Raw genomic sequence first — 72,089 nt, forward strand, 5'->3', positions numbered from 1 at the left:
ATTGTAGAAGGCTACGCTTTAATTTTTGAAATAAATACATAATTTTTTGTGATAATTTTTTTTTAAAACTGCAATTATTTTTATTTTATTCCTAACTTTTTTAATTTTTATGCTAATGACTTACAATCAAGTTTATTTTTAAAGTTTTTGATAGTACATACTTGAAAAAATGTGCTAGATATTTGTCTAAAAAACGTTTTTTTTTAATTATTTCACGTTATTATTTTACGTCATTATATTTTGTTATCTAAAAAAAGGGGTTGTGTTCACACAGTTGTATCTTAGCGTCTATAGCACCTAGATAAATCAAACAAAAGCCAATCTTTTGTTTTTAAACCAACTTTTGTTTATTAGATTTTTTTGTAGTATCTCAATTTTCCGAGATATTTAAGAAATACTGAAGAAAAGCGTGTATTTTTTTCTGTAAACTAATCCATTTTTATTTTAAAAAAAATGTATATCCCCTTTTACTCCTGCAGCCATCTACGCAACATATCGCCGGCATTTTTAAAGTACAAAATTTCCGCACAACGCTATTATAGTTCTAATATTGAAGACGCCCCTGTAAAACGCAGTCGCCACCGGGCAGCAAAAAAGAGTAGCATCAGAAAGCGAGTGAGAAAGGCAACATTTTGGGCGGCGCTTAGAGTGATCCTTCTATTCTAGTTTATGTTCGGTGCTTGAATCTAGCCGCCGAGCAGAAATTTAGAAGAAAAAAGTTTTTTGGTTTAGTGGAAATTTATTGGCTACCGACAAAGGATTACTGACAGGTCGCCACGTTTTATATGCGAAATTTAAGGAATCCAGAGAACGAGAATATTAATAAAAAAAATGTGGCTAAATTTATTTTTAACGTATTTTGGTTTTTAGTTTTCCTCCCACCTCTAGGTGCTTCTATAATTATATGATCGTGCAAAATAATAAAAGCCATTTGATTTGTGTGATCGCACCCATCATATTATAATTGTATAATGGCAAACATGGACATATACAGAGAGAGACTGCAGAGTCCAAAGTTCAAGTGGCAACTCATCTAGAGGATATATTCATAGGAATCGTGGCAATACCTATGGGCCTAGCAACAGAGGTCACTCTCAGGGTGGTCAATTTCAAGGCAGGAGAAGTAACTTTCGAGGCAGAGGCAGGGGGCATGGAGGACATGCTCAACCAAACTCGAACAGCAACAGTAGTGTGTTTATGGTTAATGTAGGTCAAAATGTCAGTGAAACTGTAAGTAGTAAAATTTATGAAAATAATGAGGTTACTTGGGTGCTTGACAGTGGATGTACAGACCACATAATTAATAATGACAAATACTTTAGTACATTTTTACCTTTGAAAACACCAAATAATATCAAACTTGGAGATGGTCGAATACTACAAGCAACCAAGATAGGTACTGTTATATGCAATTTCTTTATTTGTAATAGGGTGTCAACTGTTACTATTAAAAATGTTTTCTTTGTAAAAGAAATGAATAATAACCTCTTAAGTTATAGTAAAATTACTAAAAATAATAAAATTATATCTGAAGCTGATGTGAGTAAAATTTATAACAAAAATAATGAGATAGTTGGAATTGCTAAGAAGTATAATAATTTATATTACATAAAATGCTTGTTGGTTAAAAACGAAATCAATGCCAATGTAATTACTTGTAAAATTGAACTTAAAAATGAAATGTCTCTTAAGGAAAAATGGCACAGAATATTAGGGCATATAAACTTTAATTCTTTAAGTAAGGTTTGTAAACATGATATGTTAGAGAATTTACCTGAAAATCTTTAACTTTATGAAATCTGCAATTTGTATTGAAAATAAGATGCATAACTTACCTTTTCAAAATAACAGAACTAAAGCCAATGATATTCTTGAAATAATTCATACTGATTTAAATGGACCTCATAGCACTGTTGGAAGTAATGGGGAGAAGTATTTTTTAAGCATCATTGATGATTATAGTAAATTGATTAAAGTTTTCTGTATTAAAAGTAAAGATCAAGTTTTTGAGTGTCTAGCTGAATATATTAATCAGGTTGAAAACATTTCTAATAAAAAGGTTAAAAGGATTAGGTGTGATAACGGAACAGAATATATAAATTCGAAAATTTGTACATTTGCTTGTGAAAAAGGTATTATTGTTGACCCGTGTCCACCTTATGTACATGAACTTAATGGTACCGCAGAGAGATTGAACAGAACTATTATGGACATAGCTAGATGTCTTATGGCTGAAGCTAAAATTAATCGATGCTATTGGCCTGAGGCTGTTAAAACAGCTGCTTTCTTAAAGAACAGAATTCTAGCAAACACCATAGAGAGATTGACTCCCTATGAAATCTTTTTTAGAAAGAAGCCTGATGCCAAATATTTAAGGATCTATGGAAGCAAAATATTTGTTAGAATTCCTGAAGTAAAAAGAACTTCCAAATGGGATAAAAAGGCTGAATGTGGTATAGTTGTTGGATATTCAGATGTGGGTTACCGAGTTCTAATAGGTAATAAGATTATTGTAGCGCGACATGTGGATATAGTAGAGGATGACACTGTTTGTATTGGTTTTGAAGAGCCCAACGAGATTATTGATCCCAAGGTAAAGGAAGAACTTAAGACAACCCAAGAATTTAATCTAGAGGAACAGGAAGATGAGAATAGTGACTCAGATTATAGTGATGTTCCGGATGATCTTAATCAAACTGTGCAAGAAGACAGGCAAGAAGTTGGTACATCTGAGGGTACACTATTAAGAAAATCAAAAAGAATCCCAAAACCAAACAAGAATGAAAACTATGTCTATCAAACAATTTGCGTAAATTATTGTAATGCAATGACTCCTTTAACTTTTGAAGAGACTCTATTGTCTTCTGAAGCGAAAAATTGAAAAGGAGCTATGGACTTAGAGCTGAAAATTTTGTCTAAAAAATAAAACATGGAAAATGATTGAGAGACCCAAAGACCAGCCAGTTATTGATGTTAAATGGGTGTATAAAAAGAAGCCAGATGGGATTTTTAAAGCACGTTTAGTGGCTAAAGGTTTTCAACAAAAAGATAACATAGATGACACTTATTCTCTCATCTTTAAAGGTCAAACCCTTAAAATCTTGTTATCCTTTTGTCTTCAAAATAATTTCTTTATAGAGCAGATGGATGTCGAGACAGCTTTTCTAAATGGAAAAATAACAAGTAATATTTATGTTGAACAACCTGAAGGTTATAATGATGGGTCCAATAAAGTTTTTAAATTGTATAAAGCTATGTATGGCTTAAAACAAAGTCCCCGTTTATGGTATGAATGCTTCCACCAGTACATGAGTGATCTCAATTTTTCTAGAAATAATTGTGATTATTGTTTATATTATAAAGATATTCAAAATGGCACCATTTACATATTACTTTTTGTGGATGATCTTCTCATTTGTAGTAATAATCAAACTTATATTTCTAATATAAAGCAAAAATTATCTCTACGCTTTAATATGAAAGATCTAGGTGAAATAAGCAATTATGTTGGTATTGAAATAAAATACAATGAAAAGTCGAATATGTTATTGAGTCAAAAAACTTATATCGAAACATTAGCGGAACGATATAATATTATCAGCTGTAATAAAAGTTTCTCTACACCAATGGAAGTCAATTTAAAATTATTAAAGATTGATAGTTTAAATGATAGTCTAAAATATAGGAGTATTATAGGTGCTCTTCTCTATGTTAGCATAGCTACCAGACCTGATATATCATTTAGCGTTAACTATTTAAGCAGATTTCAGAATTGCTATGAAGAAACTCATTTTAAATATGCTCTAAGAATACTTAAATACTTATATCAAACAAGAGACTTAAACTTAATTTATACGAAAAGAAATGAAAATTGTAAAGTTATTGACTGCTTTGTAGACGCAGACTGGGCAGGTGATTCAAATGATAGAAAATCTACCACCGGTTTTGTTATTAGATTTTATGAGAATGTTATTTACTGGAAATCTCGTAAACAGAATAGTGTAACTAAGTCATCTACTGCAGCTGAGTATGTTGCATTATCAGATGCGATTTCAGAAATTCTTGTTGTAAGAGAAATTTTAAAAACTTTTAAAGTTAACTTAAATAATCCAATCCAAGTTTATGATGCTAATTCTGGCGCTGTAGCAATATCTAAGTACGGTAATTATACTAAAAATGCTAAGCATATTGAAATTCAATATCATTTTGTGCATGAGAATTATTTAGCTAAGGTAATAGATATCATAAAAATTAAATCTGACGAGAATTTAGCTGATATTCTTACTGGCACTGGCAAAGGCACTGGGTAAAGAAAAGTTTATTTGCTTTAGAGGTTTATTAAACTTAAAGTAAGTTTGTTATTTGACTGTTTTTAATATTAGAATTACCTGTTATATTTTTGTAAGGAATAGGTAGAGAGCATAAAAGTAAGGAGGTGTGTTAAGTATCTAGAATATTATTATACTTTTATGATCTCTGTATTTGATTATTAAATATTCAAATTATGTGAATATATTAGGCTTTGAGCTACGCGTAACAGATGGCGCTAATAGTGTTATAATTTAATATTCGGGACTGCAAGTTTTCATGCTTTTACGCTTCTGTACTGTAGTAGCTCCCTTTTTTATTACTGGTATTTAGTTTAAGAAGAATACTTTTGTTATGTGATCATTTATTTATTTCTGTAATCACCATCAAACGTTCCTAATATACTTTAGTTTAATTGCTAACAAGGAGTTTCAATTAGTCTAATATTTTAACAAGATTATTCTTTGATTTTTTAAATTTTCTTGTATGCTAGTCAGTTAGCTATTTTAAATCAGAGTATTTTACAATAATGAAATAGGTAAGTGATGTGTCCCAATTCTAGTTTTTATATTGAATATTCGTGTAACTTGGATATGTATTACATTATCATAGTCTATTTGAAGGCCTTTACTGAAAGTATTCCCCTTAGTTTTAAATAAGGTCTTTTTAAGCACATCAATTTTAGTTTTGAGGGGAATGTTTTAAAATGTGTCATTGAAACACTTTCGTAATATTTAATCATATTTAAAAGATATTTATTATAAAATTAAAAGATGTATTATTTTTAATTAATATCGAAAATGTAGAAAGGATATAACAACATTGTCAGTTTTCTTTAAATATAAAATTTTATTTAAATATTTAATTTTCCAAGTCATAATCATAAATAGAAATAATGCATCGAAAACAAAAACAATAGGAGTACTTAATATGATATTGTTGATATTTTTTTATTAGTGTTTTTCATTTTAAATACATATTTTATTTACATATACCAAAATAAAAGAGCAATTTAAAAAATTAAGTTAGGAAAATTTCTTGAAGGTTATTTACGAAAGGATGACTGAAAATAATTTTAGACGAGTTTTGTCTACTTGTTTTGATTTTTTTATTTTCATCATGGCCAAGTTTTATGCTGTTAAAAGCATTTTGGGGTACTCTGTACGTCATTTTCTAGGGCAAGGCAATTATTATCCTCCTTTGAAAAAAATGATAAGTTTTAATTAGAAAAAACTTTATCATTTTTAATAATTGTATTCCTCCCTCTGAAATAGAAACCGTTAATAATTTATATTATTACCATGACCTTCTTTTTTTTCAGAATAGGATGCCGCGTCAAATAGAAATAGACATTAGAAGACTTATTAATGTTCTTAGGGAAATTAAACCGCATGAATCTTATGAATATTTTTTAACTTTGACTTTGAATGATCCTATTTTTGAACAGTGCTGTCAACTTCTATACGGGAAAAAAGCCAAAAATCAATATAATAAAAAACTTAAAATTTTTATGGCAATGAAAAGAAATAAAGAAATCAAAGCAAATCTAAATAAAAAGCGCTTGAGCTCGTCTTTTAATAATATTAATTTAATATTTCCAAATTTCTATAATAATCCAAGTGATGAAAATCTTAAAATTCCTGACTGTAAAAATAATGCACAAGAAGACATTTTAAACGCGGAGATTTATTTTCAAATATCACCCTTAAAATTAAATTCATATGATGAAATGAACCCAGCCCCTGGTATTGAATTAATAGAGGAAAATTTAAAAGAAAAAGATGTCACTTTGCTAGAATCTGACCAATATTCTGTTTCTTTTCCTTGTTTTTTCCTTTTATCAAAAAAGGCTTCTGATAATTTTGCCTCAAAAGATATAAGTTTAATAGAAAACGTGAAACCGTCGGTTCGAAAACTATATTTTGGAAATCCTTCAGCGATTAACAAAATTTTACCCCTAGGAGCTAGAAACGATTTAAATCTTATTCGTTCAAAAATACGTTTTGGTCGTTGCAACACTGGAAGGTGATTTTTTAATGTCCTTGGAGGAATTCCAGAGCATATATTCAGGAGGCTCTAAATTAAAAGATTATTACATTGTAATACGGCGTAAATTCGAGGAAGTAAATAATACCTGCGTAATTAATTTTAAGCACTGCAAAGGTAATGCGTCCAAAAATAAATTTTATATATATGCATATTGTTCCCACAGAAACTGTAAATGTTTTAAAATTTTATTAGTAAAAGTTAGAAATTCTTTTAAAAGTCAGATTTACAGTTCATCACTAGATTTTTGTCACGGAATAAAAGAAAAAAGAACATGTTACGTAAGGAAAACTGAGCGAAACATTGTAGGAGAATTATTAAAAACTACCCCCCTACATGTACCGAATTAAAGATGTGCTTTCGACACCGCAAACTCAAATTACTCACGGGAACTTGCGCAACATTAAATCGGCAGATGTGTATCGAAAAATAAAATCGGAAAACTCGGCGGCATTAGATAGGGACCCTGATGATATTTTAGATTTAATTTTAATCGCAAGGGAAAATTCGTACATATATGGTGTATTTGAGCCATTAACAGCTTATGTTTTTAGTAAAGAACAAATAGAAGTTGCAGCACTTCAAACAAAAATTAATAATGGCAATTTAGTTTTATATTTGAATGCCACGGGACAGTTAGTTAGGGAAAATAGACTGTCGTCAAAAAAAAGAATTTTGTATTATGCCGGCGTAATTCATTAAAAAAATAAAAATATTGTGTTTCCTGTCCTCGAACTTATTTCGGCCAACCATGATTCCTACTCTATTGGATCATGGCTTTATGCTTTTGAAAGTTTTTGTATTAAAGAAAAATTAAAATGGCCAACATTTAACGTAGTTGTTACGGATTTTAGTTTTGCATTAATTAATGCCATTAATTACACTTGGAACCATTTAGAAAATTTAAGCGTGTACCTAAATAATATATATAACTTAATTTTGAAATGTGATAGTAATAGTATTAGGCCTAAAGTTTTGATAAAAATCTGTGTGTGCCATTTCTTAAAAATTATTGTTAATGATATCAATTCTTCTTGTGGTGATAATAAGGAACTTACATTTTTTTATAAGTCTCTAATATCAGAAGTTTTTATACTTACAACAATATCATCTGTGGAAAATTGGTTTTTAACATTAATTGAAATATGTTCTTCGCCTTTAATTACCGAACATTTAGAAAAAAAAATTAAAAATTGGGGTAAAAAGAATATCTCTGTTTCTTGTATTGCGTAGCGAATGGATAACTCCAAATAACACTACAGTGAAGATTTTGAGTATTTCACATTTAATTGTAAAATCGTACAATTTTATTGTTATCGTATTAACAGCGAAAGAAAAAGAAAAAAAAGGAAAAATTTATGCCGCAATGACTGCTGGTGTTCGTTCTTCGTTTTCGTCTATCTGGCCGCTGGCCCCACCTCCATCGATCCGCTTCGGTCTCCCTCTCGAACGACCCGAATGACCATAAAAGGCAATGCGCGAAACGGCGTCCGCTGATTAGTCGCCCGTGACAAACCGGCGACGAGTTTGTTTTAATGGGGTGCACTTATTTTGCTCAAACGAGTTAGTGGAATAAGAACTAATATTAAAAAATGCACAAACATAAACGGCCTCCTTGAAACCATCCAGGGAAGGTTTCAACAAAGATAAAAAATAAAATGGTAAACTCTCAATACTAACGTTGAATCAACATTGACCTACTCAATTCAGCCAAATTTAAAAAGAAATGTTTATTTTAGTCTATCGGCAACACGCACAGTTTCACTACTGGTCTCTTAAGGACACCTGATGAAGTCTTGAACGTAACCGATCGGACAATACCATCGCTCCCAGGGTGAACTTCAATTATTCGTCCTAGCCTCCATTTAAGTGGTGGTAGACCATCTTCTTTGCAGATGACAAGTGCGCCAACCTTAATCATTTGCTGACAATTTTCCTTCCATTTTACACGTTCTTGAAGGGTGGAGACGTATTCCTTTGCCCATCTAGTCCAAAAGTGCTGTAGCATCCGCTGAAGCCTTTGATAACGTAAAAGTCTGTTTTCGTTACAATCAGAGAAGTCATGATCAGGTATTGCAGTAAGTGTGTCTCCGATTATAAAATGTGCGGGTGTAAGAGCTGTTGCATCGCAAGGATCTTGAGACAGGGAACATAGTGGCCTGGAGTTGAGGCATGCCTCAATTTGGCACAATACGGTATAAAAATCCTCAAAGTGAAGCATTTCCTATGACTCGTTTTAGATGTCTCTTAACAGACTTTACCCCAGCTTCCCACAGTCCGCCTTGATGTGGAGCTCGTGGAGTGATAAACCGCCATTGAATTCCGTCATTCAAAAGGCTGTCATGAATTCGAGTATTATTTTCGTCAAAAAATCGGTAAAGTTCATTTTTTGCACCAACATAAGTGCTGCCATTATCTGAATGAATTTCATAGGGTTTGCCGCGTCGCGAAGCAAAACGTCTTAGAGAAGCCAAAAAACATTCAGACGTGAGATCTGAAACAACTTCAAGATGGATTGCTTTCGTAGAAAAGCAGACAAACAATGAAATATAGGCTTTAATTTCGTTATATTTTCGTCCTCTTCTATCACGCAATAGAAAAGGACCTGCGTAATCGGCACCACATACGTAAAATGGACGAGTGGGAGTTATACGTTGCACAGGTAAATTTCCCATTTGATGCCTTTCCATTTTGGAATTAATAATAAAACATTTGAGACAGTCATGTATAACCCTTTTTACAAGCTTACGGCCATTTAAAGGCCAAAAACGCTCCCGTAAACAGGATAACAGTTGTTGCTGGCCACAATGAAGTAAACGTAGGTGTTCATGACGAGCAACAAGAATTGTAAAATGGTGATTTGATGGCAAAACTGCGGGGTGCTTTTTAACGAAATCGAAATTCGAGTTGTTTAAACGTCCGCCAACTCGAATAACTCGGGATTCTTTATCAAGAAATGGGTTTAAACTTAAAAGTTTAGATCGTTTTGAGACTTGCTTTGAGTCTGAGAGTCTAGAGTATTCATCAGGAAAGCTTTCGATTTGTATCATCATGATCAAAAAATTTAAAGATTCGTCGAGTTCCTTTTTAGTTAAACTATTATCAAGGACACGAGAATGTTTTAGTTTCCTGCAATTGTTTATAAATCTTAGGATATAAGCTGTGATGCGCTGGAGACGTGATAAATCAGAAAATGAAAGAATAAAATTTGAATAGTTTGTTGCGAATCCAATAAAACAATTAATTTTAGGTGTTTTTAATTCAGGTAAGGACATTTTCTTGATCTCAACTGGATATTCGGGCCATTGATCCTCGGGTAATATTAGCCAACTAGGACCATAAAACCATTTTTCTGATTTTAAAAAATCGTTAGGTTCCATACCTCTGGAAAGTAGGTCTGCGGGATTGTCGCATGTGTTGATATATCTCCAGTCGATCACGTTAGTAAGGCTTTGAATTTGTGACACTCTATTTGCCACGAACACTTTTAACTCATGGGGTGATGTGTTGATCCATGAAAGTGCAATGGTAGAATCACACCAACAGCAGGTATTAGTAAAATGAATATTTGCAAAATCCTTTACCTTGTTAATTAACTCTGCAAGTAAAAGACATCCAGAAAGTTCAAGTCGGGGTATAGACACAGTTTTTATTGGTGCGACTCGTGTTTTGGAACAAAATAGATTAGACACACAATTACCCAATAAATCAGTACATCGTATATAAACAGAAGCACCATAGGCTGACTCAGATGCGTCAGAAAACCCATGGATTTGAATTGATATGGAATTTGCTACTAGTACATGCCTTGGAATGTGTAAGTTGTTTAAAATTGGTAATTGCGACCTATATTTGGACCAAAGAGTGTGTAAATCAATAGGAATTGATTCATCCCAAGAAAGCTTCAATATCCAAAGCTTTTGTATAATAATCTTCGCAATGATTGTAATTGGAGACAATAGACCCAAAGGGTCGAAAATCTGCGAAATTGAACTTAAAATGTTTCTTTTATTAACATTTCTGAAATTTTCCAAGGGCTTTATAGTATATTCAAGCGTATCATCATTTGAATTCCAGACTAAACCCAATGTTTTTTGTTGTTCATCCGAACCTAGTTGAACAATATTAGATATATCATTATTGTTGTAAGTCAATTCCTTTATATTCGACTTCCATTTTCGGAGATAAAAACCATATTTTTGTAAAAGGTCTGAAAGTTCGTTTTTTATGGCAGCCACTTCTTCGATGGAATCCCCTCCACTCAGAAGATCATCCACATAGAAATCTTTCAAGATTATTGAAGAGGTTCTTGGATGAGCCTCCATATTTTGATAAGCCACTTCATGTAAAGCTCGTATGGCTAAAAATGAAGAAGAAACTAACCGATAAGTAACTGTGTTAAGTGTATAGGTTTGGATTTCATCGTTTGTATCAAAACGCCATAATATTTTTTGTAAACATCGCTGATTTTCTTGTAAATAAACGCAGCGATACATTTTAGCAATGTCTGCTCCTAAAACAACGTTGTATGTGCGAAAACGTAACAAGATATTAAATAAAGAATCTTGTATTGTGGGTCCAGGCAGCATCAAATCATTAACGAATAGGCCTGAAGAACTAAGGGCACTACCATTAAAAACAACCCTGAGTTTGGTAGTTGAGGAATTTTCCTTTAAAACACAGTGGTGAGGAAGGAAAAACCCGGAATTATCTCGTGAGTCGGTAAGAGACATATGATTTAAATCGATGTACTCTTGTATAAAGTCATTATATTGTGATTTTAAAGCAGGCGATTTTTGAAGTTTTCGCTCTAAAGATAAAAATTGTTGAGTGGCCTTATCTCTCGAGTTTCCTAGACAAGATATCGGTTTTTTAAGAGGCATAGAAACAGTAAAACTACCATCCAAGTTTCGAAAAGTGGTGTCTTTGAAATGCTGCTCACAATAAAATTCATCATCTGTGAGAAATTTTGTTTTAGGATATTCTTCAAGATCCCAAAATTTTGTTAACTGTTGGTCAATCTCATTAGTAGAAAGGAAACAATTTGTTGAATCTTGTTCACTCAAAGGGATAGTGTTTAGAAAAGATAGTTGTTTTTGAGGAATTTCTATAGGCCCTGAAATAATCCAGCCAAGTTTGGTCTTTTGAAGGATTGGTGCATGCCTGCCAAGTTTAATTTGGCCAATGCACAAAAGATCCCAGAACAGATCAGCTCCAATAAGTAAATCAATTGGGGTGGATAAGTAAAATTGTTTGTCAGAAATGTTAAGGTGAGCAGGAATATTAAGAAATGTTGGATCGAAAGTGGCAGATGGTAAATTTCCCGTTATTTCAGGGGCAACAAGACAAGTAAAATTACTGTCAAGGTCATTAAAAAGAGATTGTATTTTTACTGAAACACTGTGACTTATTTTGCAATTGGATTGCCCTATACCAAACACTGACATGTTTATTTTATTTGTTTTTAATTGTAAAATATTGCACAGTCTCTGGCTAATAAAATTGCTTTGACTCCCGTTGTCAAGCAGAACTCTACATTCGTGAAAATTATTAAGTTTATCAGCTATTTTGACTGTCGCAGTAGACAATAAAATTTGTTTTTTGTCATTAAAATTAACAACAAGGCTTGTGTGTGGTGTAGATGTTGCGTTGTGACTATTTACGTGTAAAACTTGACTTTCATTAGAGATGATGTCAACAGGTGCAACGTTAGCAGTAAGAATGTTTGTGTTGGAATTATTTGTGTTTAAATGTGGTTGTGTAGTATTTTGAAAATGTAAAAGGGTGTGATGTCGACCATTGCACTTCCGACATCCCGAGGATCTACAATCCTTTGTAATGTGGTTTAGACCTAAACAGTTTATGCACAAACGCATACGTTTGGCATTATTAAGTCGCTCATAGGCACTTAGTTTTAAAAAAGTTTCACAATTGTAAATTAGGTGGTTGTTTTGACACATAGGACATTTTTGGTTTTGTGAAAAATGAACTTTAGTGGAAATTTTATTTTTATTTGCAAAAATAGGTTTATTGCTTTGATTTTGGCTTAAAAAAAATTCTTTAGTGTTTGAAACTAGTGATTGTAAAATACGACACTTTTCTTTTAAAAATGTAGTCAAATCAAAAAGAGTGGGAATTTCGGTGGATGTGCTACGCGCCTCCCAGGCTCGCCTTGTGGAGTTGTCAAATTTATTAGTAACAAGATAAACTAAAAGATCATCCCAATGATCTGTAGGTCGAACGTTTGAAATGTTTTTCTCATGCACAATTGACGTGAATGTATCGCGAAAATAAAGCCATTGGTCTAAAGATCCATCGAATGTAGGAATGGTCAATGCCGGTAAATCATCATCCGAAGACTGCGCAATATTAAAATTTTGGCTAGGATTAAGCTGGTCACTATTGGGTAAAGGCGTTTTAGACTGTAAAAATGTTTCTACAGCCGATACAACTTTAAAATATTGTTTTTCAAACGCACTTCTTTCAGGCTCGTAAATTAATGGATAATTTGTATCCAAATCATCGTCTAAAAGTTCAATATTTTGTTGAATTTCATTGTATTGGTCCAGTGACTGCTCAACCCTAGCAAATCTCCTGCGCAAATCCTCTAAATTTAAATTAATGTTAGTTAAATCTAAAGAACTGAAATACGTTTCAAAACGCGTAAAAGTCTGTTTAAGGATTTTCCTTTTTTTCTTTTCTTCTTTAAGCATTGCTGTTTTAGCCTGTTCGTCCATTTTTATATTTAAGATAAACGTAAAATGGCTTTAAAACTAAATTTGATAAAAATCAAGTAAATCGCTAAACAACAAACTTAATTGTAGGTAACGCTTCAACAAGTGTCAAAATAAATCAATAAATTATAAAATGTTACAAAAAATATACCCAACTTTAGTCAAACACACGTAACTTACCAAAACACCAAACCACTAGTACCCAAGAAAAATTTTCAATTGTCAAAATAAATCTAACTTCAAAAATAAGTTGTAAAACTATTGTCAACTTTGAAAAATCCATCAATAGTACCAGTAAAATAGTGAAACCAACACAGTGTAATAAGAAATCAAATCGTTAATCCAAAGAAATTATAATACTCATCAGCAAAAAAAAAAATCGTAAAAAAAACTAGCGAATGCAAACAGCTGGAATTGTAAATGATAGTGTACATTTGAGTAGTAATCGTAAAATCAAAACACCAGTAATAAAATGTTGTAAATTGTCGTGACACAATAATAAAAAATAAATAAATGATGTTGTCTAAATTAGAATTATTAAAATCGTATAGTAAGTAAAATGTTTTACTGTAATGTAAAAATTGTAAAAATAATTCTAATAGAATTTGTAAAATGTCACTTGTAAATCAAATTTATTGTAAAGATTGTGTTTAAAAATGGAACGGACTAACCTTAATTATTGTTAAAATGTTTAGTCAAAAGTCACGTCCAACTTCTCCAGCAACAGCGGCAATAGCACAAGATTGTATCGGATTGTCAAATTCGTCTCAATAGCTCCAAAAACTCACTGGATTGTATTCGTATTCGGCTCGAAGGACCATGTTTCTTGTATTGCGTAGCGAATGGATAACTCCAAATAACACTACAGTGAAGATTTTGAGTATTTCACATTTAATTGTAAAATCGTACAATTTTATTGTTATCGTATTAACAGCGAAAGAAAAAGAAAAAAAAGGAAAAATTTATGCCGCAATGACTGCTGGTGTTCGTTCTTCGTTTTCGTCTGTCTGGCCGCTGGCCCCACCTCCATCGATCCGCTTCGGTCTCCCTCTCGAACGACCCGAATGACCATAAAAGGCAATGCGCGAAACGGCGTCCGCTGATTAGTCGCCCGTGACAAACCGGCGACGAGTTTGTTTTAATGGGGTGCACTTATTTTGCTCAAACGAGTTAGTGGAATAAGAACTAATATTAAAAAATGCATAAACAATCTCTGAATCTGAAAGTCTGAGTAAAAGTCTATCCACAGATGTTTTAAACGAAAATGATTATGTCTATAATAATACCTTATATGAAAAATCATTATTTTATCAACATTTCAAAAAAATGTTTATTCTTAATATGCCCAAAAATTTTAAAAATTTTAATAACAAATTTTTTCACCCAGAGATTGCTACACTTGTTTTAAAAAGATACTTACCCTACTTACCCGTGTGGTCCAATATTATCTCTGAAGACACAGATTTAAAGAAGTATAGCAATGCACCTGTCGAAGGACATTTCAAACAATTAAAGCATAATACATTGCCAGGAAAACGGCTAAAATGTAGTAGATTTTTACGTATTACAGGAGAAATGACCTTAGGTTTGCATAAAGAAATTATATTTGACATTGAAAAAGTTCGCTGTACTGGAAAATTTTTTAAAAATAAACAAGATCCAAATTTAGGCATGTTGCAGCAGGAAAAGTGTGGAAAAAAACAAAAATCAAGAGATCCAATTTATTTCGGACCAAATAATCATTTTCTCAAAGATATCACGTTAAGAAGTGGAACCTATCCTAATGGCTTAATTAAAGATATAAATTACTATAAAAAAAATTCAACACTAAAAAAATACGTGGTGGGATTCTATACGGGGGCGAAACCATTCGAATATTTAGAAAATACAGATTTTCAAACTTTAGATGATAGAAAATGGCTTTCAAATTTTTTGATTGAGATAGTTTTGTTTCTATATAGTAAAACGTCAATAGTAACTTATATTAGTTCTTTTGAAGGTTGCAGCTTATTTAATGAAAATTGCACACCGGATTTAAATTTATCTGCACCTAACTCATATTTATATGCATATTTGCAAAATAACTGCCATTGGTGTTTAGTTTTTATAAATTTTAAAAAACGGGAGTTTTCTTTTTTAAATCCTTTCGGTAGTTCAGCATCTGAAACAAATGATTATTTTTTAAAATTCTCTAAACAGTATTCTTTAAACAAATCCAAATGGAAGATAAAAGTTTACGAGCACCCGAAGCAAAGGGACAGTTTTAATTGTGGGGTATTTATTTTGCTTTGGGCTGAGAAATTATTTAAGGGGAAAGACGATAATTTATTTGTGTGTTCCGAGCCAGAGGATCAGCGCTATGCTTTGAAATCATTTTTGTTGGAAAATTCTGATGATATGTCTCAAAGATGTGTTATTTGCGGAGAGACTCAATTATTAATAACTGCTAATTGGATTGAATGTGATGTTTGTAAGCGATGGTACATGACTCAATGCCTCGGAGAGGAATACATCGAAAATGATTTCGAAGCTATAACTTACAATTGTCCTCTTTGTACCGAATTTATGAATATATAAATAATCATATACCTATGTTTGTTTCAAAAGTTTCAAATAAATAAGTTTTTTAAATTTATTTTTAGATTGTAAAATTATGTATAATCTTTGTCTCGCAAATTCTTTTATTATCCTTTTAAAATCTTTCTATTGTCATTAAATTCTACCTAAAAAATATATTATTTATCTTATCAAGTAACTGACCCACTTTTCTGCAGTCTTATTGTCTAGATAGTAAGAACCATCGATACATAAACTCTTAGGTTTTTACCGAATTCAATACAATATTCATACAGATATTTTTATTACGCTATATTACTCTTTTCTTGGCTTGGGATAGGCAAGGGTGAAGGGGAGGAAGGAGCCCTTTTGCGGTTTTTTAATCATAATAAAGTACAAAGGCTGCTCACGATCTTTAAGTTCTAAATTATACCTTTAAATTATTGAGTCTATCAATAATAAGCATCAACTTGTTAGGAAAACCTTTTATTTCTTGGATTGGGATTGGCAAGGGTGAAGGGGAGGAAGGAGCCCTTTTGCGTAGGGAAATCAGGGAGAAAAATATCATACCGGCACCTGTCAGATATTGTAGCGAGTATTCGGGCAGATGCGGTCGGGAAAGAACACGGAGGGGTTTAGTGGGTAGTGGCTTCACCGAGCCCCACACTGTCCTGGAGTGCCTTGTGCGTCCCAGTTCGTGCGTAAATGCATTCCCCGTCATGTAATAAAACAAAATAAAAAAAAAAAATTACACCAAAGTGCGCAAAGAATTTTATTGCTGGGCAGTTCAGTGGGTAAAAACTTAACTGCTTCTAACAACATATACAAATTCCTGGATGAATTTCCAAAAGGATCTTAACTGAGACCACACACTACTACAAACGGGGCCTATGTAAGTTTTCCTTAAATACAATTAATGAAACCTCCTCCGGTATACTTTCTAGGCATCTTGGTAACAATCCAGCCAGTGGTTTTAACGTAATTTTTGATTGGACCTTTATGGAGAATATTGACTGTTGTCTCCTGAAAGAGAGCGATTACCTAAAGGGAAGACCCGGACTCCTTTTGTAGCACCTGACTGTAGTATCGACGACTTAGAGCTACTAGCCCCGATGGTTTAATTCCATACTACTATTTGGCTGGACTTGGATCTTGTATTTCTACTCAGAAATCACTATCTTTGTATTTGTTATATAAAATAAACAATTGGAAAATTATTATGGTCTTTTGATTAGTTAAAATAACTCAATTTAATTAGTTTAAATAGAGAGTTTTGCAATATGTCTTAAATCTCATCACTTAAAATGTTTATTATTAATATTAAAAAAAGTTTTATTCAAATCCTGTGAGAGTTTTGGAAGTTATAGCCTTAAGTTTTTTTTAATACATCTAACAATTCAATAATTTTTTACCAAAAAACTTTCGTTTGTAGAGGTTTGCAACCATGTCAAATCGATTTAGATATTTATTATTAAATGTATAAAAAAGTTTCATTCGAATGCTTTGGGAGTTTTGGAAGTTATAGTCGTTTATATTTTTCTACATCTAACACTTCAATAATTTTTTACCAAAAAACTTTCGTTTGTAGAGGTTTGCAACCATGTAAAATCGATTTATATATTTATTACTAATTGCGTAAAAAAGTTTCATTCAAATCTTTTGGGAGTTTTGGGAGTTATAGCCGTTTATATTTTTCTACATCTAACACTTCAATAATTTTTTGCCAAAAAACTTTCGTTTGTAGAGATTTGCAACCATGTAAAATCGATTTAAATATTTATTACTAATTGCGTAAAAAAGTTTCATTTAAATCCTTTGGGAGTTTTGGAAGTTATAGCTTTTAAATTTTTTTTGTACATCTAAAAATTCAATAATTTTTTACCAAAAAACTTTCGTTTGTAGAGGTTTGCAACCATGTCAAAACGATTTAGATATTTATTATTAAATGTATAAAAAAAGTTTCATTCGAATGCTTTGGGAGTTTTGGAAGTTATAGTCGTTTATATTTTTCTACATCTAACACTTCAATAATTTTTTACCAAAAAACTTTCGTTTGTAGAGATTTGCAACCATGTAAAATCGATTTAGATATTTATTGCTAATTGCGTAAAAAAGTTTCATTCAAATCGTTTGGGAGTTTTGGGAGTTATAGCTGTTTATATTTTTCTACATCTAACATTTCACTAATTTTTTACCAAAAAACTTTCGTTTGTAGAGGTTTGCAACCATGTTAAATCAACTTAGATATTTATTATTAGTTGTATAAAAAAGTTTTATTCGAATCCTTTGGGAGTTTTGGAAGTTCTAGTCGTTTATATTTTTCTACATCTAACACTTCAATAATTTTTTGCCAAAAAACTTTCGTTTGTAGAGATTTGCAACCATGTAAAATCGATTTAAATATTTATTACTAATTGCGTAAAAAAGTTTCATTTAAATCCTTTGGGAGTTTTGGAAGTTATAGTCGTTTATATTTTTCTACATCTAACACTTCAATAATTTTTTACCAAAAAACTTTCGTTTGTAGAGATTTGCAACTATCCGAAATCGGTTTAGATATTTATTAGTAATTACATGAAAAAGTTTTATTCGAATCCTTTGGGAATTTTGGAAGTTATAGCTTTTAAATTTTTTTTGTACATCTAAAAATTCAATAATTTTTTACCAAAAAACTTTCGTTTGTAGAGGTTTGCGACCATCTAAAATCAATTTAGATATTTATTATCTTTTATAAAAAAAAGTTTTATCCAAATCCTTTGGGAATTTTGGGAGTTAGAGCCTTTTTCATTTTTTTACCATTTGACTTTTTAATTAATTTTCACAACAAAACCTTAGTTTGTAGAGGTTTGAGACCATCGTCAGTCGATTTAGGTATTCATTGTTAATATCTGGACAAAAAATTATTAAAATCCCTTGGGAATTTTTGGAGATACGGGCATTATATTGATTAAATAACAGGGAGCGCGGACTATAAATTGGTCGCTGGCAACCGGCATATGCTGCGTTCTTGATTTTGGTTGCTGGTTATTGATCGGACGCTAGCTTCACACACATCCTGTCTCCTGCTCTATGTAGTTGCACGATGATTCGATGTTGGCACGTTTGTAAAATAATGTATCAATCCAGAACTTAAAAAAACTACAAAAAGCTATAAAATTACTTAAAAACTTTAAATTGGAAGAAAATCATGAGGCTTGGCTTGTTTTCCACCCAAAGAAAACTTAAAAAAGACAATCGTCAAATACGACAGTTAAAATGTCACTATTGTCATATTTGATGTACGTCAAAAATTAGACAATCAATAAATCGGCCATCTTGGGTGGCAGACTATTCCGCCCAGGGTTGGGTAAGTAGCAAATTGTACATTTGCGACGGCATTTACGACTGTCGCAAATGTATATTACGACGCGTTCAAAAAATTTAATTTATTACCTACATTTGCGACAATATGTAACAAATTCAATGAAAGAAAACATTGAAACTATTGAAAGTGAAAATCTCAAGGATTTAAAATCAATAAAACACAGTTTTTTAAGAAAAAAAAATTGTTTAAATTCTGGACGGGATAGACAACTTATAATAATATAACTAAGACACGTTTATTATAATAATAATAAGGTATTAATATTAATATTGATCTGAAACATTGCTGTCCTTAAGCTTAAGGGAATAATAAACTGAAACCAACTTGCTTGATTTTTCTTTGGTCAATCTATTCTTCAAATCTGAGTGGACAAAAGACCAGTTAGAAAACAATCTCTCCAACTGAGCTGATGAAGCTGGAATACTTAGTAACTTTTGTGCCAAAGTTGAAAGAGCTTCATATTTTGTTTCTACTAAACCCCAAAATGTTGAAACAGAAATGTTTTGTGCCTTCTTTTTTAGGGTTTCAAAAATACCCTCATTTCTGATAAAAGCATTAAGACCGTCCAAGCTCTCTTCGGAGTCCAAACTATTAATAAGGAAATCCTGAACCATTTGTTTCTGTTCTTTGCTTAACAAATTTCCTCTATAATTGGGGTGTAAATAGTTTGCTGCCAAGCTATATATGTTTAAAGCCATATTCGTTCGTGACTTTACACATCTTTTAATCTTATCATTGTAATTTTCTGATTCCTTAACTTGATTGTTCAATTTTAACCACTCCTCTGTGGAATCTGCAATGGAAGTAGATTTATTTTGACATGTGTTAATGATTTTGCAAATTGGATCTAGCAAAGCTACTGTTGCTTTTACGGATTCTATAAATTCTTCATTGTAAAGATAACATGTAACTTCAGCCTTAATTTTAGTATGTTCTTCAGCTGCGACTTGTTTCATGATCCGTAAGTTTTTCAGCAAGGAATCACAAGAATCACGATGAGAGCACCAACGTGTCTCAACAGGTAAGACTATTTTTAAACCCCCTCTCTGTAAAATCATGTTTTCTAAAGTTGTGTGCTTAAATTCTAAAAACACCAGAGTCACAGTTTTCATGACGTCATGATCTACTATGTCCTTAACAAGGAGATTACCTGTATGACTGCTGCAAGTGCTATGCCATAAATTTATAAGGCGACCCATTTTTACCATATTCGAAGCATTATCAGAGACTACGGCGTAAATTTCACAGTTGTATGCTGATTTTGCCGTTTCAAGAGCGTTATTGCAGACTTCTGCAAGTGCTTCACCCGTTTCCTTGGCTGTTGAAAAGTCATAAGATTCAAGAAACACACTTTCACCATTAAGAGTTTGTAGCGTTGTTACTACATTGTTTGTATTATTTGATGAGTTTTTCCAACCATCTATAAGTAATGTGGCTGATTTCTTTAAACTGTTTTTATTGTTTAATAACACGTGCTTATGGACTTTATCCAAAAGGGTAGAAGATAAGGTCTTTCTTGTAGGCAGATTGTATGCCGGACGTAAAAGTTTTAAAAAATTCTTGAAATGGTCACTTTCCACAACACTGAACGGAATATTACACCCAAAAAAAAATTTTGCCAAAGATATATTTGCCTCTTCTTTTTCTTTTTGATTCATTTTGTCAACAAAGCAACTTAGGTTTTTTGTTTTTTTTTTCCTTCTTTTGCCTGCTGTTATTTTTATTTCCATTAATTAACTTAGACGATCTTGATATGTCAGTCCTCGATGATGATGATGATGAGGATGCAGTGGAAATGGAAGCTGCGAAATTGATGGGAAAATTGCGACCTTGGCGCTCCTCTTTGGCATATCCATGTTCCAATAGCTGATTTTGATTGGCCAACGACTCATCAACCTCTGATGATGACATCCGTAGTGGCGATGATACAGGGGATGGAATTATCTCCAGGTTTTCCTGTAAAAATTAATAAATCTATTAGGTAATTCTAAAAATTAATAAATAAAATAAAAGTTACTAGGCGGGGCTGATACCTTTTAAAATAGCAAAAAATGTAAAAAAACATAGTAGGATGAAACATGTTAGAACAGGAAGAGAATATAGTAAAATTTAAAAGGAAAATAAATTACGGGCGATCTGAGGTCGGGAAGGGGCAGAGGGGTGAGTTTTTGAGGTTAGAAACAATTTAACTTAATTTCCGCCAAAACTACAAGTGCGATAGAAAAAAGTTAAATAGCAAAGTTGTAGATAATAATAAGGTCTACAAATCTTGTTTTTACACTTTTTTCACATAACCTCAAAATTTACGTAAAAAAAGTAAAAAACCAAGTTTTTGGTTTTTATGTTTATCTTTTACAAAAAATTTGTTTTTTTTCACGAAATTTTGAGAGAATCTACCTTTTTATGTCCCAAATACACTGTAATTTTCTTGATTAATAATGTACATTTGTTTCACTTTATTTTGACTTATATCGAAAAAGCAGCCTAATTTTCAATCAAAAATTCACCCCCACCCCCTTCCCGACGTCCGATCGCCCGTAATTTATTTTTCCTTTAATATTTGTAATATTCTCTTCGTTTTACAATGGGTTTCATCCTACTATAATTTTGTTTGGTTTCAAAAATTATCAATCCTGGTCTATACATAAATACAAGTAAAAAAAAAGTTTTAATAACATTTTTATCAATTGAAAAGTATGTAGGTACTTACAATATCTAAAACTCTATATGAAGATTGGGGAGGAGGGGCACTTGTGTTTACTTCAACTTCCATAACCACTTCTTGGGGCACTTCTTGAGTTTCATCGTCAGAAGTTATTCCAGTAGACGCAGCAGTAGAATTAATTTCCCTGTTACATTTGTGTGTCATTACATTTTCAGACCTCACACTATCATCTGACGATAATGATATGGCTTCACCTTCTTTAGAATCAATACTACTGCTCTTGCGAAAACATCTTTTTCTGTAAATAACAGTAATAACACAATAATGACTTATTTAGAAAAGAGGTTTTAAACTATTCTATTATGTTATAGCGTAGGCAAAAAAATCCCAAATTTTAATATAAAGATAGGCACTATATTTATAGTAAAAGAGTTTTACTTACCTATGTGTACGAAGGCGAGATATTGCTGTATTTTTTAGAATATGGTTGCACGTGTCACACTTAGCTCCCATTCTTCCATTGTCCAAATGTAATGATTCAAATCCGAGTTCCTTGTATAAATTGTGGGGCTTTCTGCCCTTTTCAGAGTTTGCGGTATCGGTATTCATCATGGTATCAACTGTGGTACCAACAGGGGTACAATTACAACACTAGGGAATTAAATTATCACGAAAAATCGAACGAAAAACAAACAGCTTAGCTCTAAAAACCGTTAAAAATGAATTTAAACGATGTAAACAACTAGTTTCATAACCTTAAATTTAGAAGCAGATTTTGCGACATTTTTAATTTGCGACAAATTTCAATTTACTACATTTGCGACGTCGTAAATGTAACAATGTAGTAAATTTATTTTTGCCGCGTATTACCCAACCCTGATTCCGCCCCGCCACATTCAACCTTCATACCGGTGTTGCCCCCAGCAGTGGAATTCTAATTCATGATTTCGTGACATCACGTAACGACTACGGACAATTTGCGATTCTAATTCGTTAAAGGCACTCGATACCTCTCGTTTTGAAATGTCAAATTAGTCGAGACCACCGGAGATCCCGATTATGGAAATCTAACCTCAATTTTTTGATGAGCGTCCGGCTTTTGCTTAAAAAAAACATGTCATTTAAAATTAATGAAAACCATTTACGAGTATTTGTGGAGTTTATGGAAGAAAACCCGGATTTAGCAAGAGGGAGGTTATCTTGCTCCAATGCAAAAGAACAATTTAAGAGATTATGGGCAAAACTGGCCAATAATCTAAATTCTCTTGGTTATGGGACTAGAACTATAGAAAAATGGCAAAGGGTAAGTTATATTACCAATATATTATATAATATATTATATACCAATCTTTACCAACAATTACCAGTTATAATACCTTATTTTCATTTTTACATTTTTAGACGTGGTCTGACTATAAACAGGGACTTAAGAGAAGAGCTGCAGATATAAAAAGGGAGCGAATGAAGACGGGGGGTGGGCCAGCATATCCTGATATGCTATCAGATACTGATCAAAGAGTTATCCTTATTTTGGGAAAAACATTTTTTGAAGGATGTGGAGTGGAGGAGAAGGGTGTAAGTTGCATTTTTTGGCTTAAGAAACAAAGGCATTATTATATTGTCCGATATTTTTGTATTGTATAATATTTTAAGTTTGCTCATGGAAAATATTATCCAGAGGAAGAACCCGTTAGTGGTCCATCGAGTGCTCCATCAAGTATAGTGGATGCTCGGTTCAATGGTAGTTTATACAATAGTGAATACACACAGCCCGGACCCTCAAATATTTCTATGCAGATTCCTACAGAAAATAAAGCATTAGAAGAACAAGTAAGTGCTCTTTGTTAACTTTTTATTGGTGTTAAAATACATACATAAGTATTTACATAAGTTAAGTAAAAAATAGATAAGACTACACTGTAAATTATAAAACCTTAAAATCACAATTAAAATTAAAACATATAATTAAAATATTAACATTAAAAGCAGTAACTTATTAGCTACCTACATAATATAATAATAATACTACCCTTAAAAGACAAAACAAGAAAGCTCACAAGAGAAACCATTTACATACATTTAAGAGAAGTCATATACCACATTACATTTTGACATTCAGGAGTAAACAGTAACAAATTAAAACAGAAGACCTAATGTTGAAGGACGAAGGACCTGCCATATATGTAGGTAATGTCTGTTCAACGGACATTACCGAGGGTCGACCTTATATTGTTTTTATCAGTAACTAGCTTACCATTTTTGGCAAAACTGATTCAAACATTATACTATCAGTTTTGTGAACAAAAAATTTTTTTGTTTATTTTTAGACCAACAAGCCACGACCACAAAAAAGGAGTATTTCACAACAGCTTCATGTAGTCGATCATGATTATTTAGTCACACCAAGAACTAAAAGGCAAAAGGTTACTCCCACAAATGAAATCTATTATCAAGAGACAATAAATCTATTAAAAAGTATCGACAGTCATTTAGAAACCCTAAATCATACCCTAAATGAAAAATTAGGCGATATAACAGAGGCCATCAGACAGAGACACTCTTAAAGGAACTTTCACTTTTTAAGGATGATATTCGACCTAACTTTACTCTTCTGACTTTAGTTTTAGGTATTTTTAGAATTTTTCTTTTTCTAGTTGTAGTGACAATGACATCTTGTGTTCCTTTCTTAATAAAAGCAAACTATTACTGGTTATTTTTTTAGCTTTAGAATATTTTTTTTATTTAGAATGTTGTTTTTGTTTTTACGTTTCTAGCCGCAATAACATGTGTTCCTATAGAGTTAAGGTAAAGTATTAATGTGTATTTTTTCTGCTACAGAATATAAATAAATCATATTTGTTTTTGTAGGTCTTTTTTTATTAAGCAAAATTTAACTTTTAAAGCAAAAAAAAATTTTAAAAAAAATAGCTTCAAAGTATGTGTTAAAAAAACAAGTAAGAAAATATGCTAATCTTTATTTAAAAAGTAAAAAACAATAACAAAAAAAATGTAAAAAAAATTGAATCAAGATTATTATAAAACATCTAAAAAAATGTAAAAACCCTAATTAAATAAAACACAAAACAAACTTAAAAAAATTGTTTATTTATAAAAAACAGAAAATACTTTTGATTCAAACAGAACATTTTACCGCTTTTACCTAATCACTGGTGAAGAAAGACTTGACACTTAAATCACGAATTTAACTATACATGCTTTTACCTAACAAAATATGTATTGACCACATTTCTTCTCACCACTTCTCCTTCTCGAAGCCCAATATTAGGTAAATTTTGAATTGGTGGTAAAGCGTATTGTTGGCCACCTTCCTCCACAAATGGTTCACCTTCATACAGAATGTGCCTCTGTATGCATAAATTATGAAGAATGCAACAAGCATTCACCAGCTGTCCCACAAATGCTGGAGAATATCGGGCAACTCGTTCTCTTAAAAGGCACCTAAATCTTGCTTTTAGTACCCCAATGCATCTCTCCACACAGTTTCTTGCCATTATGTGAGATCTATTATATCGTGATTCTGGAGATCCCTCATTTGGATTAAGAAAAGGTATCATTAAAACAGGTTGCAAATGATACCCTGAATCTCCTAAAAGCCAGGTTCTTCTAAGCCCTGTATTGTATTGATTCATCAAAAAGTCTTTCACCCGGGAATTTCTCCATATAAATGAATCATGTGTTGCACCTGGATAGGTGGCATTTACTGATAGTATTTTTAAGGTTGCATCGCAAACTATTTGCACATTTAGGGAGTGAAATCCCTTCCTGTTAATAAAATTGTGTTCTTCAATGGTAGGTTTTAAAATGGCTATATGAGTGCCATCTATACACCCAATGACACCAGGAAATCCAAATTTTTCCATAAATTCTTCCTTTATTTGGTCCATTTCTCTTCTTGTAGTTGGAAAATGGATAAACTCATGTAAATGAACACTTATTGCATTGGTCACTTCATGAATACATCTATGAGCCATTGTTTGGCTGACACCCAAATTAAAGTCACCTCCAAGACTTCTTTGGTAACATCCAATGGCATAATACCGCAAAGCCACCAAAATTTTTGTCTGGATAGTTACTCCGGACTGATACTTGGGTTCTCGTAGGTGGGGTGTCAATCTATTACACAAAAAATTAAATAAATCTTTGTCCACTCTAAATAATTCTTTAAATCGCTCATCATTTGGGGTTGCCAGGTCCATTTCTTCTCGAATTCCCCTTCTCTTCATCCTCAGCCTCAAATTTGTCTCCCTGTGTTCTTCCTGGTCAACAATTGCGTGAAAAATCGGCAGCATTTTTTAAAACAAAAGAAGTAACAAAAAAAACTGCAATGTAGGTCAGTAAAGAAACAAAAATCTTTAAACATATAAAAAAGTGCAAAATTCAATAAAAACCATAAAAAAAGATATAAACAAACGTGAAGTTAGGCATCGCTACGGCTGAAAACGGTGCTACGAACGAGACCGAATTAGAATCACATTTCAGACGACACCGACATTTGTCACGAGCGGGAGGTCTCGTAACGTGACGTAACGACTGGCGAATCAGAATCCCGCTGCAGTGATGGGCGTCGACTTTGATTGTCGACCTCGACACGTCAACTATGTCAACAATGTCAACAATGTCAACAATGTCGACAATGGAGATCTAGGTTAGGTTTAATGTTTATTTTTATTAGTTCCTGTCCTCTCAGAAGTGTAAGGGGTTCTGTATCCCGTCTCCTCTGTGTAAATCGATGAGAGAAATTATATTTTAATTGATTTATTTCATTAAGTGACATAAAATGAGTGGAAGAAAGTACAACAAGAACTTTCAAGAACTTAAATTTGATTTGATAAAAGAAAAAGGGAAATATTCAGCAAGGTGTAGATTCTGTGATAATATTATTAAAAATACCGGCGCTAGAAGATTACAAGCTCACAGGTAATTACAGTACATTTATAATTCCCATCCTTCCCGTGCACTATAAAATTTTAAAATTTGGTTTTTCACATAATATCTTATAATAGAGGTAAGCTACATAAGATTTTTATTTTATAGCTTCTTTTTTCTTTTATCCTCTCCTCCTCTTACTTCCTTGTAAAACTTTTCAGAAATTGCACAATAGAAATATTTATTAAAATAATAAATACATAAAAAAATAGATTTTATCCACTCCTTCTACATCTTGTAAAATGGTATAGTAAATTGATTCTTTCCCCAATATTTTTATAACCAATTAATTATTTTAATCTTTAAAAAAACTTTAATAAATCGGTAAATCAAAATGCCCAACTTTTGATTAAGCATTTGATAATACGAACTTTTATATTATTATTTATTATTTTAGAAATATTTGCAAGGAAGTTCGCCGTCGTAGTACTAGTGCTTGTAGTAATATGGTTGAGGGTATGAACCAAAATGAAATAACGACAGTAGAATTAGAAGATGATGATGATTTTCCTGTTGTACCTGAAAGTAGTGGTACAGTAAGTTTACTAATAAATAATCATACACAGGGTGGAATTCTCGTGGAAAAAATTTAAAGAATATGACTATGGTAATAAACAATGACTATTATACAAAATTAAATTCACAAAAACATTAAAATCATTAAAATCAATTTTTATTTATTTAAAATGGGACAGTTCTTATATTAATATATTTTGATAAATTAATTACACATAAAATTCAAAAGTTTTATATATTGCATAAATAATATAATATCGCATTTTTGATATCGAATTGATTCTATTTAAGAATTCCTTCCTGCACACTTACATAAATTTACTATTTTTTATTTTATTTAGAGCGCACATTCAAAAAATGGTCAATGTATTCAAGTTGAGGCTTACTTAGTGTCGGAAGATGGATCGCTTGTTCCAGTTGGTTCAACGGATTCACATAGTACCAATAATACAGAAGAAGTCGCGGCTCCTGATGTAACCGAAGAAAGTTTCCCTAACTCTAAAAATAATACAAATTTTGCAAAAAAAACAAATGAAAATGACTTGGGGATAATTCGAAAGCCCCCAAAAAGAAATTTGTTAACGACACTGGTAATGTCTAATAAAAAAAGCAAACTAGCTGATTCTGATGTAGAATCTTCATCAACTTTATCTGTTAACGATGCAATAAATTTAGATCCTACTAATACTCCATCTGGAAAAAAAGACAGCTCAAACAATCAAGAAAAATAACGGAATATATAGATGTTTTAAGAGAAAACGAAGATGAAAAAATAGATCTAGCATTGGCTAAATTTATATTTGGATGTAATCTACCCTTTAGGGTAGTTGAATCACCTTTATTCAAAAACTTCATTAGGACAATTCGTCCTGCGTATGTTGATCACATACCTGGCCGTAAAAAACTCAGTACAACACTATTGCAGACATGTTATAAAGAATGCCTTGATAGTGCTCGCAAAGAGGTTAAATCAGATTCGGTCATTTTGTGCGATGGTTGGAAAAATTCATCTAGCAACACCAAGACCGTTGTAACAATGTTACACTCGACCGATGGAGAGAGTGGTTTTATTGATGCCTGGGATTTAACGACTGAATCAGAGACTGCAGAGAAACTTGCTGAGATAATTATACAATCTAGAGAAATTGCTAAAGAAAAATATAATGTTGATGTGTACGCTGTAGTTTCTGATAACGCTAGTGCAATGGTTAAAATGGGATCTCTCTTAAAACATTGTTTGTGGCACAGTACTTGTAACAGTCACACAGGCAATCTTTTAGCAAAGGATATATTGGACAAGAAATTGCTGGAAAATGTTGTTCTTGTGCTTAAAGAGTTCAAGCAACCTGACTTCGAAAAAATGATTTTAGATGAAGGAGGTCGGAGAATTAAACTTCCTGTAGAGACGCGTTGGTGTTCATATCGTTTTTTGGAAAATTTAGATTACATGAAAAAAATTATAGCAGCTACAAGAAAAAAAATTAAGCCGAAAGTTACTGAATTAATATTCAATGACGACTTTGCTGATGACGTCCAAAGAAATTTAGATATACAAAATCCAATTTGTAATCTTATTAATAGCTGTCAGAGCGGGGATACTTCGTTGGCAGATGCTGTGAATCTTTGGCTCGCATTGGAGGTACCAGAACCTTTTGCAGAAAAACTAAAAAGCAGACAAGAAATGGCATTAAACGTTTATGCATTGACAGCATACTTTTTTCATCCAACATATGACAATTCAAAATTATCCTCGTCTCACACTGGAAAAATAAATTCTTTTCTTTTTAAACATCTCAACAACAAGGGAATAGAGGAATGGGATTCTTTTAATATCAGATCAGGTAAATGAATATCCATAACTTTTATAAAATAAACACTTATAAACTTTTTTGTAGGTATATTCGAAATTCTTTACAAGAAGAACGTAACGAAGCCGTTAGTATTTTGGAGAATGGCTATGATGGAGTGCCCAGTCTTGGGCTCCTTGGCTCTTAAGTTGCTTAAAATTCCGGCATCTTCTGCTCAAATTGAGCGCTTATTTTCAAATTGGGGACACGTACATACACCTCTTAGAAACAGATTATCTTTTAACCATTCGAAAATGTTAGTGCATCTTTATTATACCCTTACCCTTAATACTAAAAACACAATACAAAATATTGAGTTACTTAACCCTGATGATGATGACTATGATGAGGAAGATGACTAAAATTCTAAATTAAATTTATATTAATTTTTAATAGGTATAATATATGATATATTATAAATTTTTGTATTTTTTTATTTTAATGATACCTAATTGTTGACATGACATTGTCGACGCCGCCCAACCCTGGTTGCCGGTGGCGTTTATGCTTGTGAGCCGGAAAGTGACATTGAAATGACAAGTGAAAGTGGGCGTCTTCGATTTTTATGGCTTAAGCCCGATAGCAACCAACGTGAGTCAGAATTATGCAAAAACATGTTAAGGTGGCTTTACATAAAGGAATTAAGCTGTTTATACCAAACTATACCAAAGTTGTCAATTCGTTTTTTTAGGCATAATTAACAATTAAATTGTAAATAATGGCTGAGAGTTAAAGGGTACACTTTATATTATTAAAATTAATAATAGACAGAATTTTATAACTTAATTGCCACCGAATAGATGTAACTATTTGGTAGTATAGTACTTTTTTCAATCGGACCAAAGCAACTTTTTTTTAAATATTTCCAATGTTGATCTGGTTTACGATTTTATTACCGATTCATTTTAAAACCCTGACATAATTTTGATATATGCAAGTTTTGAGAATATTTTCTACTAAACTAAAATTAAAGAGCGGAGCGTATTGTAACACATCATGGTTCTCTGAAGCATGATACCCAGAAATAAGTAAGTAATATTTCAATGAAATTTATTTCTGATTATAATATACAGGGTTACTGGTAATTCGATACATTCCTTTGGAGATGTGATAGGGGAGGGGGTAAGAAGTAAATTGAACCCTAATATGTATTATGCAAAAGTTGATAGTTTTCGACATATTTAATTTTTTCTGTTTTTCTTCAAAATGTAGACCTTAGTGGTTTAAAAGGCAGTTTCCAGAAAATCCGCTGTATATTTTTTTAACTTTTTAGGCAAAATACATGCTCAACACAATAGTGTTACGTTTGTAATGGCAAAAGTCCCGCAAATAGTTGTAACCATAGGTAAATTCTCGATGCAAAGTGTAATTTTTTTTTTTAAAATAAAATACTACACTTTCTAGTGGATATTTTTTGAAAAAAAATTATGCTACATTCTTCAAAATTTACGTAAAACTTTCTTATTATCTAAGCTAACTCATAGGCTATAAATTTTAACAGAATTTTGTATTTTTATTATTACTAGTAAGAACGCACTTGAAAAATGCCAAGTGGTATTTACTTCTATGGTATTTAAGTACTATAGCAACAATTTGTTTTTTTAATTTTATTGTTAAAAATTTGATGTGTAGATAGTCTGACAGCAATAATTGTTGTGGAAAGTAGTTAAATTACGAGTTTCGAGTTTATTTTTCTCGTGTTTTCAAAGAAGGTATTCTATTGGTTTCTGCGCTATGGCCACGTTTACTAACGCTGAATATGCAGATATTATATTTGTTTATGGGTTTTGCAATGGTAATGCCGCGGAGTCTCGCCGAGAATACCAACGTCGCTTTCCGAACCGCCGCATTCCAAATGTCCGTGTTTTCGCTTCGACCTACCGAGCTATCGCTGAAACTGGATCCGTAAAACCAAGAAGAGGTGACGCTGGCGCTCCTCGCGTATATCGAGCAGAAGATGAGGAGGAAATATTAAGACATTTTGAAGACGATCCAACCACATCCACTAATGCCGTAGCGCAGCAAACAGGATCATCGCAATGGAAAGTTTGGTCCACGATTCGGCAAATGGGAAGCCATCCTTACCATTATACGCCTGTCCAAGGATTGGAAGAAGGGGACCCGATAAGAAGGGTAGAATTCTGCAGATTTATTATAAATTCTGATGCAGACAATAGAACTTTTTTAACCGACATTTTGTGGACGGACGAGTCAAAGTTTAGTCATGAGGGCATTACAAATTTTCATAACCTTCATTTTTGGGCCGAAGAAAGGCCAGTTTTCAAAGAAAGTTTTCTGTAAATGTGTGGATGGGACTTATTGGCCGGGATGTAATAGGACCACATTTTTTCCCAGACCATTTAAACGGGGATATTTATGAAAATTTTTTACGACATGACCTACAAGATCTTTTTGACGATATTCCTCTCGCCGTTAGAGGACGAATGATATTTCAACATGACGGCTGTCCAGCTCATTTTCGGCGGTCAGTTCGGCAGTTCCTGGATGAACGTTTCCCGAATCGTTGGATTGGTAGGTCAGGTCCAATAGCTTGGCCAGCACGAAGCCCTGACTTAACCCCGCTTGATTATAGCATATGGGGTCAAATGAAAGCACTGGTTTATGCAACCCCAATAATTACCCGGGAAGATCTTATCCAAAGAATAACCAACGCTGCCCAGCAGATCAGGAATACCATAACAACTAGAACAACAAAGACTGAAATGAGAAGGCGCTGCCGAGCCTGTATTCGCAATAGAGGCTCTCATTTTGAACAAGATTTGTGAAGGTAAATACTGATAAATGCGTTACTTTACAATTTATAATAAAAATACAAAACCATGTCACCTAACTTTTAAGCATTTGTATCCTGTGAGCTAGCTTAGGTAATAAGGAAGTTTTAAGGAAATTTTGAAGAATGTAGCATAATTTTTTTTCAAAAAATATCCACTAGAAAGTGTAGTATTTTATTTAAGAAAAAAAAATTACACTTTGCATCGAGAATTTACCTATGGTTACAACTATTTGCGGGACTTTTGCCATTACAAACGTAACACTATTGTGTTGAGCATGTATTTTGCCTAAAAAGTTAAAAAAATATACAGCGGATTTTCTGGAAACTGCCTTTTAAACCACTAAGGTCTACATTTTGAAGAAAAACAGAAAAAATTAAATATGTCGAAAACTATCAACTTTTGCACAATACATATTAGGGTTCAATTTACTTCTTACCCCCTCCCCTATCACATCTCCAAAGGGATGTATCGAATTACTAGTAACCCTGTATAATAAGACCTTCCCTTTTCTCTCTGTGTTTACTATAGATTGACGAAAAACAAAGAAAAACACAAAGTCACGGTCTCACAACATGTAATTAAACGGGCTACACGTGTTTCGCTCTAGTTAGAGCATCATCAGTTACAGCATAAGTGTGCGGATGGCTTCCAATGACCTCCAACTCCGGCTTAAAACGAAAACATATAAATATTTCTGATTCTGAATCCGAAGATGAAAATAGTGAACGAAACTTAAAACAAGTTAAGTTTGGAAATAAAAATAGATGAGCAAATAGACCCCAAAGCTATCGAAAGGATTGGGAATTAGATAAGTCGTTTGAGGGTTGGTTAAAATTACAAATACTAATATTAGAATATACAAATTTGTATATGTATTTATGTTAATGTTTATCTATTTTTAATTTAGATTTTGAGTGCAATGTTTTGTTCATTTTTCAATAAATTACTATCTTTGTTAAAAAAGTATTTTATTTCTACTAGAAATCGTTCTTTTAATTAAAAGAAATGATCAGAATAGGAAATTTAATTAAATTCATAATCCATTATCAACAAAATGTAACACATTTTATAAGTTTGGCGACGGCGCGACTGTGACGTGACGTCATACATAGGAAAAGGTTGTGTACTGACAGAATTGTATGATTGTACCATAATTTTGTACGAAATTCCATAATTTCGGCCAGAATGTACCATAGTTCTCACCCAATCCTCTGGCAACACTGGCCCAGTCGTTTAGTGTTGTAAAAATCCGGATTAATTCAATATCCGGACAGCATTGATTCGGATGAATTGAAAATTCGGTTTTTTCATCCGGATTAATTCATCCGCTCAATGTCTCCGCCCGTTCGGCAAATTATGCCATGTTTCGGGCTCGATCCTCGACCGTCCGATAAACGTTTTTTATAGCTGTTTTTCGAATATAAGGTATGCATTATGCAACCCATTAGACATTTCGTTTTTACGCATTTCTACATGATGTTAAAACTAAAATAGCTAATTATGTATGTAATAAATCAAGTGTATTTTAAACGATGCAAAATATCACTACACAAATGTTTTGTTTACAAAAAAACTTCGGAAGGTCAGGCGACCCTTAAAAAGTTTGGGCGTTCTCATATTGTCTCTTATGTTTCTAAATGAGTACAATAAGGATAGATAAAGCAATAGGTTTACACAAGGCGACGCGACGATATTGCCGATTGCCGGGTTATTTGTCCGGACGATTTAATTCGGATTCTCTTAGCCGGTGGAACGTGGAACTTCGTGTCACTTCGTGCAAGCTTTTATTTCATTGTCGGTCGAACGAACGGGCGGCGTGTATCCGGACGATTTAGATATCCGGATTGATTCGGAATAATTTGATATTCGGATTGAACGGACGATTAATCCAGACTCTTCGCATCACTACAGTCGTTTACCGTTCGCCGCATCTATTGGAGCGGTTTATAGTTTAAATATGTATAATTTTATAAATAATGATATATATACAGGATCATTTTTTATATTTTACCACTCCCTCTTAATTTGTTTCGATTACCCTATAGAAAAAAATGGTAAAGCTAAAGTTGTTAAGTCTGAATTTTATAGTTTTTGAGAAATATAGTTTCTAGTATACAAGGTGCTGTAAAAAGTGTATAATGACAAAAATATATTTTTGTAATGTATAGGGTGTTCCATTTAAAATTAATGTATTTTCGTTTTTTATACTTTTTATAACACCTTGTAGGTATACCTTAAGCTACATGTCTTACCAAACAACTTTCACCTTTACCATTTTTTTCTACAGAGTGGCCCAAAAAGGTTAGGAGGAAGGTAAAATATTAAAAAATTACCCTGTTCCTACTTAATTAACACCCTGTATCATTTTTGGATGCTGCAACAATAATTTGCAAGTTGAAAAAAACTTTGCATACTTCAATAATTTTATGTTTTTTTTTATTTTTGTGTCTAGATTTTGGTCTTTTCTGAAAAATTGGAGACATAACTTTAGAAGCGAAGCATGGTCCAGAGATCATTTATGGGAACTACTCGTTGCGGTAAATCCTCTAATGAAGCAAATAGCATCTGGATGTAGATCGGACAAGTTTGGATTTTACAAAAACCTTTGTCAAAAATTAGGCCTAAATGGAAGAATTTGTAAAAACAGATTACGTGTTTACATGGCACTAAAGAGATATGAACTTTTGGTAAAAAGGGCATAAATGTCATTTATATTCATCTCATGATGAATTCTCGTGGTTAATTTTTCGGGAAAAAATTCTTAAACAATTTGACCAGTTGAATTAGGCAATCCAGAGTAACTAAGACTTACATATTTCAGTTCATTCATTACTAAAGTTGTTACACTTACTGCAACCGGCCTCGCGCCAGTTTAAAAATAAGTCGCCCAAAAGTTTGTTTTGGCTAGAGATTCGAATGCAAAAGGCAACACATATTTTTTTCTACACATTTTTTTTACTCTGTATATGTTTCTCATTTATGTCTTACTGAAAATTATTGTATATAATTTTAAGTAAATACTATGCCAAATATCTGTAATTTCCATTTTTAGTCGCAACGAGATATTAAAAGTCAACCTTCCAACAACATTTATTAATATTCAAGATATTCAAGATTAGATAAGAATATTCAAAACCGGCCAATGGCTATTGTCACAAAAGAAGAATTACAAGGTGGACTTTGTGTATGTAGCCCTAGACAATATAATTATATATAGGAGCCATAAATGTTAGAATTCTTCTATAATATGATATTGTAAATTTTGGAACGCTGTTTTTATGTACAACAGAAATAGAAGGTTATTGCATCAAATATATTGTCTTTTAATGATATATTATATTTTTAGTCGCAAGGCGATAATATCTCATCTTTTGAAGAGCAGTTACATACTGCAGAAAATATTGCCATTAATGGAGATAACTGCAAACATTTTCGAAAATGGCAAAATAATAACACAACTTGATGTAAGTTTCTCAACTCTCTGTCTTTTTCTCATCGCCTTATATAAATATTTAAACATATCTGCACATAAATCTAAAATAAATTTTAGATTTACAAGACTAATGGAATTAGGCTGTCTGGTGCACCATTACTTATACCACTCAATGCATCAACGCCTATACGACCCGAAGTAGAGCAGCCCGTTCAGAACCCAAATACGAAAAATTTGATTCAGACTTCAACAGATACACCCAATGTCCACTACCTCACAGATACTAATGATTCTCCAGATTTTAAAAATTGTAAAGTGTTATTGACAGCGACGGTCCGTCCGTTTTGTTCACAAAGAAGTCCATGTCACTATCTAAATTAAGTAGTAATGTCAGCAAACAATTTAATATTACTCCAGAATCATTTGAAATTCCACATGAACTTGAAAACATGATAAAAAAGAAAAGATTTTCTATTCAGGTGATGCCTTTAAATTCAAAAAATTTAGAAACCTATCCTGTAAAATTAACTTGTCGAAAATGCATATACTTGGAAGGTTCTTTTGAAATAAATGAAAACGAGAAAAAATTTGTGTTTTTGGAGAATTGTAAACTGAATCAAAATTATTACAAAATCTTTTTTTAAGAAAATTTGAGCATTGTATAAACAATGTTTGTACTTTAGTGTTTAAATCGCACAAATATCTAAAAACCTGCATAAAAGTTTATGGCGAGTGTGCAAATAATCAGCACGGGTGTAAAAAAAGTCATTTTTAAAATTAACGATTTTAAGAACGTAACAGTTTATTCGTCGAGTCTACATTATTGTCACCCAAAACCTATTTGCCGCCAAATTAGAGGCGTAGAAAGACGAATTTTTAAAAGAAAACTATTGACTGCAAAACCTTCAAATTTAAAAAGAAAAAAATTGGTGCATGAGCTAGACAGTAAAATTGCTCTTGAAGGAAATTTGCAAGGACTACCATCTGACACTACTCTAAGAAAAGTTAAATCTGAGGCCATGTCTACTTGGGACAGGGATAGGGATGACATTGTAGACATAATAAAAATGCACTTTGAACATAAAGAGTATATTCAGCAAGTTTTAGTTCCTTTTAATATAAAGTGTTATAGCAAAGAGCAGCTTGAAATCCTTACTATTCCTTTTTAAAATCTAAATGACACCATAATAAACTACCTTTTATATTTTTTGACGCCACCGGAACTGTAGTTAGAAAACCTGAGATGGTTAAAAAACGTGTCTTTTTGTTTTCCGGAGTTATACCCACGTACAACGGTCAAATAGTTCCTATTTTTGAAATGATATCGGCGGAACACTATTCAAAAACTATTTTTCAATTTTTTTTTGAATTTAAAACATTTTGCGAAGAACGGAATAAATGGCCTACTTTTCAAGAGGTGGTTTCAGATTTTAGTCTTGCTAATTTACACGCAATTGTAAAATCTTGCAATGGCATGTCCTTACTTGATTATATTGAGAAAACTTATGAGCTGGTGACTAAAAGTACTTTGTATATCCCGGAGGAACTTATTACTGTGCACATTTCATAAAAATGGTATCAAAAATTATTGACGACCATTTTCAAGATCCCTGTATAAGAAGTTTTTTTAAAGAAGCTATAGCGCAAGCCGTCTTTATGGAGAATATTAAAGACCTTGAAATTTGGTTCGTTAAATTATCTTTTTTACTAACAGAACCTTTTGAAACCACCAATACCGCCAATGCAAAAAAATATTTTGATGAAACTGATAAATTAATCAATCTGGACGAATTTTTATACATAGACCTTGAAATATTTGGCACACCTACTCAATTATTATTTTCAGCAGATAAAAAGCTTTTAAAAAATAATTCTTTTTATAAACATTTTAAACTTCTACCAACATTAACGTGTTCACCGGCGAACGTCACAATTTTAAATTTATCTCCTAATAAATATCAGAATAAACTAATTTTAGATCTTATTTTAAATAAATATATACCATTTTTGCCATTATGGACAAATATTTAAAAAAAAAGCAGAAAGAAATAAAGCTTTAACAAATACTTATGCTGAAAATTATTTTGGAAATTTAAAAAATAGTACTTTAAATGGAGAAAAAAAAATGAAGACATCAAGATTTTTGAGAAAAAATAGAGAAAACATTTTATTTGTACATAAGGAGATCTGTTTAAATATTCCAAAAAATAAATTAACAAAAATCGTTCGAATAGATCCGACTAATGAAAATTTGACTGAAGAAAAATGGAAGAAAAAAAGAAGAATTGTTAATAAAAAGTTCACTGTAAGACATATACTTAATTTGCCAGCAATATCTTCAAGCACTGCAGTTTCTTCTATAGATACAATTCATCCTACTTATTCGGAATCCACATTGGCATCGTCTAAAACTCTTCTTACCAAAATATCTGTTTCTGTTCGACCTTCCACTTCTGCAATATATGTAACTAGTCCGATAGGTAGTGCTCAGGTAATAGATTTAATTCCTTCCACAAATGTTGTTTGCTCTCCATCACCATCCCAGCCTATGAAAATAAGTGTAACAAGTACTAAGTCGTTTCCAACCGTTTCCATATCATCTAAAATAATAAGCTATCTTCAATTTTTACATCATATCAATTTTTACATTCTACCTCACAGATCCCTGTTAAATCACCCCCGCCATTTGATTTAGATCCCGCAAAATTAGTTTTTGAAGAAAATATTAGAAACAACAGCAATGAAGTTAAAATGGCTACCTCTCGCGTACCTTCTCATCAAGAGGCAAGAGAGAGTGATGAGAACTGTGCCTATTGTCATTTAGGTAAATTGGATACTACTGCCGATTGGGTAGCCTGTGACATATGCAAAAGATGGATTCATCAAAGCTGTGATGATACTTCCAGTATTTATAATAGATACAATCTTTTTGAATTTACGTGCAAGTATTGCAAAATGAGAGAATTTTTTTTAAAAATAATTTGGAAAATGACGTAGACCAAAAAACGAGAGGACAAAGAAAAAATCCGGTCTGGTTTCAAGAAAGAAAAAAAAGAATTACCTCTTCAAATTTTGGTAAAATATGCAAACTGAAGTCAGATATATCTCGAGTAAATTTAGTTTCATTCCTTTTGCAGACAAAAAATTTTGAAAATGATGTCATTCGGCATGGTATTCAATATGAAAATAACGCAATAGAAAAGTACTTAGAACAAACCAAAAACTTACATCTAAGTACTGGTTTATTAATTCATTCCAAATATAGGTTTATCGGAGGTTCACCCGATGGCCTTATAAACAACGACGGCATAATAGAAGTTAAATGCCCTTATAGCATTAGACACCTAGATCCTGTATTAGCTAGTAGTAAATTGAGCTATTTAGATATGAAAGGAAATCTGAAAACTTCTAGTGTTTAGTATTACCAAATTCAGGGCTTGCTGGAAATAACAGACAGGCAGTGGTGTAATTTTGTTATCTTTACATTTAAAGGTATAAAAATTCAAAGAATAGCTAGAAACTTTTTCTTTTTTCAACACAACATGTTGAGTAAATTAAAAGATTTCTATTATTATTATTATTATTTACCTGCTCTTTTAAAAATAAATATTCGTGGTAGCAATACAAATTGGAAGCGTTCAGTAGAAACATTAAGTAACGGTTTGTCAGTCACTATCCCAATTCTAAAGAATGGTCTTATATTAAGCCCCATTTATTATATACAAGCTTTTTTTCAAAAACAAGAACATTTTACAATAGGGAAATATATTTGGAAAGGGTTAGAAATTCTTTTAAGCATTGAGGAATATTTTTGTCTGTTGTCAAATACAAACGTAGGCGTTAAATCTAAGAATAATGATAAGTTTCTCCGGGATTATACAATTGACGCATGTATAATTTCACTGATGTTGTCTAATGTTTGTATGTTGATACAACTACAAGCCAATATATTTTTTCTAAAACTGAATTATCTCATAAAATCAAAATATTTAAATCAGAATTAAATTACCATTCAAATTACCATTGGATGATGCAAACGTTTCAACTCATTGTCTGCGCCAACGAAAGCTGTAGCGTTATCTGAGTAAATATCCGTGTACAAGCCTCTACGCGAAACAAAACGTTTCAGCAAATTCAAGAAAGCCGTAGCCATACACACAAAAATCGCGACATAACATTTTATTATTTTCCTGTTTTTGGTTTTGCCATCCTTTAAATTAAAGGGGCCTGCATAATCGATTCCAACAGAAAGAAACACTTTAGAAGGTTTTACGCAAACAGAAGGCAATCGCCCATTTTATAAGTCAAATTAGGAGGGTTAGCTCTAAAACATTTGATACAATGTCTAATACAGGATTTGACTGCCATTTTGCCGTCAATAATCCAATATTTTTGGCGTATATGTGATAGCGTTCCTTGATTTCCGGCGTGTAAAGCTCTTAAATGCTCGGAATGTATTAGTAAACTGGTAAATTTATGTTTTTTCGGCAATAAAATTTGATGTTTTTGATCGTATTTTAAGTCAGAAAACTTTAATCTTCCGCCCACTCTCAAAATACCATCAGGGTCTAAAAAGGGCGCTAAAGCTTTTAGCTTACTCCCTTTCAATACTTCACGGTGGGTTCTTAAATGACAAATGTCCGCATCAAACTCAGAACTTTGAATTAATTTGATTAGACGTAAAGAAGTTTTTGAAAATTCAGAATTTGACACAAAATTATCAATAAAATTTTGAATATCATGTCGACCTGTAGAGCGATCTATGAATCTAAAGACGTAGGCCGCAACTCTTATTAATTGAGTAAAAGAAGAAAATTTAGAAAAAAGTTCATCAAAATTAAACAGGTTATCGGTCTGATATAGAAAATTCATATTTTGATTCTTGAATTCGGGAACATCTACAGGATTTTTGGAAAAATATGAAATATTGGTGGCTTCAGGCCAATTTTCTTAATCCTGTCTAAGGAACGAAGTACCATTCCAATATAAACTATTGGACAAAAAATCGTTAGTTTGAGAACCTCTAGACAATATATCAGCTGGGTTTTCATGAGTGGAAATATGATTCCAATCAGTGATATTGGTCAACTGTTGGATTTCAGAGACACGATTGCATATAAAAGTTTGCCAAGTTTTAGGCTCTCTTGACAACCAAGCTAACACTCTGGTTGAATCGGTCCATAGATATATATTCTGAATCTCAAAGGAAATAGTGCTTAAACAGTTGCTCACTAATCTAGCTAAGAGCACTGCAGCTTGGAGCTCAAGTCTTGGAATACTAATTGCCTGTACAGGAGCTACTCTTGTTTTGGCAAAGTACAAACGACAATCTATGGCTCCAACATTATTACTAGATCTTAGATAAACGCTACAGCCATAAGCACTCTCACTAGAGTCAGAAAACTCATGTAATTCGACCAAATTAGCACCTTTAATTAAAACTTGTCGAGGTATTTGTACAGTATTAATATGACATAATTGTTTCTTATATTCACACCATTGGGAATGTAATTCTATGGGTAAATTTTCATTCCATGATAATTGAAGTTTCCACAACTGTTGAATGATTAATTTTGCTCGGATAATTATGGGTCCAACGAATCCCAATCGATCATATATTTTTGAAATGAAACTCAATATTGATCTTTTGGTAACAGAATTTGTTATAGAATCTTCAAGTTGAAGTTTATAAATAAAACAATCAGACATGGGTATCCAAGAAATTCCCAATGTTTTAGTGGTATTCTCATCTGATATGACATATTCTGATAAAGAATAATCATCATTACCTTCTAAAAACACACGGGAGTCATTTGACTTAAATTTTCTAATTTCAAATCCACAACTAGACAAAATTTTAGTAATGTTGTTTTTTACTTGAACTAAAGACTCTAAAGAAGAGTGACTAAGTAGAAAATCATCCACATAAAAATTTGAGCCTATAAAATCACTTTCAATAGGATTATGGGTTCGGACATCATCAGAAATTTGCTTAAGGCAAAAAGGCTAAAAATGAACTTGAAGCTAAACCATAAGTTTAGCGTATTTAGGCAAAACTCTTTAACAGGCAATGAAGGATCTTCACGCCAAAGTATCCGCTACAAATTTCTGTGTTCCGGATGTACATTTATTTGTCTGTACATTTTGATTAAATCTCCTGTCAACGCATAATCATGATGACGGAATTTCAAAAGAATGGAATATAAGTCAGGTTGAACAGTGGCACCAACCTTTAAAACATCATTTAAGCTTATATTGGTTGATGACTTTTGGCTACCATTAAAAACAACACGCAATTTAGTAGTGGTGCTTTCAGCCTTTTCAACACAATGATGAGGCAAATAGAAACATAAATCGTTTCCAACATTGTACTCGACTTCAGACATGTGAGTCAAGGTTTCATCTTCTCTCATGAATGAAGTAAATTCACAATAAGTAATTCACACATCTGGGAATTTTTTGAAAGTTTGCTCCCAACAGAATACAAAGTACGTAAAGCTATACCTTCAGTTTCACCTAAATCGGTATAATTATCCTTTAGAGGTAATTTTACTACAAAACTTGTACTACAAAGTTGTATTATCTAAAAAATGCCTTTTAACTTCTGCTTCTTCTTGGGTGTTAACAAAATTTATTGTTGCTTGCTTGGCGTTCTTGAAAGAAGAGGAAAAGTCGAGGCGTCCCGTCTAGGGATGGCAACGATATATCGATGTTTTGTATATATCGATATATTTCACAAATATATCGATATATTTATTTCGATATATAAAAAACTTTACTAATAATTTAATTTCAAATTGTGTGACTTTCACCGTTTACCGCTACCGTTTTGAGGTGCTTGAGACAGACCGTAACGGTTTACCTGGTTACGTAGTGACTTAGTGATGCAGCAAACTCCATAACAAGGAAGAAGAAAAGAAGAAGAGCATCTTTTGACAGATGACATAATGTGTGCATGTTTTTGTCAAATGTAATATCAAGTCAAGTAATATCTTAATTATCTTATTGGTTATTGTCTAGTGTCTAGTCTTTGTCTTCTATGGCCTATGATTATTGGATATAGTACGTCGTGTTTTTTTTGTGGTCTCTGGTCTCAAAAATCTACTTTTAGTTTTGGTTTTGTGCAAAAAACGTGTAAATAGTAAATTCTGTTTCGCGAGTCGTGAGTGCGCGAGTTTTGCAAAATACTAAAATGGTACCACCCAGAAGTAACATTTGGCTACATTTCACAAAAATTTCAAAGGAGCCAGCTCGATGCAATATATGCTTAAAAATCTTAAAGACCTCAGGGAATACCACTAATCTTAACAGTCATTTTAAGCAGAAGCATTCGGATTTAAACAAAGGCAAGGATGGTGAGTATGGTAACGTAAGTGCAAAGTCCTCGGCAAAATCTAAAGATAAAGACGCAAGTAAAAACGAACCGATTCTTGGGGGTTCTGGAATAAGTAAGGTGAGGACATATGTTTTTAATAATATACCATTTCTTTAATTTTATAATATTATACTGTTTCTAGATAGAAACTTTATAATAACATAGAAAATATTGTTCTTTTTCTTTGTGTTTATTATAAGTACCTTTAAATTCTACAAGGTTTTTTTATAAAACAAAAAAAAAGTTTTTTTTTATACCACCTGGGTTTTACACAAATAATCAAAACTTTTTACATTTCCAGAAAACAAATGCTGAAGAAAATAATAGATTTAATGAATAATGAATCTATATCGAGGGAATCAACACAATCGACTGTCACAATAGATCTGTCACAAGAAGCATCAACGTCATCAGTATCAGAATTTAGTGGTGGTAGAAAACACAATCTATTAACAACATTAAAACAACCAACAATCACAAGTTCCATTAAAAAGGTCTGCTCTTATACAGGTAATGTTTTACAGCATATTTTTAAGCTTTTTTTTTAACTTAGGAAGTTTTCAAATCAATACCCAAAAAAGCTTATTAATTATTAAAGTCGAGAAATTGTTTAATTTGAATTTTTCTATGGTAGTCACCAAAATAAGGATTTATTTTTCTGACTTTTTATGCTTAAAAGATGATAAATTTATAGATTTTTTTCTAAATATTATGAACAACCTACCCCCTTATTTAAAAACATATTAATTTCTTTTACATAAATTAATTAGTGCATTAATAGATAGAGAGAATAGTTTTAGAACAAAAAAAATTATCTGATCGTACTCGAGAATATTTTCTGCTTACATCACTAATTGACAGTTACTTAATACTTAATACATTTTAAAGTTTTAGCAGTTTATTTAATAATTGTTATTTTTAGATGGTGGCTTCCAAAATGTAAAAATGACGGAGGCTATAGTACAGAACAATATGCCCTTTAGCACTGGAAAAGGTTTTATTAATCTAATGAAACAAGCAACTCCTTTGTACACTGTGTCCCAATTTGGTTGTATTTGCAGGTTATCTCTGTTATTTTTAAAGATAGAGATGTGCGGTTTTCGCGACCCTGTATCACTTTTTTGTAAAACTTTTATTGCCGCAAACAGAATTGAGATACCTTTTTTTGTTTCTGAGATACAGGGTGAAATTGAAAATGTTCACTTTTTGACGACTTGCTCTATCTCACGAACCATATAAGTTATAAAAAAAGTAAAAACTGCTATGGATAGATAATTTTAAATAAAATTCAGAGGCGTAGTCAAAAATTTTATTAAAGGCATTATTTAAGAGATATGACCCAAACTTGCATTTTTTTAAATGGAACACCCTGTATTTTTTCATACCAATAAATTGCGCTATTTTTTCCGATTAAAATGATATATAACACTTGGTATCTTAAGTCATGATAAATGGCCAAAACATGCAAAAAAAACAAATCATAGCGAAAAAAACATTAGTTGGCCATGAAACAGAAAAAATTGAAGTTGGCTGTTTAAAGATGTCAGTATGAAGCTGTCAATAATTGTTTAGAATTTATTTATTTCGAACGAAAGTTTTTAAGTAAATATTTTAGTATTTTTCTTAAGGGATAGAGCGTAATTTTTAAGAATGACTAATAATTTTGAAAACAGTCACAAATATGACATGATAGCTTGTTTTATTGAGTGCCAAGAAAATAGTGACAGGGCATCCGATTTGTATTTAAACAGGTATGTGTTAGTGTCGTTACCTAATATTTGCTATTATACTTAAAACAATTTTTCTAAGATATCCTGAAAGGCGTCAACCAAACAAGTCTATTTTTCGGAGAATAAAAATGAGTTTGATTAATAATGGATCATTTACAAAGCCAAGAAATAAACATTACCATGGGCAAAATCAGGAAAATAATGAAATTGCGGTTTTAGCAAGTGTTGAGGCAAATCATTCAAATTCCTGTCGAAATATTGAAACTAATGTAGGAGTGTCAAAGAGTCAAACACAGCGAATATTAAAAAAATATAAATATAAACCATACAAAGTTAACATAGTTCAACAATTACATCCCGGGGATGCGCAAAGGCGAATAGTTTTTTGCAATTGGTTTTTAGAGCAAACTCGAATTGTTCCAAATTTTGCCAGAAAAGTTATATGGTCCGATGAAGCATATATAAGTTGCACTGGAATTTTTAACCGTCATAATAACAGGCATTGGTACACTCAGAATCCATACTTATTACGGGAACGCCAACAACAGGGCAGGATTTAGTGTATCATGCTTTATTTTGGGCACTAAAATAAAGTATGTTTTTTATGAACACACTTTAACAGCAGCCAGATATCTGGAAATATTGCAGCGGATTTTACCAGAACTTCTAGATGAGATACCGTTGGCATTTTTAAATAGCATATATTTTCAGCAAGATGGGGCGCCAGCTCATAATTCTCAAATAGTAAGGCCATTTATAATCGAGACATTCGAAGATTGATGGATTGGTACCCACGCTCCAAATAGGTGGCCAGCTAGATCACCGGATCTTTCTGTTTTGGACTTTTTTGTCTGGTCTTTCTTAAAAAACAAAATTTATTTAAATGTGGTGCATAATTTGCAAGAACTTCAGGATGCTACAGTTCAAGCCTTTGAAGCCTTGCAAGCAAGGCCACTTATTATTTTAAATGCCTTGCGGAGAATAACAACTCTATGCCAATTATGCGTTCAGGAAAATTGCAACCATTTCGAGCAATTTAATTAGTTTTTACAAATTTTTTTATAGGACTGTAGAATTAATAAATAAAAAATAGCTTGTTAAGGTTCTTTGTTAAATTTATTCAGTTGTTACAATATTTTTTTAATAAAATTGCTTAAAACAAGAGTTTTTGTATCTAAGACTTTTAAATATTATATAATTAAAAGGTTTTTATTTGGTTATAAAAACTTCTATCACGGTATGATTGACATCTTTAAACAGCCAACTTCAATTTTTTCTGTTTCATGGCCAACTAATGTTTCTTTCGCTATGATTTGTTTTTTTTTGCATATTTTGGCCATTTATCATGACTTAAGATACCAAGTGTTATATATCATTTTAATCGGAAAAAATAGCGCAATTTATTGGTATGAAAAAATACAGGGTATTCCATTGAAAAAAATGCAAGTTTGGGTCATATCTCTTAAATAATGCCTTTAATAAAATTTTTGACTACGCCACTGAATTTTATTTAAAATTATCTATCCATAGCAGTTTTTACTTTTTTTATAACTTATATGGTTCGTGAGATAGAGCAAGTCGTCAAAAAGTGAGAATTTTCAATTTCACCCTGTATCTCAGAAACAAAAAAAGGTATCTCAATTCTGTTTGCGGCAATAAAAGTTTTACAAAAAAGTGACACGGGTTCGCGAAAACCGCACATCTCTATCTTAAAAAATAACAGAGATAACCTGCAAATACAACCAAATTGGGACACAGTGTACAAAGTACCTAGCAGAAACACAATTAAAAACAAATTGATGAAAAATATGAATCTGCTTCCATTCTCTTGAGGGATATTTTAAAGAATGTGCAGTTTTTTACTGACACATGGACAGCTGACATGCAGACAAAAAGTTTCATGGGTATTACCATACATTTTATTAAGGATCTCAAGCTAATTTCAACCACCATTGGAATTACAGAGTTATATGAATCACACACAGCAGCATATATTGGATCAAAATTAATTGAAACTTTAAATGAATGGGGAATTGATCTTGAAAAAGTATAGTGGCTGTAGTTACAGACAATGCTGCAAATATTGTAAAGGCAGTTAACGACAACGACACATTTGGGAAAAAGAAACATGTGCAGTGTTTTGCACATATTTTGAACCTTCTTTGTGAAAATGGTGTTAAAAACACAGAAGGTCTCCAGCCACTCATTGAAAAAGTAAGAACAATCGTTGTATATTTCAAAAGAAGTGTCAAAGCAAGTGATCTACTGCGTAAAATTCAACGCGATACTGGGATACCTGAAGGAAGCCTTAAAAAAATGATCCTAGACGTTAAGACCAGATGGAATTCGACGTTTTATATGCTAAATAGATTCTTGGAACTTGCGCCTCAAATCAACACCATTATACTATCCAATGTAGATGCACCAATAATGGCTAAGTGGAATCGAGTTGGAACAACTCAAGGAAATTGCTCTATCCTTTGGAGCAAATGACTAAGGAAATTAATGGTCAAAATAATGTTACCATTAGTAAAATTATTCCAATGGTAGCATGCCTATTTGAAACGTATGAAAGTGACCAACGATGTCTTAATTATTAAATAGCAAAAAATTTAAAATCAGAACTTTTAAAAGAGTTTTATAAGAGATTTAACGGAATTGAGAGGTCTTTTTTACCCTCAGTTGCAACTGTTGTTGATCCGAAATTCAAAAATCTTCATTTTAAGAATCCAATTGCCATATCAAATGCCATAAGGCACTTAAAATCTGAAATTGCTCAGGCCACTCAAGGGGGATCATTTTCCTCATCATCAGAGTCAGAGCTTGTTTCAGATCATGAGGAAGAAACTTTTGACATATGGGCACAGCACAAAAAATTGCCCACTCAAAGAAAAAAAACTACGACCTCTGATGTTGGGCCCGATGAAGTAACACGATATCTTAGTGTTCCAGTCAGAAGCTTAATGGAAGATCCTCTGGAATTGTGGGGGGAAATGAAGGGTGTTTATCCAAACTTATTTAAGGTGGCAATCAAATACTTCTCTGCAGTGGCTTCTGTACATAACCGTTCACTTGGTACTAACTTCTGTACCAAGTGAACGGTTATTTTCAAAGGCTGGTTTGACAGCAACAAAAAGTAGAAACCGTTTGACTGGAAAAAGATTATCCAAGTTATTATTTCTAAGTTCCCTTCCAGAGACTTTTCGCATAATGTAGTTTTCGAGTTTCGAGTACTATTAAATGTACGGTTTAGTTTTCAAGAATTTTTTTTCGTTACTTAATAAATTTATTTTTGGAAATAAATAATTATTTTTTGTAAAGAATGTGGCTGTTTTTTAATTTGTAATATTTCCAACATATATAAATGCTTTGCGACTTGTGATATTCAGCAATTTAAAAAAAAATCGATATATTGGATATATGGATGTTTTTGTTATGATATATCGAATGTATCGATATACTCTCTCGATATATCATATGATTCGATATATCGATATATTTTCTTATTTTGTCATCGCTAGTCCCGTCAAGGGCCCTGTGGTCTCAGTTCAGCTAACCGCAGGTAAAACAGGTTCATCAAGACAAGGTAAGTGGCGCGTTACAAACGCCGTCCGATAGATGGCGTCAGTAGGACTGAACTTTGAATAAAATAACGTTGAGGGTACACTCGCAGTCCGAACAGTTGTTTTAAATTTACTTTTCTTTATTATCATTACATTTTGTAACTAGGTACTTGTATATGTATTTTAGTACTTATACAGGGTGTTGCACCGCCAGGTGGGTAATTTTTAATAGGGTCAATATTGGCTTCCCTAATTATTTTAGAGAAAAATGTATTGAAAAATATTAAAGAGCACCAAAATATGCAACCTACAAAATAACTTTAATTAATTTTCGTTTGTCCGTTTAGGAGAAACAGCCAAAAATCTTAACGAAAATTCGTCTTTTTTTATTGCCTCGTATTCACCTAAAATTTATTAGGTACCTTGACAGGTGGTAAACATCAAATAATTTGTCCTAATAAGTTCACTGCATTAAAATTCTAAATTAAAAAACTCAGCTATCAGTCACAACACTACTGAAGTAAGTGTACTAATAATTAAATGGTTTTACCAAGGCAATAGTTACCGACAAATTTTGAATAATAATTTAATTAAAACCACAATGTTATTATTACAACTTAACTTGGCAGTTTACCTTTACCTAACTTTCTCACCTTGAGCGATATCTGTAAGTACGGGGTGACAAAAAAGACGAAATTTTCACCATAACTTTTCACCAATAACTTCTTCTAAAACTACAACACCCTGTATATACCCTATACCTTCATCATTTTGTTTCTTAACTACCTACTTAATATTGTATTTTTAATTTTTTTTTAGTGCTCCTTAAAATCATGTTTACACTGGTAAAACGCACATTGTAAATTTACATAACATTACGTTGGCAATTTTGTTACCACAATATATTGTGTAAAATTACATTCCATATGTAAATATTAAATGGGTACACAATAAACAATGTAATTTTTTGATGTTATATACATACACTTACCATTATGCAGAAATTTACAGAGTGGATTATGTAGGTTTCTAAAGTAAACTTACGATATAAATTACGTAATAAATGTATGTAATTTTAGCTGGCTAGGTAAAAGTAAATATTAAAATGCGAATTTCTTTATTAAAAATCATATGTATCCTATGTGAATTTACACAAAGCTTATTTATGTAAATTTACGTAGTTTTCCAGGTAAAATTAAATAGTAAATGTATTTTTTTGGAAATTTTTCGTTAAGTAATATAAAATTACATACGAATTATAATAATATGACAATATAAATAAAATACTGTAAAATATTTAACAAAATAAGTGTATTTCTAAAAGGCACATTCACATAACATTAGACATATCAAAAAATTTTCAAAGGTCACTTTTTAACTATGTATACTTCAAAAACCGTTATAATATAAAATTTAAATAATAGATACGAGGAGGTCTTTTCTTAATGCGGAGTTCTGTTTGGAGATATGTATATACAAATGAAACAAATAACTTATGTAAGAATATAAAAAAGCACATTTTAAAATTATTGTCATACATATGAGGATTTTCAAAAAGTATTGAAAATGAAAATATATTTTTTCTAATATATCACTGACTTAAAATATATATAGAGTACTAAAAATTAGATGACTTGTAAATTATATATTTTTATTTGCACAGTTTTCTCGAAACACTTCTTATAGATGTCAATCATTTTAAAATATGCCAGAGTTCTGATTTAAGAAACGACCTGGTAAATATCCTGATGACTTAATTATGTCTCAAGTGTATAACAAACCTTTTGATACCTAAACATAACATAAACTATATTGCAAAACGAAAACGTTAACATACATGTAATTATATTAACATATAATAAGAAACAACATGTACATATATTCTTAATCATAAGAAATAGGAACTAAAAATGCAAATCCTAAAAATGCTAAATTTTCTGACCTAATACTAAATATTTATTCTATACTATGCTTAATGCATCTCATTTCATTTATAGTGGCGTGAATTAAAGATGCTACTGTATTCCTTGATACCATTCCGAAGTTCATCAAGTTGCTTCTCTGATAGTTTGCTCCACGGAATTTGGACAGATGACCAATGATGTTCAGTATTACAATTTACTATTTTTGTGATTATTATTGATTCACCTATTGGGTCAATATGCTCTACATCTTGGGCATCATGAGATGATTGTTGCGAATTATTTGTTATTGTGGTGGCCGTTGCCGAGTTAAAACTGGCCTCTTGGGGTACCCATATTTCATTCTTAGATAACAGGATAAGGATTTCAGAAGAAACATGAGGCAGAATTTCCTCGTCAACCGGAGTTCCATTGGCTTCCAAAACTAACGTTGATCCATCAACTTCAAGTTTTTGAGATACAGGGTCCAGGGTCCGGCAAAATGATTCCAAATTTCCCACATTTTGATTTTTAATAAAAACGCCAATGTAAATGCTATTTATATTTTATTTTTATTAACTAAAAATATATGGTATGCCATTTTGTTTTTATTAAATTTTGAAAATTACAGAGTCCAAGTGGCGACCATTTCTTTCAAAACACATTCGAAGCTGATTTCTGAAAGTTTCCATTACTCGAGCAGTAATTTGAGGCGATATTCCTGTAATTTCAGGTTCAGGGATGATGTTGAAGAACCTTCTCTTTCAGGTAGCCCTAAAGGAAAAAGTCGCATGGGGCAAGATCGGGGGAACGCGCAGGCCACCCAACGTCTCCACGTAACGAGATTACGCGTCCTGGAAACATTTCCCTTAACAGGTCCATTGTCCTTATTGCCGTATGAGCTCTAACCCCATCCTGTTGAAACCACAGATCCGGATGTTCAAGTTCCCTAAGAACGTCGTTTCGAACGGTGTTTCTCCTGAACGTCTAGGAGATCGTTCAACTGCTTCTCTTATAGCTGCAATATTTTCAGGTGTCCGAACACTTCTGGGTCTACCAGTTGATTTTCTTTTTAAGGCTGAACCTGTAGCTCTAAAATTTGAAACCCATAACAGTATTGTTTTGCGATCTGAAACTAGATCATGTCTACCAAGCGCGAAGTGAGTACGAAAATTTCTTTGTGTCTAATCACAGATTCGTTACTTTTGAAAAATGTTTCGATAACGAAGGCACGATGCTCTCCCGTCCAGTTCATGGCGACAACAAAAATGGCAAGGCGCGCGCAGCCAACCGACTACGCTAAGCTGGCTTCCTCTTTAGTGATTCGGGCTCAGTGGCGGCGCAAAATGTGGGAGATCATTTTGCCGGACTCTGTATAAAATTTAAAATCATCATACAAACTGTAAACCCTTTTTGTACATGAACTCTTACCTTTCAATATTATATTATCATAAAGTGATGGGTCTTCATTGTCGACAATTACAAGGGCCTTCCTATCTCTGCGTACAGACCATATAGTGTAGAGCGTTTTAGAAGAAGCCAATTATACTCATGTATTATACTTAAAAAAAATACAACTTTATAAATAAACAAAATATAATAAAGATTTTTTACATATGAATAGACCAGTATATTTGATTAAATCATTCAATTAATCCAGATGACTATAAATTGAAATTCGTATTTAAAAAATTAAATTTATTTAAAAAGAATTTCGGTATAATGGTAAAAAAAATGCATAAGTTTGAATTTTATATAGCTATCTGGATAAACAGTGTGACAATTGTATTATTAACCTTTGCCTTTAGGCTTGTCTGAATAGTCTGTATAATAGTTTTTATACCGTATTTCTGAGAACTGATTGAGAATTGAGTGAGAGTTTTATTAAGGGTTATGATAAAATAAAATTCTCACCCCATAGTAGCTACTTATAAATTAGGTTTACAAGATAATTAAAATAACGGCTATAATAATAAGGCAAATATATATAATATATTCTTTTTTTTTAAATACTGCCTTTATTTTAACCTATAAGAATAATCCTAATTTAAATATGCATATAAAGTTAATATTTTTATTTAAAGATATTTTTGTTGTTTATTTATTACATGAGATCCATAAAATAAATCTATAATGTTTATTACTTTATACAAATTGCACAAATATTAATATAAAATTATAAAATTTTGATTTTTTCTTTTTCTACTTATCGATTTTTATTTTAATGTGACCTACAGTATATCCCCTTTAATAGTTTTCTAGGGGAGCTGATTTAAAATAGCATACTGGTTGATAATTTATGTCTGTCATTAAAAGGGGCTCCAAACATAAAATATCTTTAAAATTAATCATTGTATCGATCTCCTCCTTTATTTGCTTCATTTCTTGTTGGTGAAAATTATAAAGGCCTTTATCATTATTATAATAAATAATTCTTTTTATACCAACAAAAAAAAATTTTGTAGTCATTTTCAATGAGCAAAAACTTTATCTGACACAAAAAATATAAAAAAGAGTCTGGATCTTTTTTAAAGCAAATATATGAGTCTAGTTCATAATTAAACCTATGAAAAAATACCCATAAAAGATATAGATGCCATATCATATTGATTTTTAACTTTGTCTCTTAATTGTTGAGGAATGATGCTCTCAGTAAACTTTTCAAAATTATCGGATTTTACGATATTGTTATAAAGGCTAGCATCTGTTGAGTTAAGTGCCATCAAAAACTGATGTTTTGTCAAGCAAAATAATAGACGAAGGGTCCTGTTTACTTCACAATCTTTATTTCAAGAATCCCGACGCGTTTCGGTTGTTAAACCATTGTCAAGGGAAAACTATGTAAGTAGAATATAAAAGGTTGTTATTAAACTAATAAATTAATTAAAAACATAGTAAAACTTACATGATATTATTACAAAATGTCCATAAAAAGGTCAAAAAACGGCACACACATAACATGACAATACACCAATCTAAAAACATGTCATCACACCGTATTTACAAACAATAACGGATTTTGGTTTTTTAAAAATTTTACATGGGTACTATATTATACACAGATATTTAATACTATTACTAATAGAGACATCTAGGATTAAATGCGTTAACAGAACATTTTAAAAACAGTAAATTCACAGGAATGTGGAAACTACTTAAATAAATTTACAATTTTGGCCGCTTCTCGGTAGTGGGCGTTAATAGGTTCGTTCAGACAATTAACTTGTGTATTTATTTCTAGTTTTGCTATTTTTAGATTTTTTAATATATTTAATTTTTTGCTTTTATTTAGGTTGTGCAAAACTTTGAAATTGTCGTCTGTATTAAATGAATGACCTGTTTCTCTTAGATGCAATCCAAAGGCAGATCTATTATCATTAGGCGACTTAAAGGAAATTTTTACATATTTCGGAGGTTGGTAAGGATGGATGGTTTGATCAAGGGGCTCACTAGAGAGGGACCGGAATAACATTCTTTTGAACTTTTTTCTAATCAAATTATCTATTAAAGACTTTTTGTATCCATTGTTAATTGCAATCTGATAGATAGTATTCTGTTCTCTTAAGAATTCCAAAGGTGAAAGAGGGATCGTAAAGAGTCTATTAATTAATGCGTGAAAAGCTGCCAGTTTATGTCCAAAGAAAGCCATATTATGTCCACATTTATGTCCAAAGTCCTTTCACACTTACCGGAACCGGCTAGCCGGTGCCGGACAGTCGGTTACAAGGTGTATGGATTCTTAAGCGTCCTTTCACACTTGACGGAACCGATCAGCCGGTAGGCGGTCGCCGGATTACGACTGGCGAGTACCTCGGTCGCTTGGCCGTCGGATACCGGTTAGTCGGCATCCGAAAGCATTGAAGTGCATTGATTTAAATCGACGCGTTCACACTTGTTGGCTTTCCGGTCCGATTTGCTGGCTTGCGGCGTGTTCTTAGTAGATCTATCATTAAGAAAGTAACAACGAGTCGTATTATTTTGATTTTATTTGCACTAATGGCGAAGTCCAGTACTCTTGAAGTAGACATTGAGTTTTTAATATCACTGGTCGAAGCTAGACCTGTGCTATGGGACAAAACATTGAGCATATACAAAGATAAAAATGAAACAAATAAGGCATGGAGGGACATTTGCGTTTTAATTAAGGATGATTTTAAGGAAATGGAGGTCGCAGAAAAAAATAAATATGGTAAGTTGTTATTTTATGTATGTTTTTCATACTAATTTTAAGTAAATTAATTTTAAATTAAACTAAATTTAAATTCTAACTTAATCCCCTTGCGTATGTCAGTGATTTTATCCAACTTTATTACCACCCTGTATACTTATATCTTTTCACATCATATTATGAATACATGGTAGAAAATGCCTAAATCTATATTTTTGATAACTGCCAACTTACTGCCCCACAATCAGTTAAAAAGTAATCAGAAAGCGTGTTTCTGACATTGTTTGCTGCTAGTCCGCCACGTGGATGTTCTCGCCTCGGTACAACTTCAAGGCCAGATATTGTCATCATATCTTCTGTCTGAAAACCATCTCTGTCACGAACAAAATTATGTAGTACAACGCAAGCTTTCGTAATATCTACAGCAAATTCTGGTTCCAAATTAATGGGTCGATGGAATATTCTCCATTTATTAGTCAGAATGCCAAATAAGCATTCTACGTATCTGCGTGCCCTACATAATCGGTAATTGAAAATTCGTTTTTTTAAAGTAAGATTGAATCCACCTTAAGGTCGAAGTAGATGTTTGTGTAGGGCGAATGCCTCATCCCCGACTAAAAAATATGGCAATTTTGGTCCTATCGTTCCTGGAAGACATTTCTCGTCCGGTAGATCTCCTCTACCACTTTCAATCGATAACCATAGTGCAGACTTTTTAAATATATTAGAATCGCAGTCTTTTCCATAACTTCCAATATGAACATAAATAAAACGGTAATCGGAATCTGCTACTGCCATTAATACCACTGATGCATAACCTTAGTTATGATACATTGAGCCAAGTGGATTTACTATTCGTATGTGTTTTCCTTCCACTGCTCCTAAAAAAGTGTGGAAAATTTGCTTTTTTTTCAAAATTTAAGGCAATCGTTTTCCAACTATTTTTCGAAGGAACAGGTATAAATTCCTGCCGCATAACTGTCCAAATAGTTCGACATACAGTTTTAACAATTTTGCTAACTGTTGAAATTTCAAGTCTATAAGAATAATGCAGATCTGTGAAAGTGCATCCACTGGCGAGATATCTGAAACAATAAAAACACATTTTATTATTTTTGTTTTTGCAAAGAATAACAAGTATATTTTATTGCAGGCAAAGAATTGATAAAAAAATGGGGAAATATCCGAGATGCCTACATAAAATCCCGCAAAAAACAAGCAGCAGTTTCAAAATCTGGAGCGGGTGTTTCAAACGTAAAAAAATATATTTACAATGATCAGCTGCAATTTATGAATAAAATTTACCAGGAAAGGCCAACTTCTGATAGTATTTTGAAAGAAGGCGAAAGTTCCCAACAAGAAATCTCTCAGGATGGAGAAGCTCACGAGGGAGAAAATAATAGCGATAATGTTGGTCAGTTCAAAAAACCAGAAAAGAGCGTGGATCACGAAAACGTAAATTGGATGAGGTTGATATAAAATTGTTACCAGCGTTAGATGCTCAACCTGACAGACATTTATCGCTTTTCAAAGGGATCATTCCGTCCCTACAAACATTCGACGATGATGAAATCTTACAATTTCAAATGGGGGTTCTGCAACTTATTCAAAATATGAAACAAAAGAAACGATCTACGACATATCAACATCAACCGAACACCAAAACAGTTAATCACAATTTTCCATACCAGACACCTCCCATATACCACAAGCAGTATCAATATGAAATTGTTACTCCTCAACAACCAATGAACACAAACTATACTACATTGTTGACCACTAGCCATCAACAGGAACCAGTCAGAGTACAACCATATTCCAGTCAGTCAAATATGCCCTACCCGGCCTGTCCGCCATCGGAAATTGAAACGGTTTTCAGTCCAGCAGCTACTCTGTCCCCAACATTTTCCTCTGCAAGTTCATCTATAATAGACTCTGTGGATTTTGCTTAGCAATAAATTATAGTTAAAGAAACTAAAGGTCTGATCCAATAAGCGATCTCAGACTGCTTGCAAACGCTAAGACAGGAAGAATTTATTATATACCACATACGTAACAGATCTACTGATCTTGCAAATTAATTATGATGTAATGGTTGCCTTAGCGTTCGCAACCAGTTTGGGATCGCTTGTAGGAACAGCGATTAAGTGTATTATTTTTTAAAATTTAACATTAAACAGTCCTTAAATATAACATACATGATTTTTACTGATGATTCTAAGAATTCTATTTAGGAAAAGAATCAAATATGATTTTTAGAATTTCCAGTGAAAATTATGTAAATTATATCTAAGAAGTTTTTTATAACAGCTGTTGTTATAACAAAAAATGTGTTACAAGAGGTTGACTTATAAGGAATAACCCTGTACATACATACCTAATCGTAACAGCTAACATCTGAATAGGTTGGATGCATTTCCTCATTCTCGTATTTTTCAGCTGGAGAGAGTTCCTTAAACGATTGTTTAATTCGTCAAAAGAGGAAATTGACATTCTGAAATAATTAAAAAACTTCTCTTCGTGTTTTCGCAACTCCTCGAACAATGTGTAAAAAGCACCAAATTTTTCTCTTTTCATATTTATAGGGTGCACCCAGTAAACCCTTTGTTTTTTCTTGCGACGTTCGCGTCGGCGCCGGCGATACAAAAGCAGGGCGATAATACGTTCGCGTTTCATGTCATCCATGATCGAAGCGCAACTGCTGTCTCGTCTAAATTCCAAACCGGATTAAAAACCGCCAAGTGTGAAAAGTGCTGCCGGAATCGGCTGTCCGGCACCGGCTAGTCGGTTCCGGTAAGTGTGAAGGGACGCAAATGGTTTGATTTTGCAGAAATTACATTGTCGGTTTGTGTTGGTTTTTTATATATGGAGTATTGTAAGCTCTTACTTATCCTATTAATAGTTAGATCTAAAAAATGTAATTTGTTATTGCACTCTATTTCGACCGTAAATTGAATTTTCGGGTTTAAAGAGTTGAGAAAAACGTGAAATTTCTGCAATTCCGCTTTGGAATCTGTCCAAATTAAAAAAATATCATCCACAAACCGTCTCCATATTAAAATCTTGTTGATAAGATTGTATTGTGTATTAAATAGTTTTTCTTCAAAATCTGACATAAAGATATCAGCCAGTAGGGGAGACAAACCAGAACCCATTGGTAAACCATCCAACATTCTATAATATCTATCAATAAACCTAAAGAAATCTAAATTAAGGCACGCACGCAACAAATGTATAATTCCCGTTTTAGTTCTGGGTGTTAGATTTTGATGTTTATATAAGCCATTTTCTATTATAGCTATTAGTTCGTTTCTGGGTATGCTGGGAAAAAGATTAACTATGTCAAAGGAGACAAGAAGATAATTGTCTGGGAAAGAAATTGTTTTAAGATCGTCAATTAGTTCATAAGTGTTTTTAATGCTAAATTTACTAGAAAACGACAATACATTTTTTAAGCAATCTTTTAGCCAAATAGCTAAATAATAGGCAGCTGAGTTTATAAAACTAACAACTGGTCTAATTGGAAAGTTATAGCAATACACAAAACTGTCTTATAAAAGAGGAAAAATTGAGGGACACATTTGGTTTAACTTGCAGTGTTTAAAGAAAGGAATCACACCAAATTATTTAGAACACAAGTTTAAGAAGAAAACGTATTTACCTTCCAGATCATTACACAGTTTACAAAAGCTAAAACGACTAGCTCTAAAAGAAGAAAATAAAATATGGTTCTCCAATTATTGCCTCATCCTAGCACATTACGGCAGTGGTATAGTATTATAGATGGAAAACCTGGATTTTCACAAGAAGCCCTATCAGCAATTTCTATTCGAAGTAAACAGTCCTTGGTTATACTAAATATTGTTATAGATGAAATGTCTATTAGGAGTCAAACGATTTACAGTAATGGAAGATTTTATGGAGGTATTGACATGGGCACTGGTCTAATACCATCAGAGCAAGATAATTTTGAAGAGGCTAAAAATGCACTAGTGTTTATGGCTGTTGGCTTGAATGGTCATTGGAAAGTTCCAATAGGCTATTTCCTTATTAATGGTCTAAATGGAAACGAAACAGCCAACTTATTGACAAAATGCCTGGACCTTATTCATAAAACAGGTGCATTAGTATTTTCCATAACTTTTGATGGTGCCCCTCCAAATTTAAAAATGTGTCAGTTTGGGTGCTAATTTTGATTATGGTACTGTTAGGTTTCAGCCATGGTTTAAAAATCCAGTGACAAATGATAAAGTATGGATTTTCTGGGATGCTTGCCATATGATTAAATTAGTCAGAAACACATTAGGGGCTAAGCACATTCTCATTGATGGAAATGGACACTTTATTCAATGGGACTTCATAAAAAAATTATATGAGTTACAATTTAATGAGGGTTTACACGCAGGAATAAAATTAACTAAAAAACATATTAATTTTGAAAATAATGAAATGAGTGTAAAATTGGCTGTGCAAATCCTTAGTGAAAAGGTTTTTAATGCTTTTAGATTTGTCAAAGAATTAGATTTAGTTGAATTTAAAAATTGTATGCCAACTGCAAAATTCTGCTATATTTTTAACAACATTTTTGACTTACTTAATTGTAAAAATAAATTTTCAAAAAAGATATTTGTATTGAAAGTACCACAATTAATTTTCTGAGAGAAAGTGCCATAGAATTTGAAAATTATATTGTAGGGATAAAAAAAATGATGGTGTCTCACTTCTAAAAAGTGAACGCAAAATTGGATTTTTGGGTCTAATGATTTGCCTAAGAAATAGTTTTGAACTTTATCAAAAACTTAATGAACTTGGTCAAAACTATTTACTCACATTCAAATTAAGTCAAGATCATTTAGAGACATTTTTTAGTTGTATCAGAAGCATGGGAGGTTTCAATAACAACCCCAATGTACAAAAAATGCTTGTACGTCATGAAATAAGTAATACATACTCCTCCAATTGTCCAGTAGATGGGGCCGAAATATTGTACGTAACTTCTAAACAGAAGTTATTTTCAGACTCTGTTGTAGATGAAAATATTAATTGGCAACCATTTGACCATGATTATATATCTACATTATGGCCTTTGACACCATATGTCGAAAAATATTGTTAAATATATAGCAGGATATATTGTACAAAAAGTATTAAAAAACAAATCATCATGCGGCGTTTGCGCAGAACAATTAACAAGCCAAGAACATGATGCTCTCCTAATAAATTTAAAAAATCGTGGCAAGTTAATCTATCCATCCCAACAGGTATGTAAAATCTGCATGCTGGCAGAAAGGGTTTTCCGAGAGAATCTGCATCTTTTATTAAAAAAAATATTAGAGATTTTTTAATTTTGAGGATATTTAACTGTGTGCAGTATCCCTTTAATAATATTGAAATGAATACCCATATTTTATCACAAGAGCCACTGGATAATCATAAAAGCCAACTAACAAAGGTAATAATTGAAAGCTATGTTAAAATTAGGCTTTTTCATGAGGCAAAAACTAGATCAGAGAAAGATAGCATTCGACAGAAATACACAAAATTAATTTTGTTTTAAAAACCAGTAAACGCTATTTGACTGCCAAGGGGGAGGAATCTTTTAATAAAAATAAATGAATTTAAATACATACATATAATATATGAATGGATGTAAATTAAATAAATATTTGAACCAACTAGTTTTAATGTGTTTTAATGCAAATAAATAACCTTAGCCACCTGAATACCTTATTAACTAATCCACATAATATATTTTATGATTTGCCAAAGAGTGTTCAAGGATCTAAGTCGAAAGGCATACATTTTTACTATAAATAATATCGTGGTCGTACAACCAAATACCTTTAAGCCCACTTTTTGACGAACTTGAGTTTTTCGTACCACTAAGTCCGCGCGATGATTTCTCATCAAGTCAACAATCATTTAAGTCCATTTTCCCTACACTTTAAAAGATATAGGCCACATGTATTTGCCTAAGTCCAAAATATTTTAATTTTGAACAAAAAAAATCAGTTATGTGCACTTAAGCGGTTTTTATTAGGAGCATGAGACAAGTTTAAACAGGAAAAAACCTGTAAGTCCATTTAAGTAAATATTTACGCGTACTTGTGTTATTTTATTTGCCGACAGTTTACATTATTTTGTTGTTTGTGGCGGTTGAAGAAAACTATGTGTTTTCAACCTTACTATTTATAACTCGGCCCCTCCAAATGATGCCAACTGTTATTGCTGGACTGAGATTAACGGAAAACGAGGAAGTTCAGAAATAGGCACTTGTTTGTTTGAATACTTAACACACCTGCCTCTGCATGTAAATCGGGTGTCACTCTGGTCCGATACATGTGGAGGACAGAACCGCAACCAACATGTTGCAGCTTTACTGCTTTATTTAGTGCAGGTTACGCACCTTCAAGTTATTCAACATAATTTTATGGAAAGTGGGCATTCCTACATGGAGGTGGACTCCATGCATAGCTCAATTGAACATGCAAAGAAATATGTACCAGTTTACACAATTCAAGATTGGCTTAATATTTTTAGATTCGCCAGATCAAACAGAAATAAAAACAAAAAAAGTCAACCATACAATGTTCAAGAATTAAAATTTAATGACTTCTATGATCTAAAGGCTTTATCTGTAAAAATACTTCGAAATAAGAGTAAAGATACAGAAGGAAACACAGTCAATTGGTTACTAATCAAATCATTACGTTACTCAAAAGACAAGCCAGGCATAATTGAATTTAAATACATGCATTCTGACCCTTATAAGTATATTAATGTTTTTGGAAGGGGGAAAACCCCAACTTTTCCGAAGGTCTTAAAACCATTATACAGCAAGCAACTGCCAATCACTGAAAAGAAGAAAGAGGATCTTCTAAAACTGTGCCATAACAATATAATTCCGGCCGAATTCCATGGATGGTACAATTCTTTGCCAACATCCACAAATGCACCAGAACACTTGGTCGAATCAGACAGTAGTGATGATGACGATGATTTACCATTAATCACTTATGTCCAACAAAATAAATAAATTTATCAGAAAAAAAATGCAAGTCCAACCTGTATGTAAAAAACGTAAAATAAAAAAAAACTTAGATGATATAGGTATTTTACTAATAAATTATCATTAAAAAAAAGCTAACAAATCATGTCTACAGCTTTAAAATATCACATATTCAAAAACAACTTTTACTGGCAAATTAAAATCTTTTTTTCCATTTTTCTCACAATTCACTTTTATGGACTTATACGGTTTTGCTTGTACGCCCACGATATGTAGTAGTAGCACAAAACCTTGCAATAAGATGGTTATGAAGTCAATGCTATCAATTTGCATCTTATGTGAGATAATTACTTTCTCGGCAAGCATGTTTAAACTTAACAAAATTGACAAAAATTCATAACTCTTGCCCAAGTTTTTTTCTCTGCCACTGGTAACTACAACTCAAGCTACTAGTCAAAAATTAACACATTAAAATCCCTATAGAACTTATATTATATAGGTATACAGTTGAACTTAAAAATTCCGCTTATCTAAATTGGTTTATTGTGTTAAATGTATAGGTATGTAAAGGTTACATTAAGACTAATTCTTACATCTTTCCCGAGAACATTCCTTTAGTTACTTGGAAAGGAAAAAAATTTAAAGCAAGAAATAGCTTTGTTCTAGAAAAAATCCTAAACCAGTCAGCGCTAGTACTATTGATTTAATTACATAGCAACCGGATTTTTACTCCTGCTTCTATGGTCTTTGGCCAATGGGCATGCCTAATTTGGGATTCTTGGGAGAACAAAGCTAATATCCAAATAGAAATACCTAGCAAAAATACTCGCATACAACTTTTCTCCAACCAAATTATCTTCAAACATTGAAAAAGAATGTCAAAACGATAATCATAATAAGTAGCAGAATTACCAAGTTTTCAAAATACCTACAGTTTTATGCTGAACTTTCGATTATCCTATCCTATTTGATGAAAACAATCTATTATTATTCTCCAAATTCATTCATTGACAAATTCCAAATCAAAAGAAAAACAAATCCTTTATTTGGAGGTTAAAATAAAAACCATCCTAGTTTGGTACATCTACGTCACACGCAACAAAGAGAAAATATAGCGCCATGTTTGTTTAGTTGTGCTAAGCTGGATGCGAAATAACTCCACAGGCGTGCACTGCTGTTTTGTATTAATATTGTCACGCAAATGAATGTCGAAATGAGCTGGCAACGCCGAGGCTCAAATATCATAATATTCAACGCTCTCCGCAGAACTGCGTGAGAAATCGTTCGGTCAACATCCATAAGGATATTGCTTCCGTTATTTTAAGCGTTGCCAGTTGTTTTGTTCACGAAAGATCGCCGGCGTTTTATCTGTTTGTTTGTTTTTTGGTATTAATTTGAAATTATTTGTGACTATTCATTTAAGATATTATTGTTTGTGTGTGTGTGTGTGTGTTTATATTGATAATATTGATATGGCACCTAAAAAACTTGGACGGGGTCGTGTTTTACACAGCCAAAGCTGTGAAATTGTGAACAATATTATTCAGTTCATGAAAAGGGAGGCTGAAGAAGGGATTACCATTCCTTTAACAAATTACAGGTATCTACGGTAAATCAATAAGAACACACAATTCCAGTATTTTGAAAATTTTCAAGAAAATTTTTTGAAATTGAAAGAATTTGAAAGAAGAAAACAAAAACCTGTTTAAAAAAAGAAGGGTTATAGGCTGAAATTGATTCTCAAATCGATTTCACATAAAATAAGTCAAAAAGTTAAAAGTCTTTTCAATTAACTTTTGTTTTATTTCCTATTTTAATTTGGTGCATAAATTATACCATAAGGAAAACACACACTGAACTTTCATATTATATTTCTTATTTTATTTTATATTAGATATAGGTATGTTATTTAGAGCAGAAACCCACTTTAAATAAAACAAAATTATTGTATCTATTAAATTATCTTCATAGGTACGAATTACTTAGAAAACAATTTTTTAGAAGAATTATACGACGTAGAATTCTTTTATTTACATGATACGTACAGGGTGTCCCAAATCTATGTAATTATTATTATTAACTTTTCTACCGAAAGTAAAGGTAGATGGTTAAAATTTTTTCTTCATTCAAAATTAACCAGGCCAGAGTTATACAAAATAATTTCTGAAAATAAATTTCGTTTTCCCATAAAATATAGGTTAGATGAGCTTTTAGAAAAAGATGGTTATTGTGTGCTCCGTTTACCTCCGTACCATCCCGAACTAAACCCCATTGAAAAAATATGGGCTTTGGTAAAGAATTAGGTTGCAGCGCGGAATACCACGTTTAGATTGCCTAATACTGAGGCGCTGGCAAGCACAAAAATTTGAGGAGGTGACAGAACAAGAGTGGTTCAATATTTGCCAACATGTAAGAAAGTTTGAGAATGAACTCATAGAAAAAGAAGAAGTTTTAGATGAAGCAGTGGAAAATTTAGTGTTCACTCTGTTAATACAGACTCATCTGAGAAGAGTGAAGAGGGTTGGGATGACGATGAGACGGCATCAGAGGATGAACTAGGGTGTTCAATCCTTGAATTGGACAGCTCTGAACAGAATGACGATGTGGTGTAAATATGTAATATTTTAATAAATATTTCACTATACTTTTTCCTACTTATGTGGATACTTTGTAAACTTGTTTATTTTTGTAAATATTTCACCTCGTATTTCACTACACTTTTTTGTACTTATCTACCTACTTTGTAAATTGTAAATACAAATGCAAATGCAAAATTTAAGAAATTATTAGAATCTGCCTGAATATTATAAAAATATAACAATTAAATCTCACCATTTTATAAAATCCATATTTATAAAATCAACTATACCACCAGAGACAACCATCGAGACGCGTAACTAGGCCTACAAATTTATCCGATTGTTCTATCTCACTTTAACACATGCATTTTCCTATACCGACGTCCTTTTTTAGCTTTACAGAAGGTAAACGAAGATGGAGCCACAAGCGACGTTTAATTATTAAATGAATGTTGCCAAGAGGTGTGCACTTTCAAATAATTACCAAATACTTAGTATTTTCTTTCTTCTTCTTTTGTGTACAATTAAAAGCGAAGGAGTGGTAATGAATTTTTGATCTGACAATGCCGCACACCGCCGCCAACTGCCAAGGACATCAAAATAAATGGCGTCTTTCTATGTTTATGTGTTTTGAAGTAAGTTCTTTGTGAATTTTCGTTATTTTTTTGTCAGAGTTTTTTGTGAGTTTATTGTGTTAAGAGACTTGTTTTTTGGTTTGTAGTAGTTAAGCATTTTGTGGTTAATAATAAACAATTAAAGGTAACCCCTTAAAATTAAGTGAGAGTGTTGTATTCTTATTGTGCTATTTTTAGGTATAATCCTTGTAAACATGGGGTTAACTTGTATGTGGTTCAAGGGAGGAAGAAGTCTCAAAAATGCACTATTTTCCTGCCAACCTGGATAGGTAAGATTCTTTTAATATTACTTAATTCCCTTAAATTTCAATAATTTTTCTTAAGTTGCTCAGTGGGGGTTACCAGTACCAGTCCTAAATTAGGGTTGGTAGTGGACAAAACCCAGTGGGTTTAAAATAATAAAACCCAATTAAGTATAGGTACTGTTTTTTTTTAAAGAACACATTGTTAATGAAATAAACAACAAACATTTATTCATTTCCAAATAATTTTTTTTTCAATACATATATTAGGGATACTTATATTCCCCCTCTTATACCTGTAAGGTTATCATAAAAAGAAACATAAAAGTAGGTAATAGAAGTAACTAATTTAAAAAAAAAAATTGACATTCTTGGTTTTATTCCTGTGTCCTTCAATATTATAAATATTAAGCAATAATATTAGTTTATGGATTTAATAAAGCACATTAATTTCTGTAATAATAAAAAATAGCAACTTGAAAGTGTAATTTTCATTTAATTATTTTTTTTTTTTGACAACAATAGAACAATAAAAATATAATTATATTATAAAAAAATATAACTTATAACAAAAAAGCTGAAATAAAACTAAAATTAGGTTCAGTAGAGGGTATTAAAATCCATCATATTTAACTCTTTATTTAAAAGAGATATTACCTACTTAATGTTATTAAATTTTTTAAAAATAATTCTTACTTTTCCCTTGCTTTTTCTTCTAAATAAGTGATATTTTTATTATTTAGTTCATTTTATTTACATATTATGTATAGTTGATTCTTCCAGCCTTCATACTTACATCACAATGATGCCACCAGCAAATTTCATAAGCTGACGCTTGGTGTCATTGATGACATAAGTATGAAGGCTGGCGGTCAACTGTACATACCTTTTAATTCTTGTAACCTAACAATACTATAATAATTGTTTTTAGATCCAGGATTTGGCAAGAGAAATTGGGCATGAGGTTTACAGGAGAGACCCTCAGAAATCAGAGAATCTGTAGTAAGCACTTTGAGAGAAAATCATATTTGGATTTGATTAGCTACAGGCTTCGTAGGGATGCAATTCCAATTAGCTATGAAAATATGCCATCATCTTCTCAGTCTCATGTAAGACCTCCTGATGTAGAGCATGTTTTGGTGATAGAACAGACATGTACAGGTAGCTATATTAAAGAATTCATGTAGATAATTTTTATATAACACAGTTTTGCAGTGTGATGTAGAAGGTTGTACAGTTGAAAGTAATTAAATTTTAAAAAAATGTGACAAAGAAATATTAGAGTTTTGCCTAAGAATTAATAAAGCTTAATGTTGGTAATATATTAACATGGTTTGGGTGCTATGATTTTACTACTTTAAAAAGTGATTTTTCACAGATCAGTATTCTGACTTGCTTTTGACTTATACTAGGCTACTCATATATAATAGGCTTTATAATGGTAATTCTTACCCAATTTAGTTTTGATTCTCACATTTGAGTTATCTGAAAAATATTTGATAATAATGGTTGATTTATTGTTCAGAGACAATGTTTTATTTTTTTTTTCAGAAAATGTAGATGAAACCTGCAAAGATGCTAGGCCAACCAAGGTAAATAATCCTGCAGGCCGCAAACTATTCCGAAACATAGAAAATTTTTCAAAAGGAGATTCTACTCCCAGGAAGGCTAAATTAGTGAAAATCATTCACAGCAAAGAAGATCACTTGAGAAAATTAAAAAAGTTATGCAGGAAAAGGCCACTTTGCTTGAAAGCACTTTCAAACCTTACAGAAAGTAGCCTTGTTAAGAATATATTTAAAGATATGTCATCAGTGACAGCAAACTTCATGGTGTCCCAAATCCGTAATTCCAAGGTTAAAGGTGCTAAAGGGAGAAGATGGAATTTGGAAGGCAAGATTTTAGCACTTTGTGTATTTAAAAGAAGCCCAAGATGATACAGTTTGCTAAGAAAATTTGTATACCTACCCCATAAAAGAACACTTTTAAACATGCTTGGAAAAGTAACATTTGAAGCAGGTATCAATCCTCATATCTTTAGGCAACTGAAAGACAAACTGCCTATTGGAATTGACAGATGTTGTTGTTTATTATTCGATGAAATAGACATCCAAGAGAATGTACAATATGACAAAGGTACATATAGGATTGTAGGATTCGAGGATTTTGGTGATATTTCCACAAGCTCTGTTGAAGCAAAACCTGCCAATAAAGCGTTGGTGTTTATGCTTGTAGGCTTAACACAGAATTGGAAACAGCCTGTTGCATTTTTCTTTAGCAACAATGGGTGCAAGTCTTCTGATTTGCAAAAATGCATTTTTGATGTATTAAATGCATCAAAAGTGTATGCTGGACTGGATGTTGTGAACTCCATTTTTCTTTTATGAAGGCAGACAAATTTATGCCATGTACGATCCACCACATTTATTAAAATGTACATATTCCTTATTTCGGCAACATAATATGTTCTTGCCTGTAAAAATTGGAAATGAACCTGCTTCAGTAATGGAAGCAAGGTTTAGTGATATTAAAAATGCATATGAAATTGATGTTAACAACTCAATAATATTCAGAACTCTGCATAAAATCAAGCCCACCCATATTAAACCAGTGATGCGCTATGCAATGAAAGTCTGTGTGGCAGCCCAAATATTTAGCCACACTGTTGCAGCATTTCTTTATTCGCTTGTCAGTTCAGGTAATATTTAGTATATTATTCCTATAGCAAGTAAAATAACAATTGTTTCTTTATTTTTTAGGAATTTTGGAGGGCAGAGTAATTGCGACTGCCATCTTTGTTAAAGAAGTAGACACTCTTTTTGATAGCTTTAATGGCAGAACAAATAGAGCTCCTGAAGGAAAAGACCTTCGCTGTGCTATAAGTGAAGAGTCCAAACATCTACAATATTGGCAAGAGGCATTTAATAAAATAAATAATTGGACATTTAAAAGATTGGACAAAAGAGGGGGAATAAAAAAATCTAGACCACCGTCACAAAGAGGATGGCTTACTTCTCTGAATGCCATCAGAGGAGTATGGGCCTATATGAAGAATATAGGTGCTTCATCCTTGCGGCCAAGATCCTTAAACCAGGGTCCTTTAGAGAACCTATTTGGTTCCATTAGGTATGGTTGTGGTTGCAATGACCATCCAAATTGTAAACAATTTATTGGCAGCTTAAAGACCCAAATCTTAAATGGGTTAACAAATCAAGCAACCGCAGCAAATTGCGAAGAAGATGATAGCATTCTTTTATCAAATTTAAAGGTTTTTTTAAATGTTGAAAAAGAGACTAAAAATGAATCCGATTTAGCAGTTGTTAAGGCGGTTATAGAAAATGACCAAACTGAAGCAATAATTATTGAGGAAATCTCTGACAGAATTTTTTCTGATGTATCTGCTGGCAATGTAGGTGTGTTTTCAGTTGCCTATGTTGCTGGCTTTATAATAAAAAGTATTTTTAAACAAATAGATTGTGAAGTATGTAAGGTTGACATAACTTCAAATGATCTGGAACTACACAATGTATATATAAGTAATAAGGAATGGACAGATTCAACAAATTCCCTTATATATCCCAGCCAAACATTTACTGCTGTAGTTGGAAGTAGCATAACTACATTGGAGTTGTTTTTAAAAAAAATGCAGCAAAGAGAAATGTGCTTTTGAATGCTGAAAATTATTTAAAAACAAATTGTAATTTTGAATGGCTCACATGCATCAGTCATCAAAAGCTCATTTCACATCTTACAATCCGGTCTGTGTGTAAAATTGGTATTCCTTGGTGGTGTAAAAGGAAAAATCAGGATATTAAAGAAACAAGGAAAGAAAAAAGGGCGAACAAAAGAAAATTGAATAAATTTAAGCTTTGATGATAATTATTGTTATTTTCTTAGTAAGATTATTATTATTTTATGTTATGTAGCATGTATGTATAATGTTTTTGCAATGTGTATTTGTCATTCTTATAAGTTATATATTATATTATTTTGTCTATCTTTTCGAAAAACACTTCTTGATTTTTAATTGACCAAAAGGAAAACAACTTGTTTATTTATCTGCATATTAAAAGTCCCTTAAGTTTTTTTTTATGAATTAACTGAAAATATTAAGGAAGTTTATTATTTTAGTTATTATAAATTCTTTTCTAACGTTTATTGTAATATATACTATATTAAACAAAAATAAGCAATGCAGAGCAAGCTTTTCATTAACACATGTAAATGTTATGTCCTTAAGAGAGCTTATATAAACAGTTATGTAAGAAAATAAAACTTTTAATTTAAAGAAAATATTAATTAAACAAAAATAAAAATTTCTTTTAACAGTATTGACTAAGGTGATGTCATTATTTTATTCTTTATTATAGTTATTTTTTTACTGTTTCAATTGCGAATAAAAAGACTATTCAGGGTTTTATTTGAAAACTTTTAATGTAAATATCTTTAAAAGTTAGAAAAACTAAATTTGGTACAAATAATAATTCATCTAGGGGGTAGGAGAAACTAGGAAGAGCCGGTCAGAATACTTTAAAAAAGTATTTAAATAATTAATACTTGCACTAAAAAAATGCATTTAAATGTTAAATACTTTTTATAATTATTTAATTTATAAATTTAATTTATGAATTTTATGAACAGGTTTAAATATTTAATGAATTATTTAAACCTGTCTTTTTTGTACCAAAATTAGTATTTCCAACAGTTTCGCTTTCATAGATATTTATATTGAAACTTCAAATTGACACCCTGCATAGCAAAATATCAACATAAATCAGCTGATCCTAAAAAGAAATAAAATAAAATTCAAATTTCCCGCGTAAATTTCTGGACAAGATGCCTCCAGCGCCATCTTCGTTCACCTTCGATGACGCTAAACAAGGATAGCTACATGGATAATAATTTTGTGTTGGCTTGCGCGTCTCGAAGGTTGTCTCTGGCTACAGGGTCGCACTCGACATGCCCCCGGCCTTGGAAGCTCAACTGCTTTCAACTGGAACTGGAAGGAGGACACGAGCGAACAACTGCCCTCGTCAGGACTCCATCTACGGTCTTCACAGATGCGACTCTTGAGATTCCATCTGCACCTTTGATGAAGCCCAAAACTCGTCCTAATCGCCACTTCATTGGGGGAACGTTGTTATCCTTGATTAGGACTATCTGGCCAACCTTCAAATTGCCCTTGGTTATATACTCGTCGCTTATATACTCGTGTTGCCAGCGATTCCAAAATTGCTCGTAAACCTTCTGCAGCAATTGATACTGCGACAGTTGATTTTCTGGTATAGCCTTAACTGATGGCTCCAAGACAGCTGTAGTACTGCGGCCGATTAGAAAGTGTGCGGGGGTAAGAGGGGAATGATCATCAGGATGAGAGCTCAAAGGGGAAAAAGGTCTCGAATTTAACACAGCTTCAGTGCGTACAAGTAGGGTTTGGAAATCAAAGATTAGCAACGTATTAGAACCCACTACCCTTTTTAAATGATATTTCAAGCTCCTAACACCCGCCTCCCAAATTCCACCGAAATGTGGAGAATTGGAAGGAATAAAGTGCCACTTAATACCCAGATTTTCAACTGACTCAGTAATGTTCTCGTTATTATCCAGTAAAAATTGACCCATGGACTGTAAATCTTTATAAGCTCTAATAAAGTTGGTTCCGTTGTCGGAATAATCTCTGTTGGTTTTCCTCGCCTACCAATAAACCGATTAAGAGCTTGCAAAAAATCATCGGAGCTCAAAGACATTACAATTTCCAAATGGATTGCTCGAGTAATGAAACAAATGAATAATGATACCCAACTGTGAATGTTTGACTGGAACAACAGGGCCAGCTTTCGACTCCAAAAGGTCGACTCGTCCAAAGGGTGACTAATATCCGTTGAGAAGGACCAATGTTCCGTGTAGTGGGTTTGTATATAGGCACTGGTTAATTTCAATAAGAATTTTCAATCACTTTTCAAAAGAAACATTCAATCACAAAAAATAAAGGTTTAAAATGCAAGAAGTACATGTATCCTTCGCGTTACAAATCAGTCTGGTCTGACGCGTTCGGCCTCTCCAACGGTCTATTCGAGGAGCGGGAAGGGACGCTTTGTCGTCACGCAGTGGGCCAAAACCTGTATGTTTTAAATACAAACCTTCCTTTAGTACGCCCATCATGGGAGATCTTCCCTCATCTAGACTTTTACCTTCACGTCCATTTTTAACCGTTGGATGTGATTTTGCTGGACCTATCCTAATCAAGGATGGTAAGTTGCGTTCAAGAAGGGTGGTTAAAGCATACATATGCATTTTCAATTGTTTCGTCACTCGGGCGGTACATATAGAGGCAGTGGGGGATTTAAGTACTCATTCTTTCTTGAATGCTTTGAAAAGGTTCACGTCTCGCAGGGGGTGATGTAAGGACATTTACACAGATAACGGTTCTAATTTCAAAGGGGCAAATGCAGAGTTAGGTAAAATATTTGAAGCCGTTAAACAATCTCTTAAAGACCGGGAGGTATCTTTATGTTTATTGGATAATGACATTAAATGGCACTTTATAACGCCACGCTCTCCATCCTTCGGAGGTTTATGGGAGGCCGCGGTCAAATCCACTAAATATCACCTCCTCCGGGTTTTGAAGGAGGCTTACTTAACGTTCGAGTCTCTCTCTACAGTATTGTGTCAGATTGAGGCAATACTAAACTCCCGCCCCTTGACCCAACTATCCAACGATCCTGAAGATTTATCCGTCCTAACACCCAGCCATTTCCTGATTGGCGACTTGCTGACAACGATTCCTCAACGAGACGTCACTGAAGTTCCTGCCAACCGATTAAATTTGTATGAACGTCTGCAGCAGCTAGTTTTGCACTTTTCGCGCCGTTGGTCGTCCGAATATTTGACTTCACTACATGCGAGAGTTAAATGAAGGACCAAGGATAATGACCTGCTGAAAATCGGTGCATTAGTTCTGCTACGAGAGGAGAATACTCCACCACAGCTATGGAGTATGGGTAGGATTATAGATATGCATCCTGGAAAGGACTAAATAGTGCGTGTGGTTTCAGTAAAAACTAAATCTGGAACATTCAGACGTGCTGTGAGCAAAATAAGTGTGTTGCCTGTTCAGTTCGAATAACAATTTTAATATTATCGGGTTATTGGTTTTGTGACTAATAATTTGTAAAACTAATTTTAAGTTTATTTTTATTTACATTTATATAAATATTGAAAGGTTCTTTCAAGGTGGGCGGCATGTCTAGATTTGTAAAATGTTGGGGATTTCATTTATTTTATTTTTTCGCCAACGCGGCAACAACTATTCAAGATTTCCTGGAACCGCAAAATCGCGCCATCGGGACCGTCTCCGTCGTTCGTTTGTGCGGTGCCGCCACTTGACCTTTCCATCTAATCGCAGGAAGAGGTTTTCTTTTTGAATTGAATTGAATTGACGAAACAGTGGGCTGCCAAGGCAGTTGTGCATATTGGTCTCCTGATGGACCCGTCATGCCCCACCGGGGGTTACCAGAGCCCAACGGCCTTAGAGAAACCGATAAGGCTCTCTGGACTGAAGGACTTAAAGTCGCTCGGTACACTGAAAGTGTTACTCAAGTATTTGAACCTGGCGCGCGTAAGTGCTGGGCACTCCCCGACTACATGGTCAACAGTTTCATCCTCCTCACAGCATC

General features: G+C 32.5%; 3 protein-coding genes across 3 annotated transcripts; 2 read left to right on the plus strand and 1 right to left on the minus strand.

Annotated features, from left to right (window-relative positions):
• Window positions 1-21,391: 21,391 nt before the first annotated feature.
• Window positions 21,392-22,548, minus strand: LOC126746848 (uncharacterized). The gene is made up of 2 exons (XM_050455244.1): window positions 22,116-22,548; window positions 21,392-21,971 (listed from the first exon to the last, which is right to left on the minus strand). The coding sequence occupies exons 1-2, from the start codon at window positions 22,283-22,285 to the stop codon at window positions 21,692-21,694; spliced, it is 450 nt and encodes a 149-aa protein (XP_050311201.1). The 5' UTR covers window positions 22,286-22,548; the 3' UTR covers window positions 21,392-21,691.
• A 51-nt stretch (window positions 22,549-22,599) lies between these two features.
• On the plus strand, window positions 22,600-24,249 carry LOC126746847 (uncharacterized). The gene is made up of 4 exons (XM_050455243.1): window positions 22,600-22,976; window positions 23,075-23,248; window positions 23,327-23,503; window positions 24,001-24,249. Exons 1-4 carry the CDS (start codon window positions 22,758-22,760, stop codon window positions 24,235-24,237), a joined length of 807 nt encoding a protein of 268 aa, XP_050311200.1. The 5' UTR covers window positions 22,600-22,757; the 3' UTR covers window positions 24,238-24,249.
• A 29,399-nt stretch (window positions 24,250-53,648) lies between these two features.
• Window positions 53,649-56,035, plus strand: LOC126746927 (uncharacterized). The gene is made up of 2 exons (XM_050455350.1): window positions 53,649-53,969; window positions 55,102-56,035. The coding sequence occupies exons 1-2, from the start codon at window positions 53,777-53,779 to the stop codon at window positions 55,425-55,427; spliced, it is 519 nt and encodes a 172-aa protein (XP_050311307.1). The 5' UTR covers window positions 53,649-53,776; the 3' UTR covers window positions 55,428-56,035.
• Window positions 56,036-72,089: the final 16,054 nt, after the last annotated feature.

This window comes from Anthonomus grandis, chromosome 18 (genome assembly GCF_022605725.1).
Source record: "Anthonomus grandis grandis chromosome 18, icAntGran1.3, whole genome shotgun sequence".
NCBI classification, from domain to species: Eukaryota; Metazoa; Arthropoda; class Insecta; order Coleoptera; family Curculionidae; genus Anthonomus; species Anthonomus grandis.

What these genes read in the sequence shown, in the direction of transcription:
- LOC126746927 (XM_050455350.1), top strand. Translation starts at nt 53,777, where the DNA reads ATGGCGAAGTCCAGTACTCTTGAAGTAGACATTGAGTTTTTAATATCA. An exon ending in CGCAGAAAAAAATAAATATG is followed by an intron (nt 53,970 to 55,101) that starts GTAAGTTGTTAT and finishes ATTTTATTGCAG; the next exon opens with GCAAAGAATTGATAAAAAAA.
- LOC126746847 (XM_050455243.1), top strand. Translation starts at nt 22,758, where the DNA reads ATGAGCGTCCGGCTTTTGCTTAAAAAAAACATGTCATTTAAAATTAAT. An exon ending in CTATAGAAAAATGGCAAAGG is followed by an intron (nt 22,977 to 23,074) that starts GTAAGTTATATT and finishes TTACATTTTTAG; the next exon opens with ACGTGGTCTGACTATAAACA. An exon ending in GTGGAGTGGAGGAGAAGGGT is followed by an intron (nt 23,249 to 23,326) that starts GTAAGTTGCATT and finishes TAATATTTTAAG; the next exon opens with TTTGCTCATGGAAAATATTA.
- LOC126746848 (XM_050455244.1), bottom strand. Translation starts at nt 22,285, where the DNA reads ATGATGAATACCGATACCGCAAACTCTGAAAAGGGCAGAAAGCCCCAC. An exon ending in TCTCGCCTTCGTACACATAG is followed by an intron (nt 21,972 to 22,115) that starts GTAAGTAAAACT and finishes TGTTATTTACAG; the next exon opens with AAAAAGATGTTTTCGCAAGA.